This window comes from Oncorhynchus gorbuscha, unplaced genomic scaffold (assembly GCF_021184085.1).
Source record: "Oncorhynchus gorbuscha isolate QuinsamMale2020 ecotype Even-year unplaced genomic scaffold, OgorEven_v1.0 Un_scaffold_1583, whole genome shotgun sequence".
Classification (NCBI taxonomy): Eukaryota; Metazoa; Chordata; class Actinopteri; order Salmoniformes; family Salmonidae; genus Oncorhynchus; species Oncorhynchus gorbuscha.
Genome location: NW_025746318.1, coordinates 43,846 through 115,679, shown reverse-complemented (window position 1 = coordinate 115,679; position 71,834 = coordinate 43,846). Strand labels below are relative to the sequence as shown.

Here is a 71,834-nt window from a genome sequence, read left to right as displayed (position 1 = left end):
TTGAGCACCACTGAAACCCATGTGATAAATGAATGCTGTGCCGTGGAATGGCTTTGAGCACCACTGATAAGGGCTGTTTACATGTGATAAATGAATGCTGTGCCACGTGGAATGGCTTTGAGCACCACTGATAAGGGCTGTTTACCTGATAAATGTGATAAATGAATGCTGTGCTCGTGGAATGGCTTTGACCCACTGATGAAGGGCTGTTTACATGTGATAAATGAATGCTGACCCACGTGGAATAGCCAGCCCTACTCTGTTGTTTATAATTTTGTTTACAGTGTGATAAATGAATGCTGTGCTCGTGGAATGGCTTTGAGCACCACTGAAAAGGGCTGTTTACATGTGATAAATGAATGCTGTGCTCGTGGAATGGCTTTGAGCACCACTGAAAAGGGCTGTTTACATGTGATAAATGAATGCTGTGCTCGTGGAATGGCTTTGAGCACCACTGAAAAGGGCTGTTTACATGTGATAAATGAATGCTGTGCTCGTGGAATGGCTTTGAGCACCACTGATAAGGGCTGTTTACATGTGATAAATGAATGCTGTGCTCGTGGAATGGCTTTGAGCACCACTGATAAGGGCTGTTTACATGTGATAAATGAATGCTGTGCTCGTGGAATGGCTTTGAGCAGCACTGAAAAGGGCTGTTTACATGTGATAAATGAATGCCATATGCTGCATTTGCTACAGGCCTCTTGTTGACCTTTTAGTTGGGGACATTTTGATATCCCGATCATATGCAGCTGTTTAATTAAAGGGCAAATCCACAGATGAAACAATAACAAAACGGACTCCCCGCCTCTGTTTTGGTAAAACGCTGAGGAGGCCTGGTGAAGTGTAACCACTCTCAGATGAATAGACAGAGCTGTGGATGTTAATTTCTCCAGAATAGGGGAATATCTCTACATGTGTTAATTTCTCCAGAATAGGGGAATATCTCTACATGTGTTAATTTCTCCAGAATAGGGGAATATCTCTACATGTGTTAATTTCTCCAGAATAGGGGAATATCTCTACATGTGTTAATTTCTCCAGAATAGGGGAATATCTCTACATGTGTTAATTTCTCCCAGAATAGGGGAATACCTCTCAATGTGTTAATTTCTCCCAGAATAGGGGAATATCTCTACATGTGTTAATTTCTCCAGAATGAAAACATTTCTGGTCTTAGAGCTCTTTAATTCCAATTCAAATCACAAAAGCAAAACAAATATGATTACTGTTGATTAATGTCAGCAGCAGCTGTCGTTGGTCATAATGTTGTTGTGATTTCAGATGTCTCTCTCTCCGGCTCCCCAGGAGCCACCAGCTGTCGTTGGTCATAATGTTGTTGTGAATGTGATTTCAGATGTCTCTCTCTCTGGCTCCCCAGGAGCCACCAGCTGTCGTTGGTCATAATGTTGTTGTGATTTCAGATGTCTCTCTCTCTGGCTCCCCAGGAGCCACCAGCTGTCGTTGGTCATAATGTTGTTGTGATTTCAGATGCAAAACAAATCTCTCTCTCTGGCTCCCCAGGAGCCACCAGCTGTCGTTGGTCATAATGTTGTTGAATGTGATTTCAGATGTCTCTCTCTCCGGCTCCCCAGGAGCCACCAGCTGTCGTTGGTCATAATGTTGTTGTGAATGTGATTTCAGATGTCTCTCTCTCTGGCTCCCCAGGAGCCACCAGCTGTCGTTGGTCATAATGTTGTTGTTGTTGTGATTTCAGATGTCTCTCTCTCTCTGGCTCCCCAGGAGCCACCAGCTGTCGTTGGTCATAATGTTGTTGTGATTTCAGATGTCTCTCTCTCTGGCTCCCCAGGAGCCACCAGCTGTCGTTGGTCATAATGTTGTTGTGATTTCAGATGTCTCTCTCTCTCTGGCTCCCCAGGAGCCACCAGCTGTCGTTGGTCATAATGTTGTTGTGATTTCAGATGTCTCTCTCTCTGGCTCCCCAGGAGCCACCAGCTGTCGTTGGTCATAATGTTGTTGTGAATGTGATTTCAGATGTCTCTCTCTCCGGCTCCCCAGGAGCCACCAGCTGTCGTTGGTCATAATGTTGTTGTGAATGTGATTTCAGATGTCTCTCTCTCTGGCTCCCCAGGAGCCACCAGCTGTCGTTGGTCATAATGTTGTTGTGATTTCAGATGTCTCTCTCTCTCTGGCTCCCCAGGAGCCACCAGCTGTCGTTGGTCATAATGTTGTTGTGATTTCAGATGTCTCTCTCTCCGGCTCCCCAGGAGCCACCAGCTGTCGTTGGTCATAATGTTGTTGTGATTTCAGATGTCTCTCTCTCCGGCTCCCCAGGAGCCACCAGCTGTCGTTGGTCATAATGTTGTTGTGATTTCAGATGTCTCTCTCTCTGGCTCCCCAGGAGCCACCAGCTGTCGTTGGTCATAATGTTGTTGTGAATGTGATTTCAGATGTCTCTCTCTCTGGCTCCCCAGGAGCCACCAGCTGTCGTTGGTCATAATGTTGTTGTGATTTCAGATGTCTCTCTCTCCGGCTCCCCAGGAGCCACCAGCTGTCGTTGGTCATAATGTTGTTGTGAATGTGATTTCAGATGTCTCTCTCTCTGGCTCCCCAGGAGCCACCAGCTGTCGTTGGTCATAATGTTGTTGTGAATGTGATTTCAGATGTCTCTCTCTCTCTGGCTCCCCAGGAGCCACCAGCTGTCGTTGGTCATAATGTTGTTGTGAATGTGATTTCAGATGTCTCTCTCTCTGGCTCCCCAGGAGCCACCAGCTGTCGTTGGTCATAATGTTGTTGTGAATGTGATTTCAGATGTCTCTCTCTCCGGCTCCCCAGGAGCCACCAGCTGTCGTTGGTCATAATGTTGTTGTGAATGTGATTTCAGATGTCTCTCTCTCTGGCTCCCCAGGAGCCACCAGCTGTCGTTGGTCATAATGTTGTTGTGATTTCAGATGTCTCTCTCTCTGGCTCCCCAGGAGCCACCAGCTGTCGTTGGTCATAATGTTGTTGTGAATGTGATTTCAGATGTCTCTCTCTCTCTGGCTCCCCAGGAGCCACCAGCTGTCGTTGGTCATAATGTTGTTGTGATTTCAGATGTCTCTCTCTCTGGCTCCCCAGGAGCCACCAGCTGTCGTTGGTCATAATGTTGTTGTGAATGTGATTTCAGATGTCTCTCTCTCCGGCTCCCCAGGAGCCACCAGCTGTCGTTGGTCATAATGTTGTTGTGATTTCAGATGTCTCTCTCTCCGGCTCCCCAGGAGCCACCAGCTGTCGTTGGTCATAATGTTGTTGTGATTTCAGATGTCTCTCTCTCTCTGGCTCCCCAGGAGCCACCAGCTGTCGTTGGTCATAATGTTGTTGTGAATGTGATTTCAGATGTCTCTCTCTCCTGGCTCCCCAGGAGCCACCAGCTGTCGTTGGTCATAATGTTGTTGTGATTTCAGATGTCTCTCTCTCTGGCTCCCCAGGAGCCACCAGCTGTCGTTGGTCATAATGTTGTTGTGAATGTGATTTCAGATGTCTCTCTCTCCGGCTCCCCAGGAGCCACCAGCTGTCGTTGGTCATAATGTTGTTGTGATTTCAGATGTCTCTCTCTCCGGCTCCCCAGGAGCCACCAGCTGTCGTTGGTCATAATGTTGTTGTGATTTCAGATGTCTCTCTCTCTGGCTCCCCAGGAGCCACCAGCTGTCGTTGGTCATAATGTTGTTGTGATTTCAGATGTCTCTCTCTCCGGCTCCCCAGGAGCCACCAGCTGTCGTTGGTCATAATGTTGTTGTGATTTCAGATGTCTCTCTCTCCGGCTCCCCAGGAGCCACCAGCTGTCGTTGGTCATAATGTTGTTGTGATTTCAGATGTCTCTCTCTCTGGCTCCCCAGGAGCCACCAGCTGTCGTTGGTCATAATGTTGTTGTGATTTCAGATGTCTCTCTCTCCGGCTCCCCAGGAGCCACCAGCTGTCGTTGGTCATAATGTTGTTGTGATGTGATTTCAGATGTCTCTCTCTCTGGCTCCCCAGGAGCCACCAGCTGTCGTTGGTCATAATGTTGTTGTGATTTCAGATGTCTCTCTCTCCTGGCTCCCCAGGAGCCACCAGCTGTCGTTGGTCATAATGTTGTTGTGATGATTTCAGATGTCTCTCTCTCGGGCTCCCCAGGAGCCACCAGCTGTCGTTGGTCATAATGTTGTTGTGATTTCAGATGTCTCTCTCTCTCTCCGGCTCCCCAGGAGCCACCAGCTGTCGTTGGTCATAATGTTGTTGTGAATGTGATTTCAGATGTCTCTCTCTCCGGCTCCCCAGGAGCCACCAGCTGTCGTTGGTCATAATGTTGTTGTGATTTCAGATGTCTCTCTCTCCGGCTCCCCAGGAGCCACCAGCTGTCGTTGGTCATAATGTTGTTGTGATTTCAGATGTCTCTCTCTCTGGCTCCCCAGGAGCCACCAGCTGTCGTTGGTCATAATGTTGTTGTGATTTCAGATGTCTCTCTCTGGCTCCCCAGGAGCCACCAGCTGTCGTTGGTCATAATGTTGTTGTGATTTCAGATGTCTCTCTCTCTGGCTCCCCAGGAGCCACCAGCTGTCGTTGGTCATAATGTTGTTGTGATTTCAGATGTCTCTCTCTCTGGCTCCCCAGGAGCCACCAGCTGTCGTTGGTCATAATGTTGTTGTGAATGTGATTTCAGATGTCTCTCTCTCTGGCTCCCCAGGAGCCACCAGCTGTCGTTGGTCATAATGTTGTTGTGATTTCAGATGTCTCTCTCTCCGGCTCCCCAGGAGCCACCAGCTGTCGTTGGTCATAATGTTGTTGTGATTTCAGATGTCTCTCTCTCTGGCTCCCCAGGAGCCACCAGCTGTCGTTGGTCATAATGTTGTTGTGAATGTGATTTCAGATGTCTCTCTCTCTCTGGCTCCCCAGGAGCCACCAGCTGTCGTTGGTCATAATGTTGTTGTGATTTCAGATGTCTCTCTCTGGCTCCCCAGGAGCCACCAGCTGTCGTTGGTCATAATGTTGTTGTGATTTCAGATGTCTCTCTCTGGCTCCCCAGGAGCCACCAGCTGTCGTTGGTCATAATGTTGTTGTGATTTCAGATGTCTCTCTCTCTGGCTCCCCAGGAGCCACCAGCTGTCGTTGGTCATAATGTTGTTGTGATTTCAGATGTCTCTCTCTCTGGCTCCCCAGGAGCCACCAGCTGTCGTTGGTCATAATGTTGTTGTGAATGTGATTTCAGATGTCTCTCTCTCCGGCTCCCCAGGAGCCACCAGCTGTCGTTGGTCATAATGTTGTTGTGATTTCAGATGTCTCTCTCTCCTGGCTCCCCAGGAGCCACCAGCTGTCGTTGGTCATAATGTTGTTGTGAATGTGATTTCAGATGTCTCTCTCTCTGGCTCCCCAGGAGCCACCAGCTGTCGTTGGTCATAATGTTGTTGTGATTTCAGATGTCTCTCTCTCCTGGCTCCCCAGGAGCCACCAGCTGTCGTTGGTCATAATGTTGTTGTGATTTCAGATGTCTCTCTCTCCGGCTCCCCAGGAGCCACCAGCTGTCGTTGGTCATAATGTTGTTGTGAATGTGATTTCAGATGTCTCTCTCTCTGGCTCCCCAGGAGCCACCAGCTGTCGTTGGTCATAATGTTGTTGTGATTTCAGATGTCTCTCTCTGGCTCCCCAGGAGCCACCAGCTGTCGTTGGTCATAATGTTGTTGTGATTTCAGATGTCTCTCTCTCTGGCTCCCCAGGAGCCACCAGCTGTCGTTGGTCATAATGTTGTTGTGAATGTGATTTCAGATGTCTCTCTCTCCGGCTCCCCAGGAGCCACCAGCTGTCGTTGGTCATAATGTTGTTGTGATTTCAGATGTCTCTCTCTCTCTGGCTCCCCAGGAGCCACCAGCTGTCGTTGGTCATAATGTTGTTGTGAATGTGATTTCAGATGTCTCTCTCTGGCTCCCCAGGAGCCACCAGCTGTCGTTGGTCATAATGTTGTTGTGATTTCAGATGTCTCTCTCTCCGGCTCCCCAGGAGCCACCAGCTGTCGTTGGTCATAATGTTGTTGTGATTTCAGATGTCTCTCTCTCTGGCTCCCCAGGAGCCACCAGCTGTCGTTGGTCATAATGTTGTTGTGATTTCAGATGTCTCTCTCTCTGGCTCCCCAGGAGCCACCAGCTGTCGTTGGTCATAATGTTGTTGTGATTTCAGATGTCTCTCTCTCCGGCTCCCCAGGAGCCACCAGCTGTCGTTGGTCATAATGTTGTTGTGAATGTGATTTCAGATGTCTCTCTCTCTCTGGCTCCCCAGGAGCCACCAGCTGTCGTTGGTCATAATGTTGTTGTGATTTCAGATGTCTCTCTCTCCGGCTCCCCAGGAGCCACCAGCTGTCGTTGGTCATAATGTTGTTGTGAATGTGATTTCAGATGTCTCTCTCTCCGGCTCCCCAGGAGCCACCAGCTGTCGTTGGTCATAATGTTGTTGTGATTTCAGATGTCTCTCTCTCTGGCTCCCCAGGAGCCACCAGCTGTCGTTGGTCATAATGTTGTTGTGAATGTGATTTCAGATGTCTCTCTCTCTGGCTCCCCAGGAGCCACCAGCTGTCGTTGGTCATAATGTTGTTGTGATTTCAGATGTCTCTCTCTCCGGCTCCCCAGGAGCCACCAGCTGTCGTTGGTCATAATGTTGTTGTGATTTCAGATGTCTCTCTCTCTGGCTCCCCAGGAGCCACCAGCTGTCGTTGGTCATAATGTTGTTGTGAATGTGATTTCAGATGTCTCTCTCTCTGGCTCCCCAGGAGCCACCAGCTGTCGTTGGTCATAATGTTGTTGTGATTTCAGATGTCTCTCTCTCCGGCTCCCCAGGAGCCACCAGCTGTCGTTGGTCATAATGTTGTTGTGATTTCAGATGTCTCTCTCTCCGGCTCCCCAGGAGCCACCAGCTGTCGTTGGTCATAATGTTGTTGTGAATGTGATTTCAGATGTCTCTCTCTCTGGCTCCCCAGGAGCCACCAGCTGTCGTTGGTCATAATGTTGTTGTGATTTCAGATGTCTCTCTCTCTGGCTCCCCAGGAGCCACCAGCTGTCGTTGGTCATAATGTTGTTGTGAATGTGATTTCAGATGTCTCTCTCTCTGGCTCCCCAGGAGCCACCAGCTGTCGTTGGTCATAATGTTGTTGTGATTTCAGATGTCTCTCTCTCTGGCTCCCCAGGAGCCACCAGCTGTCGTTGGTCATAATGTTGTTGTGATTTCAGATGTCTCTCTCTCTGGCTCCCCAGGAGCCACCAGCTGTCGTTGGTCATAATGTTGTTGTGATTTCAGATGTCTCTCTCTCTGGCTCCCCAGGAGCCACCAGCTGTCGTTGGTCATAATGTTGTTGTGATTTCAGATGTCTCTCTCTCTGGCTCCCCAGGAGCCACCAGCTGTCGTTGGTCATAATGTTGTTGTGATTTCAGATGTCTCTCTCTCTGGCTCCCCAGGAGCCACCAGCTGTCGTTGGTCATAATGTTGTTGTGAATGTGATTTCAGATGTCTCTCTCTCTCTGGCTCCCCAGGAGCCACCAGCTCCCCAGGAGCCACCAGCTCGTTGGTCATAATGTTGTTGTGATTTCAGATGTCTCTCTCTCCGGCTCCCCAGGAGCCACCAGCTGTCGTTGGTCATAATGTTGTTGTGAATGTGATTTCAGATGTCTCTCTCTCTGGCTCCCCAGGAGCCACCAGCTGTCGTTGGTCATAATGTTGTTGTGATTTCAGATGTCTCTCTCTCTGGCTCCCCAGGAGCCACCAGCTGTCGTTGGTCATAATGTTGTTGTTGTGATTTCAGATGTCTCTCTCTCTGGCTCCCCAGGAGCCACCAGCTGTCGTTGGTCATAATGTTGTTGTGATTTCAGATGTCTCTCTCTCTGGCTCCCCAGGAGCCACCAGCTGTCGTTGGTCATAATGTTGTTGTGATTTCAGATGTCTCTCTCTCTCTGGCTCCCCAGGAGCCACCAGCTGTCGTTGGTCATAATGTTGTTGTGAATGTGATTTCAGATGTCTCTCTCTCTGGCTCCCCAGGAGCCACCAGCTGTCGTTGGTCATAATGTTGTTGTGATTTCAGATGTCTCTCTCTCTGGCTCCCCAGGAGCCACCAGCTGTCGTTGGTCATAATGTTGTTGTGATTTCAGATGTCTCTCTCTCTCTGGCTCCCCAGGAGCCACCAGCTGTCGTTGGTCATAATGTTGTTGTGAATGTGATTTCAGATGTCTCTCTCTCTGGCTCCCCAGGAGCCACCAGCTGTCGTTGGTCATAATGTTGTTGTGATTTCAGATGTCTCTCTCTCTGGCTCCCCAGGAGCCACCAGCTGTCGTTGGTCATAATGTTGTTGTGATTTCAGATGTCTCTCTCTCTGGCTCCCCAGGAGCCACCAGCTGTCGTTGGTCATAATGTTGTTGTGAATGTGATTTCAGATGTCTCTCTCTCTGGCTCCCCAGGAGCCACCAGCTGTCGTTGGTCATAATGTTGTTGTGATTTCAGATGTCTCTCTCCGGCTCCCCAGGAGCCACCAGCTGTCGTTGGTCATAATGTTGTTGTGATTTCAGATGTCTCTCTCTGGCTCCCCAGGAGCCACCAGCTGTCGTTGGTCATAATGTTGTTGTGAATGTGATTTCAGATGTCTCTCTCTCTGGCTCCCCAGGAGCCACCAGCTGTCGTTGGTCATAATGTTGTTGTGATTTCAGATGTCTCTCTCTCTGGCTCCCCAGGAGCCACCAGCTGTCGTTGGTCATAATGTTGTTGTGAATGTGATTTCAGATGTCTCTCTCTCTGGCTCCCCAGGAGCCACCAGCTGTCGTTGGTCATAATGTTGTTGTGATTTCAGATGTCTCTCTCTCCGGCTCCCCAGGAGCCACCAGCTGTCGTTGGTCATAATGTTGTTGTGATTTCAGATGTCTCTCTCTCCGGCTCCCCAGGAGCCACCAGCTGTCGTTGGTCATAATGTTGTTGTGAATGATTTCAGATGTCTCTCTCTCTGGCTCCCCAGGAGCCACCAGCTGTCGTTGGTCATAATGTTGTTGTGATTTCAGATGTCTCTCTCTCTGGCTCCCCAGGAGCCACCAGCTGTCGTTGGTCATAATGTTGTTGTGATTTCAGATGTCTCTCTCTCCGGCTCCCCAGGAGCCACCAGCTGTCGTTGGTCATAATGTTGTTGTGATTTCAGATGTCTCTCTCTGGCTCCCCAGGAGCCACCAGCTGTCGTTGGTCATAATGTTGTTGTGAATGTGATTTCAGATGTCTCTCTCTCTGGCTCCCCAGGAGCCACCAGCTGTCGTTGGTCATAATGTTGTTGTGAATGTGATTTCAGATGTCTCTCTCTCCTGGCTCCCCAGGAGCCACCAGCTGTCGTTGGTCATAATGTTGTTGTGATTTCAGATGTCTCTCTCTCTGGCTCCCCAGGAGCCACCAGCTGTCGTTGGTCATAATGTTGTTGTGAATGTGATTTCAGATGTCTCTCTCTCTGGCTCCCCAGGAGCCACCAGCTGTCGTTGGTCATAATGTTGTTGTGATTTCAGATGTCTCTCTCTCCGGCTCCCCAGGAGCCACCAGCTGTCGTTGGTCATAATGTTGTTGTGAATGTGATTTCAGATGTCTCTCTCTCTCTCTGGCTCCCCAGGAGCCACCAGCTGTCGTTGGTCATAATGTTGTGAATGTGATTTCAGATGTCTCTCTCTCTCTGGCTCCCCAGGAGCCACCAGCTGTCGTTGGTCATAATGTTGTTGTGATTTCAGATGTCTCTCTCTCTGGCTCCCCAGGAGCCACCAGCTGTCGTTGGTCATAATGTTGTTGTTGTGATTTCAGATGTCTCTCTCCGGCTCCCCAGGAGCCACCAGCTGTCGTTGGTCATAATGTTGTTGTGATTTCAGATGTCTCTCTCTCTGGCTCCCCAGGAGCCACCAGCTGTCGTTGGTCATAATGTTGTTGTGATTTCAGATGTCTCTCTCTCCGGCTCCCCAGGAGCCACCAGCTGTCGTTGGTCATAATGTTGTTGTGATTTCAGATGTCTCTCTCTCTGGCTCCCCAGGAGCCACCAGCTGTCGTTGGTCATAATGTTGTTGTGAATGTGATTTCAGATGTCTCTCTCTCTGGCTCCCCAGGAGCCACCAGCTGTCGTTGGTCATAATGTTGTTGTGATTTCAGATGTCTCTCTCTCTGGCTCCCCAGGAGCCACCAGCTGTCGTTGGTCATAATGTTGTTGTGAATGTGATTTCAGATGTCTCTCTCTCTGGCTCCCCAGGAGCCACCAGCTGTCGTTGGTCATAATGTTGTTGTGATTTCAGATGTCTCTCTCTCTGGCTCCCCAGGAGCCACCAGCTGTCGTTGGTCATAATGTTGTTGTGAATGTGATTTCAGATGTCTCTCTCTCTGGCTCCCCAGGAGCCACCAGCTGTCGTTGGTCATAATGTTGTTGTGAATGTGATTTCAGATGTCTCTCTCTCTGGCTCCCCAGGAGCCACCAGCTGTCGTTGGTCATAATGTTGTTGTGATTTCAGATGTCTCTCTCTGGCTCCCCAGGAGCCACCAGCTGTCGTTGGTCATAATGTTGTTGTGAATGTGATTTCAGATGTCTCTCTCTCCGGCTCCCCAGGAGCCACCAGCTGTCGTTGGTCATAATGTTGTTGTGAATGTGATTTCAGATGTCTCTCTCTCTGGCTCCCCAGGAGCCACCAGCTGTCGTTGGTCATAATGTTGTTGTGAATGTGATTTCAGATGTCTCTCTCTCTGGCTCCCCAGGAGCCACCAGCTGTCGTTGGTCATAATGTTGTTGTGAATGTGATTTCAGATGTCTCTCTCTGGCTCCCCAGGAGCCACCAGCTGTCGTTGGTCATAATGTTGTTGTGATTTCAGATGTCTCTCTCTCTCCGGCTCCCCAGGAGCCACCAGCTGTCGTTGGTCATAATGTTGTGAATGTGATTTCAGATGTCTCTCTCTGGCTCCCCAGGAGCCACCAGCTGTCGTTGGTCATAATGTTGTTGTGAATGTGATTTCAGATGTCTCTCTCTCTGGCTCCCCAGGAGCCACCAGCTGTCGTTGGTCATAATGTTGTTGTGATTTCAGATGTCTCTCTCTCTGGCTCCCCAGGAGCCACCAGCTGTCGTTGGTCATAATGTTGTTGTGATTTCAGATGTCTCTCTCTGGCTCCCCAGGAGCCACCAGCTGTCGTTGGTCATAATGTTGTTGTGAATGTGATTTCAGATGTCTCTCTCTCTGGCTCCCCAGGAGCCACCAGCTGTCGTTGGTCATAATGTTGTTGTGATTTCAGATGTCTCTCTCTCTGGCTCCCCAGGAGCCACCAGCTGTCGTTGGTCATAATGTTGTTGTGATTTCAGATGTCTCTCTCTCCGGCTCCCCAGGAGCCACCAGCTGTCGTTGGTCATAATGTTGTTGTGAATGTGATTTCAGATGTCTCTCTCTCTGGCTCCCCAGGAGCCACCAGCTGTCGTTGGTCATAATGTTGTTGTGATTTCAGATGTCTCTCTCTCCGGCTCCCCAGGAGCCACCAGCTGTCGTTGGTCATAATGTTGTTGTGATTTCAGATGTCTCTCTCTCTGGCTCCCCAGGAGCCACCAGCTGTCGTTGGTCATAATGTTGTTGTGATTTCAGATGTCTCTCTCTGTGATTTCAGATGTCTCTCTCTCTGGCTCCCCAGGAGCCACCAGCTGTCGTTGGTCATAATGTTGTTGTGAATGTGATTTCAGATGTCTCTCTCTCTGGCTCCCCAGGAGCCACCAGCTGTCGTTGGTCATAATGTTGTGAATGTGATTTCAGATGTCTCTCTCTCCGGCTCCCCAGGAGCCACCAGCTGTCGTTGGTCATAATGTTGTTGTGATTTCAGATGTGATTTCAGATGTCGTTGGTCATAATGTTGTTGTGATTTCTCTCTCTCTGGCTCCCCAGGAGCCACCAGCTGTCGTTGGTCATAATGTTGTTGTGATTTCAGATGTCTCTCTCTCTCTGGCTCCCCAGGAGCCACCAGCTGTCGTTGGTCATAATGTTGTTGTGAATGTGATTTCAGATGTCTCTCTCTCTGGCTCCCCAGGAGCCACCAGCTGTCGTTGGTCATAATGTTGTTGTGATTTCAGATGTCTCTCTCTCTGGCTCCCCAGGAGCCACCAGCTGTCGTTGGTCATAATGTTGTTGTGATTTCAGATGTCTCTCTCTCTGGCTCCCCAGGAGCCACCAGCTGTCGTTGGTCATAATGTTGTTGTGATTTCTCTCTCTCTGGCTCCCCAGGAGCCACCAGCTGTCGTTGGTCATAATGTTGTTGTGAATGTGATTTCAGATGTCTCTCTCTCTGGCTCCCCAGGAGCCACCAGCTGTCGTTGGTCATAATGTTGTTGTGATTTCAGATGTCTCTCTCTCTCCTGGCTCCCCAGGAGCCACCAGCTGTCGTTGGTCATAATGTTGTTGTGATTTCAGATGTCTCTCTCTCTGGCTCCCCAGGAGCCACCAGCTGTCGTTGGTCATAATGTTGTTGTGATTTCAGATGTCTCTCTCTCTGGCTCCCCAGGAGCCACCAGCTGTCGTTGGTCATAATGTTGTTGTGAATGTGATTTCAGATGTCTCTCTCTGGCTCCCCAGGAGCCACCAGCTGTCGTTGGTCATAATGTTGTTGTGATTTCAGATGTCTCTCTCTCTCCGGCTCCCCAGGAGCCACCAGCTGTCGTTGGTCATAATGTTGTTGTGAATGTGATTTCAGATGTCTCTCTCTCTGGCTCCCCAGGAGCCACCAGCTGTCGTTGGTCATAATGTTGTTGTGAATGTGATTTCAGATGTCTCTCTCTGGCTCCCCAGGAGCCACCAGCTGTCGTTGGTCATAATGTTGTTGTGATTTCAGATCTCTCTCTCTCCGGCTCCCCAGGAGCCACCAGCTGTCGTTGGTCATAATGTTGTTGTGATTTCAGATGTCTCTCTCTCTGGCTCCCCAGGAGCCACCAGCTGTCGTTGGTCATAATGTTGTTGTGAATGTGATTTCAGATGTCTCTCTCTCTGGCTCCCCAGGAGCCACCAGCTGTCGTTGGTCATAATGTTGTTGTGATTTCAGATGTCTCTCTCTGGCTCCCCAGGAGCCACCAGCTGTCGTTGGTCATAATGTTGTTGTGATTTCAGATGTCTCTCTCTCCGGCTCCCCAGGAGCCACCAGCTGTCGTTGGTCATAATGTTGTTGTGATTTCAGATGTCTCTCTCTCTGGCTCCCCAGGAGCCACCAGCTGTCGTTGGTCATAATGTTGTTGTGATTTCAGATGTCTCTCTCTCTGGCTCCCCAGGAGCCACCAGCTGTCGTTGGTCATAATGTTGTGAATGTGATTTCAGATGTCTCTCTCTGGCTCCCCAGGAGCCACCAGCTGTCGTTGGTCATAATGTTGTTGTGATTTCAGATGTCTCTCTCTCTGGCTCCCCAGGAGCCACCAGCTGTCGTTGGTCATAATGTTGTGTGAATGTGATTTCAGATGTCTCTCTCTCTGGCTCCCCAGGAGCCACCAGCTGTCGTTGGTCATAATGTTGTTGTGAATGTGATTTCAGATGTCTCTCTCTCTGGCTCCCCAGGAGCCACCAGCTGTCGTTGGTCATAATGTTGTTGTGAATGTGATTTCAGATGTCTCTCTCTCTGGCTCCCCAGGAGCCACCAGCTGTCGTTGGTCATAATGTTGTTGTGATTTCAGATGTCTCTCTCTCCGGCTCCCCAGGAGCCACCAGCTGTCGTTGGTCATAATGTTGTTGTGATTTCAGATGTCTCTCTCTCTCTGGCTCCCCAGGAGCCACCAGCTGTCGTTGGTCATAATGTTGTTGTGAATGTGATTTCAGATGTCTCTCTCTCTGGCTCCCCAGGAGCCACCAGCTGTCGTTGGTCATAATGTTGTTGTGATTTCAGATGTCTCTCTCTCTGGCTCCCAGGAGCCACCAGCTGTCGTTGGTCATAATGTTGTTGTGATTTCAGATGTCTCTCTCTGGCTCCCCAGGAGCCACCAGCTGTCGTTGGTCATAATGTTGTTGTGAATGTGATTTCAGATGTCTCTCTCTCTGGCTCCCCAGGAGCCACCAGCTGTCGTTGGTCATAATGTTGTTGTGATTTCAGATGTCTCTCTCTGGCTCCCCAGGAGCCACCAGCTGTCGTTGGTCATAATGTTGTTGTGAATGTGATTTCAGATGTCTCTCTCTCTGGCTCCCCAGGAGCCACCAGCTGTCGTTGGTCATAATGTTGTTGTGATTTCAGATGTCTCTCTCTCTCTGGCTCCCCAGGAGCCACCAGCTGTCGTTGGTCATAATGTTGTTGTGATTTCAGATGTCTCTCTCTCTGGCTCCCCAGGAGCCACCAGCTGTCGTTGGTCATAATGTTGTTGTGAATGTGATTTCAGATGTCTCTCTCTGGCTCCCCAGGAGCCACCAGCTGTCGTTGGTCATAATGTTGTTGTGAATGTGATTTCAGATGTCTCTCTCTCCGGCTCCCCAGGAGCCACCAGCTGTCGTTGGTCATAATGTTGTTGTGATTTCAGATGTCTCTCTCTGGCTCCCCAGGAGCCACCAGCTGTCGTTGGTCATAATGTTGTTGTGATTTCAGATGTCTCTCTCTCTGGCTCCCCAGGAGCCACCAGCTGTCGTTGGTCATAATGTTGTTGTGAATGTGATTTCAGATGTCTCTCTCTCCGGCTCCCCAGGAGCCACCAGCTGTCGTTGGTCATAATGTTGTTGTGATTTCAGATGTCTCTCTCTCTGGCTCCCCAGGAGCCACCAGCTGTCGTTGGTCATAATGTTGTTGTGATTTCAGATGTCTCTCTCTGGCTCCCCAGGAGCCACCAGCTGTCGTTGGTCATAATGTTGTTGTGATTTCAGATGTCTCTCTCTCTGGCTCCCCAGGAGCCACCAGCTGTCGTTGGTCATAATGTTGTTGTGATTTCAGATGTCTCTCTCTCTGGCTCCCCAGGAGCCACCAGCTGTCGTTGGTCATAATGTTGTTGTGAATGTGATTTCAGATGTCTCTCTCTCTGGCTCCCCAGGAGCCACCAGCTGTCGTTGGTCATAATGTTGTTGTGAATGTGATTTCAGATGTCTCTCTCTCTGGCTCCCCAGGAGCCACCAGCTGTCGTTGGTCATAATGTTGTTGTGATTTCAGATGTCTCTCTCTCCGGCTCCCCAGGAGCCACCAGCTGTCGTTGGTCATAATGTTGTTGTGATTTCAGATGTCCTCTCCGGCTCCCAGGAGCCACCAGCTGTCTCCGGCTCCCCAGGAGCCACCAGCTGTCGTTGGTATAATGTTGTTGTGATTTCAGATGTCTCTCTCTCCTGGCTCCCCAGGAGCCACCAGCTGTCGTTGGTCATAATGTTGTTGTGAATGTGATTTCAGATGTCTCTCTCTCTGGCTCCCCAGGAGCCACCAGCTGTCGTTGGTCATAATGTTGTTGTGAATGTGATTTCAGATGTCTCTCTCTCCGGCTCCCCAGGAGCCACCAGCTGTCGTTGGTCATAATGTTGTTGTGATTTCAGATGTCTCTCTCTCTGGCTCCCCAGGAGCCACCAGCTGTCGTTGGTCATAATGTTGTTGTGAATGTGATTTCAGATGTCTCTCTCTCCGGCTCCCCAGGAGCCACCAGCTGTCGTTGGTCATAATGTTGTTGTGAATGTGATTTCAGATGTCTCTCTCTCTGGCTCCCCAGGAGCCACCAGCTGTCGTTGGTCATAATGTTGTGAATGTGATTTCAGATGTCTCTCTCTCTGGCTCCCCAGGAGCCACCAGCTGTCGTTGGTCATAATGTTGTTGTGAATGTGATTTCAGATGTCTCTCTCTCTGGCTCCCCAGGAGCCACCAGCTGTCGTTGGTCATAATGTTGTTGTGATTTCAGATGTCTCTCTCTCTCTGGCTCCCCAGGAGCCACCAGCTGTCGTTGGTCATAATGTTGTTGTGATTTCAGATGTCTCTCTGGCTCCCCAGGAGCCACCAGCTGTCGTTGGTCATAATGTTGTTGTGAATGTGATTTCAGATGTCTCTCTCTCTGGCTCCCCAGGAGCCACCAGCTGTCGTTGGTCATAATGTTGTTGTGATTTCAGATGTCTCTCTCTCCGGCTCCCCAGGAGCCACCAGCTGTCGTTGGTCATAATGTTGTTGTGAATGTGATTTCAGATGTCTCTCTCTCCGGCTCCCCAGGAGCCACCAGCTGTCGTTGGTCATAATGTTGTTGTGAATGTGATTTCAGATGTCTCTCTCTCTGGCTCCCCAGGAGCCACCAGCTGTCGTTGGTCATAATGTTGTTGTGAATGTGATTTCAGATGTCTCTCTCTCTGGCTCCCCAGGAGCCACCAGCTGTCGTTGGTCATAATGTTGTTGTGAATGTGATTTCAGATGTCTCTCTCTCCGGCTCCCCAGGAGCCACCAGCTGTCGTTGGTCATAATGTTGTTGTGATTTCAGATGTCTCTCTCTCTGGCTCCCCAGGAGCCACCAGCTGTCGTTGGTCATAATGTTGTTGTGAATGTGATTTCAGATGTCTCTCTCTCTGGCTCCCCAGGAGCCACCAGCTGTCGTTGGTCATAATGTTGTTGTGAATGTGATTTCAGATGTCTCTCTCTCCGGCTCCCCAGGAGCCACCAGCTGTCGTTGGTCATAATGTTGTTGTGAATGTGATTTCAGATGTCTCTCTCTCTGGCTCCCCAGGAGCCACCAGCTGTCGTTGGTCATAATGTTGTTGTGATTTCAGATGTCTCTCTCTCTCCGGCTCCCCAGGAGCCACCAGCTGTCGTTGGTCATAATGTTGTTGTGAATGTGATTTCAGATGTCTCTCTCTGGCTCCCCAGGAGCCACCAGCTGTCGTTGGTCATAATGTTGTTGTTGTTGTGATTTCAGATGTCTCTCTCTCTGGCTCCCCAGGAGCCACCAGCTGTCGTTGGTCATAATGTTGTTGTTGTTGTGATTTCAGATGTCTCTCTCTCTGGCTCCCCAGGAGCCACCAGCTGAAACAGAAATGATTGCTTCATATTCCAATGAGACATTATCATTACTGTCCATTTCAGTCTTTCGGGTCCCTCCCTACCTGTATCTCTCCCTCCCTCTCCGTATCTCCCTCCCTGTATCTCTCCCTCCCTCCCCGTATCTCCCTGTATCTCTGTCCCTCTCTCTCTCTCTCTCTCCCTGTATCTCTCTCTCTCTCTCTCTGTCTGATCTGTCTCTATCTCTCTCTCTCTCTCCCTCTCTCTGTCTGTCTGTCTCTATCTCTCTCTCCCTCTCTCTGTCTCGCACTCTCTCTCTCCCTGTATCTCTCTCTGTCTCTCTCTCTGTCTCTCTCTCTCTCCCTGTATCTCCCTCTCTCTCCCTCTCTCTCTCTCTCCCTGTATCTCCCTCTCTCTCCCTCTCTCTCTCTCTCTCTCTCTCTCTCCCTGTATCTCTCCCTCTATCTCTCTCCCTGTATCTCCCTGTATCTCTCTCTCTCTCCCTGATATCTCTCTCTCTCTCTCTCTCTCTCTCTCTCTGTCTCTCTCTCTCTCTCTCTCTCTGTCTCTCTCTCTCTCTCTCTCTCTCTCTCCCTGTATCTCTCTCTAGATGTATCCCTCCTCTCTCCCTCTCTCTCTCTCTCTCTCTCTCCCTCTCTCCCTCCCTCCCTGTCTCTCCCTCTCTCTCTCTCCCTGTATCTCCCTCTCTCTTTCTTCTATCTCTAGCCCTCTAGGTTCCTCCCTGTATCTCTCCCTCTCTCTCCCAGGTATCTCTCTCTCCCTGTCCTTCCTCCCGGTATCCCTCCCTCTCTCTCCCATCACCTCTCTCTCCCTGCTCCTTCCTCCTTCCTCCCGGTATCCCTCCCATCACCCCTCTCTCTTCTGCCTTCTCTCTCCCTACCCCTTTTTCCCGGTATCCCCCTCTCCCTGTCTCCCTGCCCCTTTCTCCCTCTCTCTCCCTCACCCTTTATCCCATCTCCTCTCTCTCCCTGCCCCTTTCTCCCGGTATCTCCCTCCCTCTCCTCCCTCCCTCTCTCTCCCTGTTCCTTCCTCCCGGTATCCCTCCCTCTCTCTCCCATGCCATCTCTCTCCCTCTCCTTCCTAGGTATCCCTCCCCCTCTCTCTCCCATCACCTCTCTCTCTTCCCTCCCTCCCTCCTTCCTCCCGGTATCCCTCTCTCTCTCCCATCACCTCTCTCTCTCTGCTCCTTCCTCCCGGTATCCTCCCATCTACCTCTCTCTCTCTCTCCTCTCTCTCTCTCTACTCTCAACAGATATCCCTCCCTCTCTCTCCCTCTCTCTCTCTCTCTCTCTCTCTCTCTCCCCTTTCTCCCTCCCTCCCTCCCTCCCTCCCGGTATCCCTCTCTGTCCTGGTCTCTCCCTCTCCCTCTCTTTTCCCTTCTGCCTCTCCCTCTCTCCCTCCCTGCCCCTTCCTCCCGGTATCCCTCCCTCTCTCTCCCATCACCTCTCTCTCCCTGCTCCTTCCTCCCGGTATCCCTCCCTCTCTCTCCCATCACCTCTCTCTCCCTGCTCCTTCCTCCCGGTATCCCTCCCTCTCTCTCCCATCACCTCTCTCTCCCTGCTCCTTTTTCCCGGTATCCCTCCCTCTCTCTCCCATCACCTCTCTCTCCCTGCCCCTTTCTCCCTCTCTCTCCCTCACCCTTTATCCCATCTCCTCTCTCTCCCTGCCCCTTTCTCCCGGTATCCCTCCCTCTCTCTCCCTTCACCTCTCTCTCCCTGTTCCTTCCTCCCGGTATCCCCTCCCTCCCGGTATCTCCCATCCCACCTCTCTCTCCCTGTTCCTTCCTCCCGGTATCCCTCCCTCTCTCTCCCATCACCTCTCTCTCCCTGTTCCTTCCTCCCGGTATCCCTCTCTCTAACCCTCCCTCTCTCTCCCATCCCATCACCTCTCTCTCCCTGCCCATTCCCTCCCAGTATCCTCCCATCATCCCATCTCCTCTCCTCCCTGCTCCTTTCTCCCGGTATCCCTCCCTCTCTCTCCCTGCTCCTTCCTCCCGGTATCCCTCCCTCTCTCTCCCATCACCTCTCTCTCCCTGTTCCTTCCTCCCGGTAACCCTCCCTCTCTCTCCCATCACCTCTCTCTCCCTGCCCAATTCTCCCAGTATCCCTGCCATCTCTCTCCCTAGCTCCTGGTATCCCGGTATCCCTCCCTCTCTCTCCCATCACATCTCTCTCCCTGTTCCTTTCTCCCGGTATCCCTCCCTCTCTCTCCCATCACTAGCAGTGGTAGGTAGTCTCCTCTATCCTGATCCTTTCTCCCGGTATCCCTAGATGTCTCTCCCATCACCTAGTGTCTCTCCCAGTATCCCTCCCTCTCTCTATGTCCTTTCTCCCGGTATCCCTCCCTCTCCCATCACCTCTCTCTCCCTGTATCCTTCCTCCCGGTATCCCTCCCTATGTCTCTCCCATCACCTCTCTCTCCCTGCTCCTTCCTCCCGGTATCCTGTCTCTCTCCCATCACCTAGTCTATCCCATCACCTCTCTCTAGTGCCATCTACTAGCTCTCTCTCCCATCACCATCTGCCTCTAAGCAGTGATAGGTAGTGTCCTATTGAATCTACTAGTAGTGGCATGAACAGTATCAACAGATATGTAGGTATATATATATATATAGATGTATAGTGCCATCTACTAGCAGTGGTAGGTAGTGTCCTGGTATCAACAGATATGTAGGTATATATATAGATGTATAGTGCCATCTACTAGCAGTGGTAGGTAGTGTCCTGGTATCAACAGATATGTAGGTATATATATAGATGTATAGTGCCATCTACTAGCAGTGGTAGGTAGTGTCCTGGTATCAACAGATATGTAGGTATATATATATATATATATATAGATGTATAGTGCCATCTACTAGCAGTGGTAGGTAGTGTCCTGGTATCAACAGATATGTAGGTATATATATATATATATAGATGTATAGTGCCATCTACTAGCAGTGGTAGGTAGTGTCCTGGTATCAACAGATATGTAGGTATATATATATATATAGATGTATAGTGCCATCTACTAACAGTGGTAGGTAGTGTCCTGGTATCAACAGATATGTAGGTATATATATAGATGTATAGTGCCATCTACTAGTAGTGGTAGGTAGTGTCCTGGTATCAACAGATATGTAGGTCAACAGATATATATATATATAGATGTATAGTGCCATCTACTAGCAGTGGTAGGTAGTGTCCTGGTATCAACAGATATGTAGGTATATATATATATATATATAGATGTATAGTGCCATCTACTAGCAGTGGTAGGTAGTGTCCTGGTATCAACAGATATGTAGGTAGGTATAGTGCCATCTATATAGGTATATAGATGTATAGTGCCATCTACTAGCAGTGGTAGGTAGTGTCCTGGTATCAACAGATATGTAGGTATATATATATATATATAGATGTATAGTGCCATCTACTAGCAGTGGTAGGTAGTGTCCTGGTCTCAACAGATATGTAGTATATATATATATATATAGATGTATAGTGCCATCTACTAGCAGTGGTAGGTAGTGTCCTGGTATCAACAGATATGTAGGTATATATATATATATATAGATGTATAGTGCCATCTACTAGTAGTGGTAGGTAGTGTCCTGGTATCAACAGATATGTAGTGGTAGGTATATATATATATATATATAGATGTATAGTGCCATCTACTAGCAGTGGTAGGTAGTGTCCTGGTCTCAACAGATATGTAGGTATATATATAGATGTATAGTGCCATCTACTAGCAGTGGTAGGTAGTGTCCTGGTATCAACAGATATAGGCCATCTACTATATATATAGGTATATATATAGATGTATAGTGCCATCTACTAGCAGTGGTAGGTAGTGTCCTGGTATCAACAGATATGTAGGTATATATATATATATAGATGTATAGTGCCATCTACTAGTAGTGGTAGGTAGTGTCCTGGTATCAACAGATATGTAGGTATATATATATATATATATATATAGATGTATAGTGCCATCTATTAGCAGTGGTAGGTAGTGTCCTGGTCTCAACAGATATGTAGGTATATATATATAGATGTATAGTGCCATCTATTAGCAGTGGTAGGTAGTGTCCTGGTATCAACAGATATGTAGGTATATATATAGATGTATATATATAGATGTATAGTGCCATCTACTAGCAGTGGTAGGTAGTGTCCTGGTATCAACAGATATGTAGGTATATATATATATATAGATGTATAGTGCCATCTACTAGCAGTGGTAGGTAGTGTCCTGGTATCAACAGATATGTAGGTATATATATAGATGTATATATATAGATGTATAGTGCCATCTACTAGCAGTGGTAGGTAGTGTCCTGGTATCAACAGATATGTAGGTATATATATAGATGTATAGTGCCATCTACTAGCAGTGGTAGGTAGTGTCCTGGTATCAACAGATATGTAGGTATATATATATATATATATAGATGTATAGTGCCATCTACTAGCAGTGGTCGGTAGTGTCCTGGCTTTAACACACTGTACCTCTGTGTGTGACCTCTGCGTGTCAACAGAGAGTATATGTGGATTTCTTCAGCTATTGTTTTTATATAGGGTGGCAAGTAGCCTTGCAGTTAAGAGCATTGTGCCAGTAACAGAAAGGTTGTTGGTTCGAATCTGTCAATGTGCCCTTGGGCAAGGCACTTAGCCCTAATTGATCTGGATAAGAGTGTCTGCTAACTTGTGGAATATATATATTGGTCCTTGCAATATCTATTCCAAAATGATTTTACTTTTAAACATCTTGTTCACCAGAGAGTCATGGGGGATGAGATTAATAAAGGTTCCTTGTGTCCCATTTCCAAAGAGGATTTACCCAGAAGGCTGAAGAGGATTTACCCAGTGTTCTACAGAAGGCCCAGAAGGCTGAAGAGGATTTACCCAGAAGGCTGAAGAGGATTTATCCCAGTGATTTACCCAGAAGGCTGAAGAGGATTTACCCAGTGTTCTACCCAGAAGGCTGAAGAGGATTTACTAGCAGAAGGCTGAAGAGGATTTACCCAGTGTATAGTTTACCCAGAAGGCTGAAGAGGATTTACCCAGTGTTCTACCCAGGAGGCTGAAGAGGATTTACCCAGTGTTCTACCCAGAAGGCTGAAGAGGATTTACCCAGAAGGCTGAAGAGGATTTACCCAGAAGGCTGAAGAGGATTTACCCAGTGTTTTACCCAGAAGGCTGAAGAGGATTTACGCAGAAGGCTGAAGAGGATTTACCCAGTGGTTTACCCAGAAGGCTGAAGAGGATTTACCCAGTGTTCTACCCAGGAGGCTGAAGAGGATTTACCCAGTGTTCTACCCAGAAGGCTGAATAGGATTTACCCAGTGTTTTACCCAGAAGGCTGAAGAGGGTTTACCCAGAAGGCTGAAGAGGATTTACCCAGTGTTTTACCCAGAAGGCTGAAGAGGATTTACTAGCAGAAGGCAGAAGGCTGATTTAGAGTGTTTACCCAGAAGGCTGAAGAGGATTTACCCAGTGCTTCTACCCAGAAGGCTGAAGAGGATTTACCCAGTGTTTTACCCAGAAGGATGAAGAGGATTTACATTGTACATTTACATTTAAGTCATTTGAAGAGCTCTTTCCAGAAGGATACAAATTGAGTGCATTTACCAGTTTTGACATCCAGTGGGACAGTTTAACAATAGTGCATCTAAAACCCAGAAGGCTGAAGGGATTTACTTATCCTACCCAAAAGTATTCCTTAAAGAGGTGGGGTTTCAGAAGGCTGAAGTGTTTACCCAGAAGGCTGGTGATTTACTCCAGTGTTTTACCCAGAAGGGTGAAGAGGTTCCATTTGGGGAAGGCCAGGGGTTCTACCCAGAAGAACAGTTTTGACTGGGCTGAAGGGATTTACCCAGAAGAGCTGACTTCCTCAGTGGTAGGGAGGCCAGAAGGCCAGAAGAGGATTTACCCAGAAGGCTGCCCTTGTTTGGGTCCAGAAGGCTGAAGAGCCAGGAGGCTGAAGAGTGATTTCCCCTCAGAAGGCTCCGAAGAGGAAGCACCAGAAGGCTGAAGAGGATTTTAGGCCCAGTGTTTTTACCCAGAAGGCTGAAGAGGATTTACCCAGAGAGGCTGAAGGTTGAACACCAGAAGGCTGAAGAGGATTTCCCAGAAGGCTGAAGAGGGTTTAATGGCCCAGAAGGCAGAAGAGAATTTACCCAGTGTTTTCCCCAGAAGGTAATCCAGACGGGATTGACAAGTGCCTGGATTAGGATTTACATTACCATTTAAGCTTCCTGTGTGAGGCAGGACATCCAGTGGGACAGTTTTCAATAGTGCATCTAAAACAGGAGGTTGAAGAGCATGAACCTAGTATTCCTTAAAAGGGAAGGGCCACCGTCCTTGATGTTGGTTCCCCAGAACGACAGGGTGTTGAACAGGATTCACGCCAGGTTCTTACGCCTGGAAGGAGGACACAATGGAGTTGTCAGTGCCCTTGTGTTTTCAGAGCCTGGAGATCATGGAGGCGAGGCAGTCCTTGGAAGCCCAGGAGCTGAAGAGCAGCTCCGTCTTACCCAGAAGGCTGAAGAGGTTCAGCTTGAAGGCTGGTGATCCGTCATCCACACTGATTTACCCAGTGTCTGCCAGACATGCTAGATGGATTCGCCACCTGGTCATCAGAAGGGGGAAAGGAGAAGATTAAGTGTTGTCCCAGAAGGATGCAGAGATTTACCCAGAAGGCTGAAGAGGATTTACCCAGAAGGCTGAAGAGGATTTACCCAGTGTTCTACCCAGAAGGCTGAAGAAGATTTACCCAGTGTTCTACCCAGAAGGCTGAAGAGGATTTACCCAGAAGGCTGAAGAGGATTTACCCAGAAGGCTGAAGAGGATTTACACAGTGTTTTACCCAGAAGGCTGAGTTTTCTGTTTCCATCTACACCTGCCGGCACTAGTATCTCACTGGGCCAAGGCTCTGGTGGACCTGCTCTGACTTGGAGCCAAGGCAAGGCCCTGGGTACTTTTCAGGTGCATTTAAATAGCAATGGCTAACTGTGAACTTCAACACCTTCCTATAAATCAACAGTCGTGATGATGCAGAAGTAGTTGGTTCTGTGGACTTTAACTCCTAACCCAACAGAGGTAGTTGATTCTGTGGACTTTAACTCCTGAGTTGGTTCTGTGGACTTTGGTTCTGTGGACTTTAACTCCTAACCCAACAGAGGTAGTTGGTTCTGTGGACTTTAACTCCTAACCCAACAGAGGTAGTTGGTTCTGTGGACTTTAACTCCTAACCCAACAGAGGTAGTTGGTTCTGTGGACTTTGGTTCTGTGGACTTTAACTCCTAACCCAACAGAGGTAGTTGGTTCTGTGGACTTTAACTCCTAACCCAACAGAGGTAGTTGGTTCTGTGGACTTTAACTCCTAACCCAACAGAGGTAGTTGGTTCTGTGGACTTTAACTCCTAACCCAACAGAGGTAGTTGGTTCTGTGGACTTTAACACCTAACGCAACAGAGGTAGTTGGTTCTGTGGACTTTAACTCCTAACCCAACAGAGGTAGTTGGTTCTGTGGACTTTGGTTCTGTGGACTTTAACTCCTAACCCAACAGAGGTAGTTGGTTCTGTGGACTTTAACTCCTAACCCAACAGAGGTAGTTGGTTCTGTGGACTTTAACTCCTAACCCAACAGGGGTAGTTGGTTCTGTGGACTTTAACTCCTAACCCAACAGGGGGTTCTTCTCCCCACAAGTCTTTACTGTTACACTCCTGATGTTTACATAAATCTGAGACACTACATTTAGTATGATATGTTAAAAATAACAATTCGTATTTTATGTTACCCATTTTCCAAACATACAATATGCTATGAATTTGCAAAACATGATGTTATGAACTTAGGTGGCTAGATGGCTAAATTAGCTCGGTGGCTAGATGGCTAACATTTAGGTGGCTAGATGATAGCTAGGTGGCTAGAAAATAACTAGATGGCTAACATTAGCTAGGTGGCTTATTATGGCTAACATTAGCTAGGTGGCTAGATGGCAAACATTACAATATGGCTATGAATTTCGGTGGCTAGATGGCTAACATTAGCTCGGTGGCTAGATGGCTAACATTAGCTAGGTGGCTAGATGGCTAACATTAGCTAGGTGGCTAGATGGCTAACATTAGCTAGGTGGCTAGATGGCTAACATTAGCTAGGTGGCTAGATGGCTAACATTAGCTCTAGATGGTGGCTAGATGGCTAACATTAGCTAGGTGGCTAGATGGCTAACATTAGCTAGGTGGCTAGATGGCTAACATTAGCTAGGTGGCTAGATGGCTAACATTAGCTAGGTGGCTAGATGGCTAACATTAGCTCAGTGGCTAGTGGCTAGATGGCTAACATTAGCTCAGTGGCTAGATGGCTAATGGCTAACATTAGCTAGGTGGCTAGATGGCTAACATTAGCTAGGTGGCTAGATGGCTAACATTAGCTAGGTGGCTAGATGGCTAACATTAGCTCGGTGGCTAGATGGCTAACATTAGCTAGGTGGCTAGATGGCTAACATTAGCTAGGTGGCTAGATGGCCTACATTAGCTAGGTGGCTAGATGGCTATTAGCATTATGGCTAACATTAGCTCTAGATGGCTAAAACTTTAGCTAGGCTAGGGGTTAGGGTTAAGGGTAGGAGTTAACGGGTTAGGTGAAGTGTTAGGGAACATAACAAGTAGTTGCAAAGTAGTAGAACATTTGCTAATGAACTAAAATGCTGAAGTTGTCCCTGATGAGATTTAAACAACCTTTGGGTTGCTAGATGTTCGTGTTATACATCCACCACCCATCCTCCCTCCTTTTATTTTGTTTTGCTTGAAATAACCATCTGTCTTAGGTAACCATACCAAACGTAACATATCATACGAAATGGAGTGTCTCCGGATTTACGTACAGAATCATACAAAATGCTCTGAGACCAGGTTGGATGAAACACAATAACACTAAGAGGTTACATTAATTTATACCATGGCGTTGTTGAATACTCCTCTCTGATTGGCTTGAAGGGGAATTGTAAGGTATATTTGCATGGCAGAATTCAATGGCTGTAGTTCCTTTTTACATGTTCTGTTTGATCTGCTTTTGAAAGCAGAAGTCGAATTGAAATCAGTATTTGGTATTGTTGAATTAGATTTTCATATTATATTGAACTAAGATATAAATGCAACATGCAACAATTTCAATGATTTTACTGAGTTACAGTTCATATCAGGAAATCAGTCAATTGAAATAAATTCATTAGGCCCGATGGTTTCCATATGACTGGGCAGGGGTTCAGCCAAGGGCACAGGCCCCACCCACTTGGCCCACCTACTGAGTCAGGCCCAGCCAATCAGAATGACTTTTTCACCACAAAAGGGCTTTATTACAGACAGAAATACTCCCCAGCACCCCTCCCCCCCACCTCTTCTCAAACGATCCGCAGGTGAAATAGCCAGATATGGAGGTCGTGGACTGGCTTGGTTACACGTGGTCTGTGGTTGTGAGGCCGGTTGGATGTACTGTCAAATTCTCTAAAACAATGTTGGGGGCAGCTTATGGTAGAGAAATTAACATTCAATCCTCTGGCAACAGCTCTGGTGGACTGCAGTCAGCATACCAATTGCAACGCTCCCTCAAAACTTGAGACATCTGTGGCATTGTGTTGTGTGACAGAACTGCTCATTTTAAAGAGGCCTTTTATGGTCCCCAGCACAAGGTGCACCTGTGTAATGATCATGCTGTTTAATCGGCTTCTTGATATGCCACACCTTTCAGGTGGATTATCTTGGCAAAGGAGGAACGCTCACTAACAGGGATGTCAACAAATGTACAGTATTTGAAGCAAATAAGCATTTTGTGCGTACGGAAAATGTCTGGGATTTTTTAAATTTTAGCTCATGAAACCAACAATTTTACATGTTACATATATATATTTTACCATGGCTGGACAACAATACAACTCTGGGCTCAACTAGCTCTATAGTAAACTTGCTAGCTACTGTTTAATGAACACATTTCTAAAGACAAATGTGCATGTCTATAGTAAAAGGGCTAGCTACAACTGGGCTCAATGCCTTCTCTGACAACAATACAACTCTGGGCTAATGAACACATTTCTAAAGACAAATGTGTTAAATTACAACTCTGGGCCATGTTATACAAAAGCCTTCTCTGGACAACAATACAATATGCCTTCTCTCAACAATACAACTCTGGGCTCTGCCTTCTCTGGCAATACAACTCTGGGCTCCTTCTCTGGACAACAATACAACTCTGGGCTCAATGCCTTCTCTGGACAACAATACAACTCTGGGCTCAATGCAATGCCTTCTCTGGACAACAATACAACTCTGGGCTCAATGCCTTCTCTGGACAACAATACAACTCTGGGCTCAATGCCTTCTCTGGACAACAATACAACTCTGGGCTCAATGCCTTCTCTGGACAACAATACAACTCTGGGCTCAATGCCTTCTCTGGACAACAATACAACTCTGGGCTCAATGCCTTCTCTGGACAACAATACAACTCTGGGCTCAATGCCTTCTCTGGACAACAATACAACTCTGGGCTCAATGCCTTCTCTGGACAACAATACAACTCTGGGCTCAATGCCTTCTCTGGACAACAATACAACTCTGGGCTCAATGCCTTCTCTGGACAACAATACAACTCTGGGCTCAATGCCTTCTCTGGACAACAATACAACTCTGGGCTCAATGCCTTCTCTGGACAACAATACAACTCTGGGCTCAATGCCTTCTCTGGACAACAATACAACTCTGGGCTCAATGCCTTCTCTGGACAACAATACAACTCTGGGCTCAATGCCTTCTCTGGACAACAATACAACTCTGGGCTCAATGCCTTCTCTGGACAACAATACAACTCTGGGCTCAATGCCTTCTCTGGACAACTACAACTCTCTCATGCCTTCTCTGGACAACAATACAACTCTGGGCTCAATGCCTTCTCTGGACAACAATACAACTCTGGGCTCAATGCCTTCTCTGACAACAATACAACTCTGGGCTCAATGCCTTCTCTGGACAACAATACAAACAATGCCTTCTCTGGACAACAATACAACTCTGGGGGCCTTCTCTGGACAACAATACAACTGGGCTCAATGCCTTCTCTGGACAACAATACAAGGCTCAATGCCTTCTCTGGCAACTCTGGGCTCAATGCCTTCTCTGGACAACAATACAACTCTGGGCTCAATACAATACAACTCTGGGCTCAATGCCTTCTCTGGACAACAATACAACTCTGGGCTCAATGCCTTCTCTGGACAACAATACAACTCTGGGCTCAATGTTCTGGACAACAATACAACTCTGGGCTCAAGCCTTCTTTCACATCTTCCAATACAACTCTGGGCTCAATGATTATCTTACAATAAACTCTGGGCTCAATGTGGACAAAATACAAATGAGAACTTGTTCTCAACTAGCTTACCTGGTTAAAAATAAATGGACAACAATAAAAAGTAGCACGACAAGAAAGACAGTGGACAACAAAAAGAAGCAAGCTAGAGCCAACAGTGTGCGTTGCCATGCCTTCTCTGGTTAAATACAAGGTGAAATCTCTAAAAATAAACTCTAAAATGCCTTCTCTGGACAACAATACAAGTGATTCCAGCAGACAAACAGGTCACCAACATCAGGTAGTAAACAACACTACGGTAGATGCAGAAGGTGAAATATTCTGGCGGCAAGTCCCGTCTGGGGTGACGGAAATTCAGCCTCAGCTTCATCTGGCTAGTTAGGCTCCACGGTCCGGGTCATGTTGTTGTGAAGCTAGCCACAATAAGGATTAAACAGTGGAATTTGCAGTATGCCCACAAACTGGACAACAAAAAGTACCTCTTTGAAAGTGATGCAGAAGATTACAAATTGGTGTCTACTCGGTGACACCCTCAGAACACAACTGTGAAGAGTTTATGCAAATATTAGCCTTGTAGCTCTTATCAGAGGCTGTGTGAAACCACCTCCCCAGTCAGCCTATTGTGTGTATTGACATTCATATTGCACTGTACAGCTTTACCTAAGGATTGGGGATCAATGAAATGGGGTGTCAGTCTACTCAATTCCCAAGATGTTTTTTCCCAACGTCCTCCTCAGTGTTATCAGACTCCAAAACATCCACGCAGTATTGTTTTTCCTTGGGAATAGCACTCAATAGTATTCAATAGACATACACATTGCCACTTCCGGCGCCGACAGAGATGGCCGCCTCGCTTCACGTTCCTAGGAAACTATGCAGTATTTTGTTATTTTATGTGTTATTTCTTACATTGGTACCCCAGGTAATCTTAGGTTTCATTACATACAGTCGGGAGGAACTACTGAATATAACATCAGCGTCAACTCACCATCATTACGGAACCAGTGTTTTGAACCCAGGACAATGGACGGACCTGTGTTTTGTCCACCACCCAGGACAATGGAGTGGATCCTGTGTTTTGCCCACCACCCAGGACAATGGATCGGATCCTGTGTTTTGTCCACCACCCAGGACAATGGAGTGGATCCTGTGTTTTGCCCACCACCCAGGACAATGGATCGAATCCCGGCCGGTGAACCAAAACTCATCATCATTACGACCAGGAATACGACTTTCCCGAAGCGGATCCTGTGTTTTGCCCACCACCCAGGACAATGGATCGGATCCTGTGTTTTGCCCACCACCCAGGACAATGGAGTGGATCCTGTGTTTTGCCCACCACCCAGGACAATGGAGTGGATCCTGTGTTTTGCCCACCACCCAGGACAATGGATCAGATCCTGTGTTTTGCCCACCACCCAGGACAATGGAGTGGATCCTGTGTTTTGCCCACCACCCAGGACAATGGATCGGATCCTGTGTTTTGCCCACCACCCAGGACAATGGATCGGATCCTGTGTTTTGCCCACCACCCAGGACAAGGGAGTGGATCCTGTGTTTTGCCCACCACCCAGGACAATGGAGTGGATCCTGTGTTTTGCCCACCACCCAGGACAATGGATCGGATCCTGTGTTTTGCTGTGTCTTACCTCCACCCCCTGTAAGTCTTGCATGTTCAGGACGAGGTCTCTCCTTCTCCTCTAAGAACAAACAGTACTAGTTTATATTGGTTTAGTTTATTCATTCGACCATTTAAAAAAAAACAAGCACACATAAAACTTGAAAAATCCATACATGCACCTGAATAAAATCATGGAGGGACACTATACATGGGACTTATTTCCACTGTTAAATCATGGAGGATACAGTCTGGGACTTATTTCCACTGTTAAATCATGATTAAATGGGACTTATTTCCATTGTTAAATCATGGAGGATAATACAGTCTGGGACTTATTTCCACTGTTAAATCATGGAGGATAAGAGACAATACAGTCTGGGACTTATTTCCACTGTTAAATCATGGAGGATAACACACAATACAGTCTGGGACTTATTTCCATTGTTAAATCATGGAGGATAACAGTCTGGGACACAATACAGTCTGGGACTTATTTCCACTGTTAAATCATGGAGGATAACACACATATACAGTCTGGGACTTATTTCCACTGTTAAATCATGGAGGATAACACACAATACAGTCTGGGACTTATTTCCATTGTTAAATCATGGAGGATAACACACAATACAGTCTGGGACTTATTTCCACTGTTAAATCATGGAGGATAACACACTATACAGTCTGGGACTTATTTCCATTGTTAAATCATGGAGGATAACACACTATACAGTCTGGGACTTATTTCCATTGTTAAATCATGGAGGATAACACACTATACAGTCTGGGACTTATTTCCATTGTTAAATCATGGAGGATAACACACTATACAGTCTGGGACTTATTTCCACTGTTAAATCATGGAGGATAACACACAATACAGTCTGGGACTTATTTCCATTGTTAAATCATGGAGGATAACACACAATACAGTCTGGGACTTATTTCCATTGTTAAATCACGGAGGATATTTCACAATCATGGAGGATATACAGTCTGGGACTTATTTCCATTGTTAAATCATGGAGGATAACACACAATACAGTCTGGGACTTATTTCCATTGTTAAATCATGGAGGATAATACACTATACAGTCTGGGACTTATTTCCATTGTTCAGAAATGTCCGGTGTGAGAGAGGCAGGTTGAGGTTCCCAGAGTCAGAGTAGAACAGAAGTTGTCATATGCGGAGGCAGTGAAGAAAGTAGAGGACGATGGGTCAACGTGGAGGAGTGGTGAGAGTAGTAGAGATGTACTCAGTACAGAGGAATAGGACAAAAAGTGATGTTTCGGTTGTCAACTGTACAGCAGGGATGGAACGGAAGCCTCAGAAAATAGAGGTGGTGGTGGCAGCTGCAGAGGTGTTTGGGTGTAGGAGACTTGACACCAGAAGAGTTACAGGTTGGGCTAAGTGTTGGTGTCCCATCCTTTCAGGATGATGGCCTGAGGTAGGACTAAATACATTTATTCTAATTCTCTCCTTCTCTCTTCCTTTCTCTCTCTCGGAGGACCTGAGCCCTAGGACCATGCCCCAGGACTACCTGACATGATGACTTCTTGCTGTCCCCAGTCCACCTGACCATGCTGCTGCTCCAGTTTCAACTGACCTGAGCCCTAGGACCGTGCCCCAGGACTACCTGACATGATGACTCCTTGCTGTCCCCAGTCCACCTGGCCATGCTGCTGCTACAGTTTCAACTGTTCTGCCTTGTTATTATTCGACCATGCTGGTCATTTATGAACATTTGAACATCTTGGCCATGTTCTGTTATAATGTCCACCCGGCACAGCCAGAAGAGGACTGGCCACCCCACATAGCCTGGTTCCTCTCTAGGTTTCTTCCTAGGTTTTGGCCTTTCTAGGGAGTTTTTCCTAGCCACCGTGCTAGCACACCTGTATTGCTTGCTATTTGGGGTTTTAGGCTGGGTTTCTGTACAGCACTTTGAGATATCAGCTGATGAAAGAAGGGCTTTATAAATCAATTTGATTTGATTTAATTTGTATAATAGGGGGTTGTTATTTTTTAAATTTGATATCATTTTAAAAGTGTAGTGTGTAGTGTTAGATAGTAGGGCATTTATTTAGTACATGTTTATTTTTCAAGTAAAGCATAAGGGAGTTTTATTCCAGTCTAGTAGGTGGCGGTAAAGCAACACATTGGATGCCCGAATTTAAATCCGCTACTGATTTGTATTAGTCTATAAATAAATCGACTCGTATTTCTGTAAGGATAATATTCAGCCATGCTTATTGCTTGCCAACATGTTACTCCCTCTGTTTAATATAACACACATACATATACATGAATGATTAATTTCAGTGAAGTTTGTTCTTTAGAAACGATTTAACTCTATCCACAAAACGAAGGAAATGACAACATTGTACCGGAACCCCCCTACCGGAACCCACCCCTCCCCTCTTCATCCCGGTGTCAGCTCAGCCTACTTTTGACCCGGGCCCGTTAAACCACGACGAGACGTAATGAGAGGCTTTCGAGGAGCTGCTTTACTCACGTCGCTGTTGGTGAGCAGAACAACATCGTGTTTCATGATATAATCATCTAACGTTGCCGATATACAGGTTCGGTTATGCCTTGTGTAGTTACTGTATCAAGCTAAATGACCTTTTCTTTGATGCATTTCAAAACCAAACCTCAGTCCTGGAGACCGACTGGGTGCTTTCGTTCCAGCCAAGCATTATTACTCATCAACTATCTCTGCTTTCTGCTACTTTCAGTCTTTACATACAGTTGATTCACGCTTAGTGCTGGGCTGGAATAAAAACATGCTCTCCCAGTTGCTCTCCCAGAGGAGAGGATTTGGAGAATCTGCAGACGCCTAAACTAGTTTACTACTTTGGTTCAGACCTCTCTTTTGTTGCTGAAGTTGTACAACAACATGAGTACAGCTAGTTATCAGCTAGTTATCTGCAACTGAAAGCAGCTAGTTATCAGCTAGTTATCTGCAACTGAAAGCAGCTAGTTATCAGCTAGTTATCTGCAACTGAAAGCAGCTAGTTATCAGCTAGTTATCTGCAACTGAAAGCAGCTAGTTATCTGCAACTGAAAGCAGCTAGTTATCAGCTAGTTATCAGCAACTGAAAGCAGCTAGTTATCGGCAAGTGAAAGCAGCTAGTTATCAGCTAGTTATCAGCAACTGAAAGCAGCTAGTTATCAGCAACTGAAAGCAGCTAGTTATCAGCTAGTTATCAGCAACTGAAAGCAGCTAGTTATCAGCAACTGAAAGCAGCTAGTTATCAGCTAGTTATCAGCAACTGAAAGCAGCTAGTTATCAGCTAGTTATCTGCAACTGAAAGCAGCTAGTTATCAGCTAGTTATCAGCAACTGAAAGCAGCTAGTTATCAGCAGCAACTGAAAGCAGCTAGTTATCAGCAACTGAAAGCAGCTAGTTATCAGCTAGTTATCAGCAACTGAAAGCAGCTAGTTACTAGTTATCAGCTAGTTATCAGCAACTGAAAGCAGCTAGTTATCAGCTGAAAGCAGCTAGTTATCAGCTAGTTATCAGCAACTGAAAGCAGCTAGTTATCAGCAACTGAAAGCAGCTAGTTATCAGCAACTGAAAGCAGCTAGTTATCAGCAACTGAAAAGCAGCTAGTTATCAGCTAGTTATCAGCAACTGAAAGCAGCTAGTTATCAGCAACTGAAAGCAGCTAGTTATCAGCTAGTTATCAGCAACTGAAAGCAAGCAGCTAGTTATCAGCAACTGAAAGCAGCTAGTTATCAGCTGAAAACTGAAAGCAGCTAGTTATCAGCTAGTTATCAGCAACTGAAAGCAGCTAGTTATCAGCAACTGAAAGCAGCTAGTTATCAGCAACTGAAAGCAGCTAGTTATATGAAAGCAGCTAGTTATCAGCAACTGAAAGCAGCTAGTTATCAGCAACTGAAAGCAGCTAGTTATCAGCTAGTTATCAGCAACTGAAAGCAGCTAGTTATCAGCAACTGCAAGTTAGCAGCTAGCAGCTAGTTATCAGCAACTGAAAGCAGCTAGTTATCAGCAACTGAAAGCAAGCAGCTAGTTATCAGCAACTGAAAGCAGCTAGTTATCAGCAACTGAAAGCAGCTAGTTATCAGCTAGTTATCAGCAACTGAAAGCAGCTAGTTATCAGCAACTGAAAGCAGCTAGTTATCAGCAGCAACTGAAAGCAGCTAGTTATCAGCAACTGAAAGCAGCTAGTTATCAGCTAGTTATCAGCAACTGAAAGCAGCTAGTTATCAGCAACTGAAAGCAGCTAGTTATCAGCAACTGAAAAAGCAGCTAGTTATCAGCTAGTTATCAGCAACTGAAAGCAGCTAGTTATCAGCTAGTTATCAGCAACTGAAAGCAGCTAGTTATCAGCTAGTTATCAGCAACTGAAAGCAGCTAGTTATCACTGAAAGCAACTGAAAGCAGCTAGTTATCAGCTAGTTATCAGCAACTGAAAGCAGCTAGTTATCAGCAACTGAAAGCAGCTAGTTATCAGCTAGTTATCAGCAACTGAAAGCAGCTAGTTATCAGCTAGTTATCAGCAACTGAAAGCAGCTAGTTATTATCAGCTAGTTATCAGCAACTGAAAGCAGCTAGTTAGCAACTGAAAGCAGCTAGTTATCAGCAACTGAAAGCAGCTAGTTATCAGCTAGTTATCAGCAACTGAAAGCAGCTAGTTTATCAGCTAGTTATCAGCAACTGAAAGCAGCTAGTTATCAGCTAGTTATCAGCAACTGAAAGCAGCTAGTTATCAGCTAGTTATCAGCAACTGAAAGCAGCTAGTTATCAGCTAGTTATCAGCAACTGAAAGCAGCTAGTTATCAGCTAGTTATCAGCAACTGAAAGCAGCTAGTTATCAGCAACTGAAGTTATCAGCTAGTTATCAGCAACTGAAAGCAGCTAGTTATCAGCAACTGAAAGCAGCTAGTTATAGTTAGTTATCAGCTAGTTATCAGCAACTGAAAGCAGCTAGTTATCAGCTAGTTATCAGCAACTGAAAGCAGCTAGTTATCAGCAACTGAAAGCAGCTAGCAGCTAGTTATCAGCAACTGAAAGCAGCTAGTTATCAGCAACTGAAAGCAGCTAGTTATCAGCAACTTATCAGCAGCTAGTTAGCAGCTAGTTATCAGCAACTCAGCAACTGAAAGAAATCAGCTAGTTATCAGCAACTGAAAGCAGCTAGTTATCAGCTAGTTATCAGCAACTGAAAGCAGCTAGTTATCAGCTAGTTAGCAACTGAAAGCAGCTAGTTATCAGCAACTGAAAGCAGCTAGTTATCAGCAACTGAAAGCAAGCAGCTAGTTATCAGCAACTGAAAGCAGCTAGTTATCAGCAACTGAAAGCAGCTAGTTAGCAGCTAGTTATCAGCAACTGAAAGCAGCTAGTTATCAGCAACTGAAAGCAGCTAGTTATCAGCAACTGAAAGCAGCTAGTTATCAGCTAGTTTATCTAGTTAGCAACTGAAAGCAGCTAGTTATCAGCAATGAAAGCAGCTAGTTATCAGCAACTGAAAGCAGCTAGTTATCAGCTAGTTATCAGCAACTGAAAGCAGCTAGTTATCAGCAACTGAAAGCAGCTAGTTATCAGCTAGTTATCAGCAACTGAAAGCAGCTAGTTATCAGCAACTGAAAGCAGCTAGTTTATGAAAGCAGCTAGTTATCAGCAACTGAAAGCAGCTAGTTATCAGCTAGTTATCAGCAACTGAAAGCAGCTAGTTATCAGCAACTGAAAGCAGCTAGTTATCAGCTAGTTATCAGCAACTGAAAGCAGCTAGTTATCAGCAACTGAAAGCAGCTAGTTATCAGCAACTGAAAGCAGCTAGTTATCAGCTAGTTATCAGCAACTGAAAGCAGCTAGTTATCAGCTAGTTATCAGCAACTGAAAGCAGCTAGTTATCAGCTAGTTATCAGCAACTGAAAGCAGCTAGTTATCTGCAACTGAGTTATCAGCAACTGAAAGCAGCTAGTTATCAGCTAGTTATCAGCAACTGAAAGCAGCTAGTTATCAGCAACTGAAAGCAGCTAGTTATCAGCTAGTTATCAGCAACTGAAAGCAGCTAGTTATCAGCTAGTTATCAGCAACTGAAAGCAGCTAGTTATCAGCAACTGAAAGCAAGTTATCAGCTAGTTATCAGCAACTGAAAGCAGCTAGTTATCAGCAACTGAAAGCAGCTAGTTATAGTTATCAGCAACTGAAAGCAGCTAGTTATCAGCTAGTTATCAGCAACTGAAAGCAGCTAGTTATCAGCTAGTTATCAGCAACTGAAAGCAGCTAGTTATCAGCTAGTTATCAGCAACTGAAAGCAGCTAGTTATCAGCTAGTTATCAGCAACTGAAAGCAGCTAGTTATCAGCAACTGAAAGCAGCTAGTTATCAGCTAGTTATCAGCAACTGAAAGCAGCTAGTTATCAGCTAGTTATCAGAAAGCAGCTAGTTATCAGCAACTGAAAGCAGCTAGTTTCAGCAATCAGCTAGTTATCAGCAACTGAAAGCAGCTAGTTATCAGTTATCAGCAACTGAAAAGCTAGCAGCTAGTTATCAGCAACTGAAAGCAGCTAGTTATCAGTAACTGAAAGCAGCTAGTTATCAGTAACTAGTTATCAGCAACTGAAAGCAGCTAGTTATCAGTTATCAGCAACTGAAAGCAGCTAGTTATCAGCTAGTTATCAGCAACTGAAAGCAGCTAGTTATCAGTTATCAGCAACTGAAAGCAGCTAGTTATCAGCTAGTTATCAGCTAGTTATCAGTAACTGAAATCAGCTAGTTATCAGTAACTGAAAGCAGCTAGTTATCAGTAACTGAAATCAGCTGTTATCAGTAACTGAAAGCAGCTAGTTATCAGTAACAATGCAGCTCTGTCAGTAACTGAAAGCAGTCAAGTTATCCTAACACAATGCATAGTTATGCTAGTTATCAGGGTCAACTCCTAACACAATGCATCTCTGTCCTACGGGTCAACTCCTAACACAATGCATCTCTGTCCTACGGGTCAACTCCTAACACAATGCATCTCTGTCCTACGGGTCAACTCCTAACACAATGCATCTCTGTCCTACGGGTCAACTCCTAACACAATGCATCTCTGTTGCGAGGGAGGAACTGAATTGTAGGCCGTCATTGAAAATAAGAATTTGTTCTTAACTGACTTGCCTTGGTAAAAAAAAGGTTTTATAAGTCACGACCCTGTCTGATGCTGGAACCTTTGTGGGCCCCTCTGTGTGAGATAGGACTGTAGTAGGAGGGTCGTTGGGGTGGGCCCCTCTGTGTGAGATAGGACTGTGGTAGGGGGATCGTTGGGGTGGGCCCCTCTGTGTGAGATAGGACTGTGGTAGGGGGATCGTTGGGGTGGGCCCCTCTGTGTGAGATAGGACTGTGGTAGGGGGATCGTTGGGGTGGGCCCCTCTGTGTGAGAGAGGACTGTAGTAGGAGGGTTGTTGTGGTGGGCCCCTCTGTGTGAGAGAGGGTCTATCCACCCCTTGTCTGACTCAGTAACTTTCCATATAGCCAGTTCTCTATCCACCCCTTGTCTGACTCAGTAACTTTCCATACAGCCAGTTCTCTATCCTTCCTCTTGTCTGACTCAGTAACTTTCCATACAGCCAGTTCTCTATCCACCCCTTGTCTGACTCAGTAACTTTCCATACAGCCAGTTCTCTATCCACCCCTTGTCTGACTCAGTAACTTTCCATACAGCCAGTTCTCTATCCACCCCTTGTCTGACTCAGTAACTTTCCATACAGCCAGTTCTCTATCCTTCCTCTTGTCTGACTCAGTAACTTTCCATACAGCCAGTTCTCTATCCACCCCTTGTCTGACTCAGTAACTTTCCATACAGCCAGTTCTCTATCCACCCCTTGTCTGACTCAGTAACTTTCCATACAGCCAGTTCTCTATCCTTCCTCTTGTCTGACTCAGTAACTTTCCATACAGCCAGTTCTCTATCCATTCCCCAACACATACATTACTGAAACGGCTGAAACGGAATGGGAAATGAAACATTCATAAGTTCCAGTATATTCTTCAAGAATCAATAGGTACACATCACAGGAGGGTTGGTGGCTCCTTCACTGGGGAGAACGGGCTCATAGTAACAGCTGAAACGGAATGGTATCGAATCGCGTGGTTTTCATGTGTTTAGTTCCCATTCCATCCACTCCGTTCCAGCCATTACTATGAGCCCCTTCTCCATTCAGCAGCCTCCGGTGCAGAAATGGGTGTATCGACTGCAGGTTGTCCAGTTAACTGTGAGACAACTAAGTGTTCTGTCCTGTTTCCAGATCTACGTCCCTCCGGTCCAGATGAGTTATATCTTTGTCTATGGGACTCTGAAGAAGGGTCAGCCCAACTACTTCAGGATGCTGCCGGACCAGGGGAACGGGAAGGCAGAGTTCTGTGGTCACGCCCGCACCGTAGATGGATACCCTCTGGTGATCGCTGGGAAGTACAACATCCCGTACCTGCTGAACCGTCCCGGGGAGGGCCACAGGATCCAAGGGGAGGTGTACAGGGTGGATGACACCATGCTGAGCTTCCTAGACGCCTTCGAGGGCTGCCCCACCATGTACCAACGCACCTCCGTTCAGATAGAGTTGGAGGACTGGAAGGTGGAGGGGAGAGAGAGGAGCCCAGGCAGCATGATGGAGGCCTTCTTCTACAGCACCACCTCCTACCAGCCTGCCTGGCTCAAACACAACTTCTATGAGAACTACGACGCCTACGGAGACCATGGCTTGGTGTACATCGACAGGGAGGACAGAGATCCACTGAAAGATCTGTAGCCTGGGTGCCATCATGCCACTCCTTGTTATAACAGCAGCAGGTCTGGGACCTGGCTAGAGGATAGATAGGCTGCTACACAGGATAGCTTTTTAGATATGTTGACTTGGTACTGTTGTTTTTACTGTCCAGAGATGTGAACTGCTGAGGGCCCTAAAAGGAGACACGTTGTTGTTGCACTGAAACATGTAATAAATCCCTGCTAGGGGGAAGTGCAGGTTTTAACTAATTAAACAACAGAATATCATCTACATGATCAGTCCCTGTGTGTGAAAACAATCCAATGTTATTTGTTGACTAAACTTTACTGCAAATGACACTCAAGTCTCGTAAAAAAAACAATACACTAATATTGCAGTTACCATGACAGCCTTTATAATAGAATGCTTGTTACCATGACAGCCTTTATAATAGAACGCTTATTACCATGACAGCCTTTATAATAGAACGCTTATTACCATGACAGCCTTTATAATAGAACGCTTATTACCATGACAGCCTTTATAATAGAACGCTTGTTACCATGACAGCCTTTATAATAGAACGCTTGTTACCACGACAGCCTTTATAATAGAACGCTTGTTACCACGACAGCCTTTATAATAGAACGCTTGTTACCACGACAGCCTTTATAATAGAACGCTTGTTACCATGACAGCCTTTATAATAGACACGCTTGTGACCACGACAGCCTTTATACTAGAACGCTTGTTACCATGACAGCCTTTATAACAGAACGCTTGTTACCACGACAGCCTTTATAATAGAACGCTTGTTACCACGACAGCCTTTATAATAGAACGCTTGTTACCACGACAGCCTTTATAATAGAACGCTTGTGACCACGACAGCCTTTATAATAGAACGCTTGTTACCATGACAGCCTTTATAATAGAACGCTTGTTACCACGACAGCCTTTATAATAGAACGCTTGTTACCACGACAGCCTTTATAATAGAACGCTTGTTACCACGACAGCCTTTATAATAGAACGCTTGTTACCACGACAGCCTTTATAATAGAACGCTTGTTACCGTGACAGCCTTTATAATAGAACGCTTGTTACCATGACAGCCTTTATAATAGAACGCTTGTTACCATGACAGCCTTTATAATAGAACGCTTGTTACCATGACAGCCTTTATAATAGAACGCTTGTTACCATGACAGCCTTTATAATAGAACGCTTGTTACCACGACAGCCTTTATAATAGAACGCTTGTTACCATGACAGCCTTTATAATAGACCCGCTTGTGACCACGACAGCCTTTATACTAGAACGCTTGTTACCATGACAGCCTTTATAACAGAACGCTTGTTACCACACAGCCTTTATAATAGAACGATTGTTACCACGACATGCCTTTACAATAATTGAATGTTACCATTATACAGCCTTTATAATAGAATGGCTTGTTACCACGACAGCCAGTTTACAATAGAACGCTTGTTACCACTGACAGCCTTTATAACAGAACGCTTGTTACCACGACAGCCTTTATAATAGAACGCTTGTTACCACACACGACAGCCTTTATAATAGAACGCTGTGTTTACCACGACAGCCTTTATAATAGAATGCTTGTTACCACGACAGCCTTTATAATAGAACGCTTGTTACCACGTTACAGCCTTTATAATACACGCTGTTACCACGACAGCCTTTATGATAGAACGTGTTTGTTACCACGACAGCCTGATTTATAATAGAACGTGTTTGTTACCACTCAGCCTTTATAATAGAACGCTGTCTGACCACGACAGCCTTTATTAGAACGTTTGTTACCAGCGACAGCCTTTATGATGGAACGCAGCTGTTACCACGACAGCCTTTATAATAGAACGCTTGTTACCACGCAGCCTTTATAATAGAACGCTTGTTATGGAACGACAGCCTTTATAATAGAACGCTTGTTACTGTCGACAGCCTTTATAATGGAGAACAGCTGTCTGATGGACCACGACAGCCTTTATAATAGACCCAGCTGTCTGATGGACAGCCTTTATACTAGAACGCTTGTTAACGACAGCCTTTATAACTGATGGAGAACGCTGTTGTGACCACGACAGCCTTTATAATAGAACGCTTGGTACCACGACAGCCTTTATAATAGAACGCTTGTTACCATGACAGCCTTTATAATAGAACTGTCTGATGACCATGACAGCCTTTATAATAGAACGCTTGTTACCATGACTGCCTTTATAATAGAAGCTTGTTACCATGACAGCTTTATGATGGAACGCAGCTGTCTGATGACAGCTTTATTAGAACGTTGTGACCACACATCTAAATATTGCACTTGGGGGAGAAAAACATGTTAAAGTATAAATTGAATGAAACAGTCATTATATTTCTGCCCTGTTATAGTGGCCACTATAGTAGACATGGATCAAGTGCACAAGGCTACACTGATACAACACTAGCAGTGTTACGTTAGTTCAACACTAAAGCAATGTCTTTGGGCCACAGCTTATTACATTGTACACTTCCTGCCTGTGGACATGTGTTCTACGATGTGTCAGCAGCAGAGAGGAGCTGTCTGATGGAACGGGTGTTTCTTTCACGTTAGCTAGAGGCATCCATCTTAAGCCCAGCTACACCTGATCCCTGAATCCACCTGTTTAACAAGTTAGCTGTCATTTTTCACCTCATTCTGTCAACCTGAAAATGAAACCCAATACTGTAGAGAGAGAACATTAGTTAACGTTTCACACAAATTGCCAGGGTCCAGTAAGCAACTGTGTTATAACTCGAGGAATGGCAAGGAGTGTCTGATACCAGTTAATACTATAGCTGTGTTGGTTAGGTTACTAATGTCAGCTGTCTAGCGTCAGCTGTCTGATGTAACGTCAGCTGTCTGATGGAACGTCAGCTGTCTGTTGGAACGTCAGCTGTCTGCTGGAACGTCAGCTGTCTGCTGGAACGTCAGCTGTCTGTTGGAACGTCAGCTGTCTGCTGGAACGTTAGCTGTCTGTTGTAACGTCAGCTGTCTGCTGGAACGTCAGCTGTCTGTTGTAACGTCAGCTGTCTGCTGGAACGTTAGCTGTCTGATGTAACGTCAGCTGTCTGTTGGAACGTTAGCTGTCTGTTGGAACGTCAGCTAGCTAGCGTCAGCTGTCTGTTGGAGCGTCAGCTGTCTGTTGGAGCGTCAGCTGTCTGCTGGAACGTCAGCTGTCTGTTGGAACGTCAGCTGTCTGTTGGAACGTCAGCTGTCTAATGGAACGTCAGCTGTCTAATGGAACGTCAGCTGTCTGTTGGAACATTAGCTGTCTGTTGGAACGTCAGCTAGCTAGCGTCAGCTGTCTGTTGGAACGTCAGCTGTCTGTTGGAACGTCAGCTAGCTAGCGTCAGCTGTCTGTTGGAACGTTAGCTAGCTAGCGTCAGCTGTCTGATGTAACGTCAGCTGTCTGTTGGAACGTCAGCTGTCTGCTGGAACGTCAGCTAGCTAGCGTCAGCTGTCTGTTGGAACGTCAGCTGTCTGTTGGAACGTCAGCTAGCTAGCGTCAGCTGTCTGATGTAACGTCAGCTGTCTGTTGGAACGTTAGCTGTCTGTTGGAACGTCAGCTAGCTAGCGTCAGCTGTCTGTTGGAACGTCAGCTGTCTGTTGGAACGTCAGCTGTCTGTTGGAACGCCAGCTGTCTGTTGGAACGTCAGCTGTCTGATGGAACGCCAGCTGTCTGATGGAACGCCAGCTGTCTGATGGAACGCCAGCTGTCTGATGGAACGCCAGCTGTCTGATGGAACGCCAGCTGTCTGATGGAACGTCAGCTGTCTGATGGAACGTCAGCTAGCTAGCGTCAGCTGTCTGATGGAACGTCAGCTAGCTAGCGTCAGCTGTCTGATGGAACGTCAGCTGTCTGTTGGAACGTCAGCTGTCTGTTGGAACGTCAGCTGTCTGATGGAACGTCAGCTGTCTGATGGAACGTCAGCTGTCTGTTGTAATGTCAGCTGTCTGCTGGAACGTTAGCTGTCTGTTGGAACGTCAGCTAGCTAGCGTCAGCTGTCTGCTGGAACGTTAGCTGTCTGTTGGAACGTTAGCTGTCTGTTGGAACGTCAGCTGTCTGATGGAACGTTAGCTGTCTGTTGGAACGTCAGCTGTCTGTTGGAACGTCAGCTGTCTGTTGGAACGTCAGCTGTCTGTTGGAACGTCAGCTAGCTAGCGTCAGCTGTCTGACGTTGTAACGTTAGCTAGCTAGCGTCAGCTGTCTGATGGAGCGTCAGCTGTCTGTTGGAACGTCAGCTAGCTAGCGTCAGCTGTCTGACGTTGTAACGTTAGCTAGCTAGCGTCAGCTGTCTGACGTTGTTAACGTTAGCTAGCTGGAAGCGTCAGCTGTCTGACGTTGTAACGTTAGTGGACGACAGCTGCTGTCAGCTGTCTGACGTAACGTTAGCTAGCTAGCGTCAGCTGTCTGACGTTGTAACGTTAGCTAGCTAGCGTCAGCTGTCTGACGTTGTAACATGTTAGCGTCAGCTGTCTGACGTTGTAACGTTAGCTGGGACAGGCTAGCGTCAGCTGTCTGATGTAACGTTAGTGTAACGGATGTGAAACGGCTAGCTTAGTTAGCGGTAGTGGGACAGGACATGACGGTGTTGCAAATAGCGTTTCAATCGGTTACGTCACTTGCTCTGAGACCTTGAAGTAGTGTTTCCCCTTGCTCTGCAAGGGCCGCGGCTTTTGTGGAGCGATGGGTAACGATGCTTCGAGGGTGAATGTTGTTGATGTGTGCAGAAGGTCCCTGGTTCGCGCCCGGGTATGGGCGAGGGGACGGTTTAAAAGTATACTGTTACATTAGCTAGCTAGCGTCAGCTGTCTGACGTTGTAACGTTAGCTAGCTAGCGTCAGCTGTCTGATGTTGTAACGTTCATAGAGGAATGTATAATTGTAGTAATGCTAACAGAACATTAGCTAGTGTCAGGATAATGTTTAAGAACATTAGCTAGCAGAACCTCGTGTTGACCTAACAGAACATTAGCTAGAAAGCACTTTAGACTGTACTGTGTTGGGACCTGTTATGCTAATAGAACATTAGCTAGAAAGCACTTTAGACTGTACTGTGTTGGGACCTGTTATGCTAACAGAACATTAGCTAGAAAGCACTTTAGACTGTACTGTGTTGGGACCTGTTATGCTAACAGAACATTAGCTAGAAAGCACTTTAGACTGTACTGTGTTGGGACCTGTTATGCTAACAGAACATTAGCTAGAAAGCACTTTAGACTGTACTGTGTTGGGACCTGTTATGCTAACAGAACATTAGCTAGAAAGCACTTTAGACTGTACTGTGTTGGGACCTGTTATGCTAACAGAACATTAGCTAGAAAGCACTTTAGACTGTACTGTGTTGGGACCTGTAAAAATTACTACAATTATACATTCCTCTATGAAGCTAAACTGTCTGATCACTGTAGTGAGTGATCACCTGCTGCAGGACATGTCTGACCTATGTTGTTGAGAGCGCATTAGTGGGACAGGACATGACTATGTTGTTGAGACCATTAGTGGGACAGGACATGACTATGTTGTTGAGACCATTAGTGGGACAGGACATGACTATGTTGTTGAGAGTCCATTAGTGGGACAGGACATGACTATGTTGTTGAGACCATTAGTGGGACAGGACATGACTATGTTGTTGAGACCATTAGTGGGACAGGACATGACTATGTTGTTGAGACCATTAGTGGGACAGGACATGACTATGTTGTTGAGACCATTAGTGGGACAGGACATGACTATGTTGTTGAGAGCCCATTAGTGGGACAGGACATGACTATGTTGTTGAGACCATTAGTGGGACAGGACATGACTATGTTGTTGAGACCATTAGTGGGACAGGACATGACTATGTTGTTGAGACCATTAGTGGGACAGGACATGACTATGTTGTTGAGACCATTAGTGGGACAGGACATGACTATGTTGTTGAGACCATTAGTGGGACAGGACATGACTATGTTGTTGAGACCATTAGTGGGACAGGACATGACTATGTTGTTGAGACCATTAGTGGGACAGGACATGACTATGTTGTTGAGACCATTAGTGGGACAGGACATGACTATGTTGTTGAGACCATTAGTGGGACAGGACATGACTATGTTGTTGAGACCATTAGTGGGACATGACTATGTTGTTGAGACCATTAGTGGGACAGGACATGACTATGTTGTTGAGAGTCCATTAGTGGGACAGGACATGACTATGTTGTTGAGACCATTAGTGGGACAGGACATGACTATGTTGTTGAGAGTCCATTAGTGGGACAGGACATGACTATGTTGTTGAGACCATTAGTGGGACAGGACATGACTATGTTGTTGAGACCATTAGTGGGACAGGACATGACTATGTTGTTGAGACCATTAGTGGGACAGGACATGACTATGTTGTTGAGACCATTAGTGGGACAGGACATGACTATGTTGTTGAGACCATTAGTGGGACAGGACATGACTATGTTGTTGAGACCATTAGTGGGACAGGACATGACTATGTTGTTGAGACCATTAGTGGGACAGGACATGACTATGTTGTTGAGACCATTAGTGGGACAGGACATGACTATGTTGTTGAGACCATTAGTGGGACAGGACATGACTATGTTGTTGAGACCATTAGTGGGACAGGACATGACTATGTTGTTGAGACCATTAGTGGGACAGGACATGACTATGTTGTTGAGACCATTAGTGGGACAGGACATGACTATGTTGTTGAGACCATTAGTGGGACAGGACATGACTATGTTGTTGAGACCATTAGTGGGACAGGACATGACTATGTTGTTGAGACCATTAGTGGGACAGGACATGACTATGTTGTTGAGACCATTAGTGGGACAGGACATGTCTATGTTGTTGAGACCATTAGTGGGACTTTACATTATAGACTTCTATCATACCACTGTTAGGTTCTTATTTTTCAGAGTAAATAACTCACAGACTCTAGAGAAGTTTTAACCCAGTTTAATCATTTCCCAAAGGTTCTGTACAGCAGAAAATCAGACAGCTAAAGATTTCAAACTTCACAGTTTATATACATCCTCCTTAAGACACTCCCCTTTCTCTCCAATCCCTACGTCTCATGGCTCCACAGGAAGCTAATAAAGAGGGTAACAGGATACCAAACATTAAATTACTCTCTTCAGAGAATCTGTCCTGACCTCAACCTCTCATCTAATACCCAGATGTCTCCCCTGTATCAACACATCACTGTCCTCACCTCCTGACCTCAACCCCTCCTTCACCTAATACCCAGATGTCCATCTGTCTCCCTGTATCAACACATCTCTGTCCTCACCTCCTGACCTCAACCCCTCCTTCACCTAATACCCAGATGTCCATCTGTCTCCCTATATCAACACATCTCTGTCCTCACCTCCTGACCTCAACCCCTCCTTCACCTAATACCCAGATGTCCATCTGTCTGAGACCCTGTATCAACACATCTCTGTCCTCACCTCCTGACCTCTGACCTCAACCCCTCCTTCACCTATGACCCAGATGTCCATCTGTCTCCCTGTATCAACACATCTCTGTCCTCACCTCCTGACCTCAACCCCTCCTTCACCTAATACCCAGATGTCCATCTGTCTCCCCTGTATCAACACATCTCTGTCCTCACCTCCTGACCTCAACCCCTCCTTCACCTAATGGGACCCAGATGTCCATATGTCTGAGACCCTGAATCAACACATCTCTGTCCTCAACCCCTCCTTCACCTAATACCCAGATGTCCATCTGTCTCCCCTGTATCAACACATCTCTGTGAGACCATTCCTGACCTCAACCCCTCCTTCACCTAATACCCAGATGTCCATCTGTCTCCCCTGTATCAACACATCTCTGTCCTCACCTCCTGACCTCTGACCTCCCTCCTTCACCTAATACCCAGATGTCCATCTGTCTCCCCTTTATCAACACATCTCTGTCCTCACCTCCTGACCTCAACCCCTCCTTCACCTAATACCCAGATGTCCATCTGTCTCCCCTATATCAACACATCTCTGTCCTCACCTCCTGACCTCAACCCCTCCTTCACCTAATACCCAGATGTCCATCTGTCTCCCCTGTATCAACACATCTCTGTCCTCACCTCCTGACCTCAACCCCTCCTTCACCTAATACCCAGATGTCCATATGTCTCCCCTGTATCAACACATCTCTGTCCTCACCTCCTGACCTCAACCCCTCCTTCACCTAATACCCAGATGTCCATCTGTCTCCCCTGTATCAACACATCTCTGTCCTCACCTCCTGACCTCAACCCCTCCTTCACCTAATACCCATATGTCTCCCCTGAATCAACACATCTCTGTCCTCAACCCCTCCTTCACCTAATACCCAGATGTCCATCTGTCTCCCCTGTATCAACACATCGCTGTCCTCACCTCCTGACCTCAACCCCTCCTTCACCTAATACCCAGATGTCCATATGTCTCCCCTGAATCAACACATCTCTGACCTCAACCCCTCCTTCACCTAATACCGATGTCCATCTGTCTCCCCTGTATCAACACATCTCTGTCCTCACCTCCTGACCTCAACCCCTCCTTCACCTAATACCCAGATGTCCATCTGTCTCCCCTGTATCAACACATCTCTGTCCTCACCTCCTGACCTCAACCCCTCCTTCACCTAATACCCAGATGTCCATCTGTCTCCCCTGTATCAACACATCTCTGTCCTCACCTCCTGACCTCTGACCTCAACCCCTCCTTCACCTAATACCCAGATGTCCATCTGTCTCCCCTATATCAACACATCTCTGTCCTCACCTCCTGACCTCAACCCCTCCTTCACCTAATACCCAGATGTCCATCTGTCTCCCTGTATCAACACATCTCTGTCCTCACCTCCTGACCTCAACCCCTCCTTCACCTAATATTACAGATGTCCATCTGTCTCCCTGTATCAACACATCTCTGTCCTCACCTCCTGACCTCAACCCCTCCTTCACCTAATACCCAGATGTCCATCTGTCTCCCCTGTATCAACACATCTCTGTCCTCACCTCCTGACCTCTGACCTCAACCCCTCCTTCACCTAATACCCAGATGTCCATCTGTCTCCCCTGAATCAACACATCTCTGTCCTCAACCCCTCCTTCACCTAATACCCAGATGTCCATCTGTCTCCCCTGTATCAACACATCGCTGTCCTCACCTCCTGACCTCAACCCCTCCTTCACCTAATACCCAGATGTCCATCCCCTTATCAACACATCTCTGTCCTCAACCCCTCCTTCACCTAATACCCAGATGTCCATCTGTCTCCCCTGTATCAACACATCTCTGTCCTCACCTCCTGACCTCAACCCCTCCTTCACCTAATACCCAGATGTCCATCTGTCTCCCCTGTATCAACACATCTCTGTCCTCACCTCCTGACCTCAACCCCTCCTTCACCTAATCCACAGATGTCCATCTGTCTCCCCTGTATCAACACATCTCTGTCCTCACCTCCTGACCTCAACCCCTCCTTCACCTAATACCCAGATGTCCATCTGTCTCCCCTGTATCAACACATCTCTGTCCTCACCTCCTGACCTCTGACCTCAACCCCTCCTTCACCTAATACCCAGATGTCCATCTGTCTCCCCTGAATCAACACATCTCTGTCCTCAACCCCTCCTTCACCTAATACCCAGATGTCCATCTGTCTCCCCTGTATCAACACATCGCTGTCCTCACCTCCTGACCTCAACCCCTCCTTCACCTAATACCCATATGTCTCCCCTGAATCAACACATCTCTGTCCTCAACCCCTCCTTCACCTAATACCCAGATGTCCATCTGTCTCCCCTGTATCAACACATCGCTGTCCTCACCTCCATCAAACACATTCCAAAGCCTTCTGTCTTTCTTCAGAGAACCATTCTAAACAGAACACCCAGTCTCTGTCATTTCCTATCATACATTTCCTATCTCAATGTTTAGCACATTCCAACACCACATTCATTCTTCCCATGACAGACTGACCAGGTGAATCCAGGATCCCTTATTGATGTCACCTGTTAAATTCACTTAAATTAGTGTAGATGAAGGGGAGGAGACGGGTTAAATATTGATTCTTTGCCATTCAGAGGGTAAATGGGCAAGAAAAGATTGAAATCAAATCAAATTTGATTAGTCACAATACAGTAGAAAAAAAAATGAATAAGAACTAACAAATAATTAAAGAGCAGCAGTAATAATAATCATAGCGAGACTATATGCAGGGGGTACCGGTTAGTAATGAGACTATATGCAGGGGGTACCAGTTAATGAGACTATATGCAGGGGGTACCAGTTAGTAATGAGACTATATGCAGGGGGTACCGGTTAGTAATGAGACTATATGCATCTCTGGGGGTACCGGTTAGTAATGAGACTATATGCAGGGGGTAAGTAATGAGACTATATGCAGGGGGTACTGTCGGTTAGTAATGAGACTATATGCAGGGGGCACCGGTTAGTAATGAGACTATATGCAGGGGGTACCGGTTAGTAATGAGACTATATGCAGGGGTACCAGTTAGTAATGAGACTATATGCAGGGGTACCGGTTAGTAATGAGACTATATGCAGGGGTACCAGTTAGTAATGAGACTATATGCAGGGGTACCGGTTAGTAATGAGACTATATGCAGGGGGTACCTGTTAGTAATGAGACTATATGCAGGGGGTACCGGTTAGTAATGAGACTATATGCAGGGGTACCAGTTAGTAATGAGACTATATGCAGGGGGTCAACCGGTTCAGTAATGAGACTATATGCAGGGGGTACCGGTTAGTAATGAGACTATATGCAGGGGGTACCGGTTAGTAATGAGACTATATGCAGGGGGTTCTGGTTAGTAATGAGACTATATGCAGGGGTACCGGTTAGTAATGAGACTATATGCAGGGGGTACCGGTTAGTAATGAGACTATATGCAGGGGGTACCGGTTAGTAATGAGACTATATGCAGGGGTACCGGTTAAATGAGACTATATGCAGGGGGTACCGGTTAGTAATGAGACTATATGCAGGGGGTAATGGTTAGTAATGAGACTATATGCAGGGGGTTTGATTAGTCACAATGAGACTATATGAAGGGGGTACTAACGGTTAGTAATGAGACTATATGCAGGGGGTACCGGTTAGTAATGAGACTATATGCAGGGGGTACCGGTTAGTAATGAGACTATATGCAGGGGGTACCGGTTAGTAATGAGACTATATGCAGGGGGTACCGGTTAGTAATGAGACTATATGCAGGGGGCACCGGTTAGTAATGAGGCTATATGCAGGCGGTACCGGTACAGAGTCAATGTGCGGGGTCACCGGTTAGTAATGAGACTATATGCAGGGGGTACCGGTTAGTAATGAGACTATATGCAGGGGGTACCGGTTAGTAATGAGACTATATGCAGGGGGTACCGGTTCAGAGTCAATGTGCGGGGTCACCGGTTAGTAATGAGACTATATGCAGGGGGCACCGGTTAGTAATGAGACTATATGCAGGCGGTACCGGTACAGAGTCAATGTGCGGGGTCACCGGTGTCATGACGTTGCCCTCTTTGGACACAGCGAGCACCATCCCCCTGCACCATCTCTCTCGGTCTCCTACACCCAGGATGCTGTGGTCCGATAGGTCGTAAATTCCTGGAGGAGATTATCTCCTCATGGCCACAGTATAGAGAGAGAGAGTGAGTTTTCATAGAGAGAACGGAATTTCTTCCACCTCACAGAACTGAAGGTCCGAACGATATTCATGTTTTGGAGAAGGTATAAAAGATCGGTGAAGTAACGAGCTACGAACTGGTCCGTTTGGTACAATTTTGTGAAACTCATGGGTGACAATAGTCACATTACCATAACCCTGTTTATACAAGAGTCTCAGTTATGAGGCTTACATCTACTTGTTGTATGAAATGAATGAGTAAAGATTAAACTATTTGTGAAATTATGTAATTATTATGTAAAAAAATTATGAAATTATGTAGTATGTGATTTTAGACGGTTTAATGAAGGAAACTCCAATTCCCTTTGGAGTTTAACTAAATCAGAGGACCGGCGTCATGGGACCGCCCCCTGAGCACAGGCAGGACCCGGCGTCATGGGACCGCCCCCTGAGCACAGGCAGGACCCGGCGTCATGGGACAGCCCCCTGAGCACAGGCAGGACCCGGCGTTATGGGACACCCCTTTTCTATGTTCCGAATAAAAAAAACACCTTTTGTTTTCCCACTTCAGACCGAGCTTACCTCAATTACGAGAGGGCTAAGGGTTGAGACCAGTCCGAGCTTACCTCAATTACGAGAGGGCCAAGGGTTGAGACCAGACCAGCTTACCTCAATTACGAGAGGGCCAAGGGTTGAGACCAGACCATAAAACCAGAGTATAAGCTAAGGTTGTAATGGTTGCTGAAACTCTAAGACTATTGATACCGACAGAATAAGAACAAATCTTTGATAACGAAAATCCTAGCTGCAGACTAGTAATTAGTATCATTGAACGCGAAGACCGACAACCGCCAAAACATCTATTCTATAACGACATGAATGAATGTTACTCTGAACAATCCACTCTAACCACAGCAAAGAGAGAGAGAGACAAACTCTCCAACACTCTAACCACAGCAAAGAGGACAAACTCTCCAACAGAAACAAACTCTCCAACAGAGATCACGACGACACACTGAGTGTAAATATATACATTGATTGCAATTGTTCCCGAATGAGTGAGAGTTCATGTGCAAAGGATTAGCATTTCAATTGTTATAATGATCAACTGTGTGTTGTCTCATCTCAGTCGACCCCCACTTCCCTTTTTGTCCACCAAGCCGCCATGCCGGTTTAGCCAACTAGGGCACATTCTCCTATCATTCCTTTGTAACCATATCTATTTTGTATGTGTTATGCATTTCTGTGAATTACTTAGTTAGTAAATAAATTATTTTAAGACAATTCATGTATTGTTATAGTTATACTCCAACCCTGTTCCTGGAGAGAGACCCTCCTGTAGGCTCTGCTGCGTTATAGAATAGACTGTAACATGGAGACAACACATAGACGATGGCTTCTGCCGCCGTTGTAAAGATAGTCAACGACACGACGGTATCTAGAGACAATCATTAAATGTGAAGACTGAATATGATCAAATCAATTCTCTGTGTAATATTAAACTAATAATTTAACGAGAAGTCGGGGCACCACGGGAACATGTTGTTCTCTGTGTAATAATTTAACGAGGATGTCGGGGCACCACGGGAACATGTTGTTCTCTGTGTAATAATTTAACGAGGAAGTCGGGGCACCACGGGAACATGTTATCTGTGTAATTTAATTACGTGATTAAACTAATAATTTAACGAGGAAGTCGGGCACCACGGGAACATGTTGTTCTCTGTGTAATTTAATTACGTGATTAAACTAATAATTTAACGAGGAAGTCGGGGCACCACGGGAACATGTTGTTCTCTGTGTAATTTAATTACGTGATTAAACTAATAATTTAACGAGGAAGTCTGCTGGGGCACCACGGGAACATGTTGTTCTCTGTGTAATTTAATTATGTGATTAAACTAATAATTTAACGAGGAAGTCGGGGCACCACGGGAACATGTTGTTCTCTGTGTAATTTAATTATGTGATTAAACTAATAATTTAACGAGGAAGTCGGGGCACCACGGGAACATGTTGTTTATGGAATTTCAATTTCCCGAATATAACTCGTCAGATATTTTCATGTCTTATTAATGAATTTTACCTCATCTGTCTCATTACTGAACTGCACGAACCCTAGCATAGAATCATGAATCAGCGATATACAAATTGGCTTAATTATTTATTTACTAACTAACTTAATCAATCACAGAATTACATCAACACACGCACAATTTAGTTATACATTGGGTACTAAGCATGACACAAGGAAAAGTCCCTATTTGACGGCTTGGTAGACAAAGGAAAGGGGTGGGGACCACTCAAGAGCGGGAGCCTCATAGCTGATAAATACACTCATAGAAGTCGCTAGTACTTTCAATATCAACACCCGCTCATTTGAAAATAAATTGTAATTAACATATATTTCCGAGTGTATGTCTTGTTGTCTCTCTCTGTGGTCGGCCGGTCCATATGCTGGAGAGAGACCCTCCAGTAGGTTTTCCCTCCAACCCTGTAGTCGGCCGGTTAGTCTGCTGGAGAGAGACCCTCCTGTAGGTTTGCCCTCCAACCCTGTAGTCGGCCGGTCAATCTGCTGGAGAGAGACCCTCCTGTAGGTTTTCCCTCCAACCCTGTAGTCGGCCGGACCGTCTGCTGGAGAGAGACCCTCCTGTAGGTTTGCCCTCCAACCCTGTAGTCGGCCGGACCGTCTGCTGGAGAGAGACCCTCCTGTAGGTTTGCCCTCCAACCCTGTAGTCGGCCGGACCGTCTGCTGGAGAGAGACCCTCCTGTAGGTTTTCCCTCCAACCCTGTGGTCGGCCGGTCAATCTGCTGGAGAGACCCTCCTGTAGGTTTTCCCTCCAACCCTGTGGTCGGCCGGTCAATCTGCTGGAGAGAGACCCTCCAGTAGGTTTTCCCTCCAACCCTGTAGTCGGCCGGACCGTCTGCTGGAGAGAGACCCTCCTGTAGGTTTTCCCTCCAACCCTGTAGTCGGCCGGACCGTCTGCTGGAGAGAGACCCTCCTGTAGGTTTTCCCTCCAACCCTGTAGTCGGCCGGACCGTCTGCTGGAGAGACCCTCCTGTAGGTTTTCCCTCCAACCCTGTAGTCGGCCGGACCGTCTGCTGGAGAGAGACCCTCCTGTAGGTTTTCCCTCCAACCCTGTAGTCGGCCGGACCGTCTGCTGGAGAGAGACCCTCCTGTAGGTTTTCCCTCCAACCCTGTAGTCCGGTCAATCTGCTGGAGAGAGACCCTCCTATAGGTTTGCCCTCCAACCCTGTGGTCGGCCGGTCCTTCTGCTGGAGAGAGACCCTCCTGAGGTTTTCCCTCCAACCCTGTCTGACAGGAAAGTCTCTGGTTGCGTTCCTAATGGATATGGCAGACGTCCATGTTGTCCAGAGAATAGATGTTGTCTGATGTAAGGACCTATAGAGTTGTAGTTCTTAATGTAGCTACCCCTTCCTGTTGTCTGATGTAAGGCCTATAGAGTTGTAGTTCTTAATGTAGCTACCCCTTCCTGTTGTCTGATGTAAGGGCCTATAGAGTTGTAGTTCTTAATGTAGCTACCCCTTCCTGTTGTCTGATGTAAGGACCTATAGAGTTGTAGTTCTTAATGTAGCTACCCCTTCCTGTTGTCTGATGTAAGGACCTATAGAGTTGTAGTTCTTAATGTAGCTACCCCTTCCTGTTGTCACAGAGAATAGATGTTGTCTGCGGTATTCTTCGTCCTCGGTTACGCACATTTCCAGCTGCAGACTGAAGAGACCTTGTCTAACAGGTGTTCCTTCTGTGGAAATGCTTTATCAGAGTTGAATCATTTCTAGCCGTGTAGCCAACGCTACACGCTGTCTCCTCGGCCTATAGAGTTGTAGTTCTTAATGTAGCTACCCCTTCCTGTTGTCTGATGTAAGGACCTATAGAGTTGTAGTTCTTAAAGTAGCTACCCCTTCCTGTTGTCTGATGTAAGGACCTATAGAGTTGTAGTTCTTAATGTAGCTACCCCTTCCTGTTGTCTGATGTAAGGACCTATAGAGTTGTAGTTCTTAATGTAGCTACCCCTTCCTGTTGTCTGATGTAAGGACCTATAGAGTTGTAGTTCTTAATGTAGCTACCCCTTCCTGTTGTCTGATGTAAGGACCATTTTATAGAGTTGTAGTTCTTAAAGTAGCTACCCCTTCCTGTTGTCTGATGTAAGGACCTATAGAGTTGTAGTTCTTAATGTAGCTACCCCTTCCTGTTGTCTGATGTAAGGTTTTAGAGTTGTAGTTCTTAATGTAGCTACCCCTTCCTGTTGTCTGATGTAAGGACCTATAGAGTTGTAGTTCTTAATGTAGCTACCCCTTCCTGTTGTCTGATGTAAGGACCTATAGAGTTGTAGTTCTTAATGTAGCTACCCCTTCCTGTTGTCTGATGTGGTTTATACTCTACGGAAGAAGGGGCGACTTCATGATGCCTGATGTCTGGCCTCATGGGGGCGTGGCCACTGACTAGTTAAACTTTTTATATGAAAATCAATACTCTCATTTAGAAGGCTAACGTCACATTACATCTTTTCACAAATAGTTTCATAATTACTCATTAATTTTATCCAACATTTAGATGTACATCTGAGAAGTGAAAACACAAACAGAGATACAGTCATGTGGGTCTCCTGTCTTTCATGAGCTCACCAAATGAACCAAACACAGAGATACAGTCATGTGGGGCTCCTGTCTTTCATGAGCACACCAAATGAACCACACGCGACATGATTGTTCTTTAGGTACCCACAGACTATTCCCACATTCTCAAAAATATAAATATTGTTTAAAATACTCCAATTTTGGATATTAGGAGTTTTGGCAAGAGAAGCACTTTGTTCTCTCTCCCTCAATACTGCATGGCAGTGAGGAGAGTTTTCAGACAGGAATGTATGACCGAGGTAATAACACCTGTGGTGGGAGAGAGAGGAGGAGGATATACACCCAAAAGGGCCACGCCGTGACAATACAGACAGGTGGTTAGTAAAGTAACCTGGAGTAAAGTGAGCCGGTACTCCAGAGGTGAAGAGAGGGCAGGGTGAAAGAAGAGGCCTAAAGGACAGGAAGGAGCCGTCTAGAAGAGGCCTAAAGGACAGGAAGGAGCCGTCTAGAAGAGGCCTAAAGGACAGGAAGGAGCCGTCTAGAAGAGGCCTAAAGGACAGGATGGAGCCATCTAGAAGAGGCCTACAGGACAGGAAGGAGCCGTCTAGAAGAGGCCTAAAGGACAGGATGGAGCCGTCTAGAAGAGGCCTAAAGACAGGATGGAGCCGTCTAGAAGAGGCCTACAGGACAGGAAGGAGCCGTCTAGAAGAGGCCTAAAGGACAGGAAGGAGCCGTCTAGAAGAGGCCTACAGGACAGGAAGGAGCCGTCTAGAAGAGGCCTACAGGACAGGAAGGAGCCGTCTAGAAGAGGCCTACAGGACAGGATGGAGCCGTCTAGAAGAGGCCTAAAAGACAGGATGGAGCCATCTAGAAGAGGCCTAAAAGACAGGATGGAGCCGTCTAGAAGAGGCCTAAAGGACAGGATGGAGCCGTCTAGAAGAGGCCTACAGGACAGGAAGGAGCCGTCTAGAAGAGGCCTAAAGGACAGGAAGGAGCCGTCTAGAAGAGGCCTAAAGGACAGGAAGGAGCCGTCTAGAAGAGGCCTAAAGGACAGGAAGGAGCCGTCTAGAAGAGGCCTACAGGACAGGAAGGAGCCGTCTAGAAGAGGCCTAAAGGACAGGAAGGAGCCGTCTAGAAAGGTCTAAAGGACAGGAAGGAGCCGTCTAGAAGAGGCCTACAGGACAGGAAGGAGCCGTCTAGAAGAGGCCTACAGGACAGGAAGGAGCCGTCTAGAAGAGGGTTGGTCAGTGTCCTCCTAGTCCTCACTGGCTCCGTGGTCAGTAAGGATCCTTCCTCTGGCTCAGGACAGGGTTAGAGACAGCTTAACAGATAGCACTACGGATCACCTCCATCCACCTGGAGACAGACAGACAGGTTAGAGACAGACAGGTTAGAGACAGACAGGTAGCACTACGGATCACCTCCATCCACCTGGAGACAGACAGACAGGTTAGAGACAGACAGGTTAGAGACAGACAGGTTAGAGACAGACAGGTAGCACTACGGATCACCTCCATCCACCCGGAGACAGACAGACAGGTTAGAGACAGACAGGTTAGAGACAGACAGACAGACAAGTTTTGAAGACAAAAAGACAACAAGACAACACCACACTACTGAAGACAACACCATACTACTGAAGACAACACCACACTACTGAAGACAACACCACACTACTGAAGACAACACCACACTACTGAAGACAACAAGACAACACCACACTACTGAAGACAACACCACACTACTGAAGACAACACCACACTACTGAAGACAACACCACACTACTGAAGACAACACCACACTACTGAAGACAACACCACACTACTGAAGACAACACCACACTACTGAAGACAACACCACACTACTGAAGACAACACCACACTACTGAAGACAACACCACACTACTGAAGACAACAAGACAACACCACACTACTGAAGACAACACCACACTACTGAAGACAACACCACACTACTGAAGACAACACCACACTACTGAAGACAACACCACACTACTGAAGACAACAAGACAACACCACACTACTGAAGACAACACCACACTACTGAAGACAACACCACACTACTGAAGACAACACCACACTACTGAAGACAACAAGACAACACCACACTACTGAAGACAACAAGACAACACCACACTACTGAAGACAACAAGACAACACCACACTACTGAAGACAACAAGACAACACCACACTACTGAAGACAACACCACACTACTGAAGACAACACCACACTACTGAAGACAACAACACCACACTACTGAAGACAACACCACACTACTGAAGACAACAAGACAACACCACACTACTGAAGACAAGACAACACCACACTACTAAAGACAACAAGACAACACCACACTACTAAAGACAACAAGACAACACCACAAGACAACACCGCACTACTAAAGACAACAAGACAACACCACAAGACAACACCACACTACTGAAGACAACACCACACTACTGAAGACAACACCACACTACTGAAGACAACACCACACTACTGAAGACACCACCACACTACTGAAGACAACAAGACAACACTACACTACTGAAGACAACACTACTGAAGACAACACCACACTACTGAAGACAACACCACACTACTGAAGACAACACCACACTACTGAAGACAACACCACACTATTGAAGACACCACCACACTACTGAAGACAACACCACACTACTGAAGACAACACTACTGAAGACAACACTACTGAAGACAACACTACTGAAGACAACACCACACTACTGAAGACAACACTACTGAAGACAACACCACACTACTGAAGACAACACTACTGAAGACAACACCACACTACTGAAGACAACACCACACTACTGAAGACAACAAGACAACACCACACTACTGAAGACAACAAGACAACACCACACTACTGAAGACAAGACAACACTACTGAAGACAACACCACACTACTGAAGACAACACCACACTACTGAAGACAACACCACACTACTGAAGACAACACTACACTACTGAAGACAACACCACACTACTGAAGACAACACCATACTACTGAAGACAACAAGACAACACAACACTACTGAAGACAACAAGACAACACTACTGAAGACAACACTACTGAAGACAAGACAACACCACTGAAGACAAGACAACACTACTGAAGACAACACCACACTATTGAAGACAACAAGACAACACCACACTACTGAAGACAACACCACACTACTGAAGACAACACCACACTACTGAAGACAACACCACACTACTGAAGACAACACCACACTACTGAAGACAACACCACACTACTGAAGACAACAACACCACACTACTGAAGACAACACCACACTACTGAAGACAACACCACACTACTGAAGACAACCACACTACTGAAGACAACACCACACTACTGAAGACAACAAGACAACACTACACTACTGAAGACAACAAGACAACACCACACAACAGGTTGCCAAGGGAACTGACCTCTGGAAGGTGTACTGGCTCTCTGATCTGAAGTAGTACACATGAGACTTAAAGTGGAGCTTGAAAACGTAGTCCTTCTGGATGTTCTCTGTCTCCGCGGGAACCGTCAACGAGTAGCCTAGCAACGGGAGGCTGGCCAGAGGGTAGTCATCCTATAGGGAACAGAGATGACCTTTAGACTACTGCATCCCATAATAAATACTATATAATACACAACCCAGAGGGTAGTCATCCTATAGAAGACCTTTCGACTACTGCATCCCATAATAAATACTATATAATATACTACCCAGAGGGTAGTCATCCTATAGAAGACCTTGAGACTACTGCATCCCATAATAAATACTATATAATATACTACCCAGAGGGTAGTCATCCTATAGAAGACCTTGAGACTACTGCATCCCATAATAAATACTATATAATATACTACCCAGAGGGTAGTCATCCTATAGAGGACCTTTCGACTACTGCATCCCATAATAAATACTAGTTAGTTTTAGGTTAGATGTATGTTTAGAGTTAGGTTAGAGTCCTTACCTGATGTGACTTGTAGAAGAACAGACTGAAGTTGGTGAAGACCACCCAGAGTTTCTGCCATCCATTACTGTTCTTAAACTTCCTCAGCAGGTTACCTGATAACTGGTTCTGATAGGGGGAGAAAGGACCAATAGGAAGAGACATTAACACAGGAGTAACCAATAGCAAAAGAGATTAACATTGTTGTATGGTCTTGAAGTTACAATGTTGTTGTGTCAGGTTATATCCCACCTCTCTGTACCAGGTTATATCAGGTTATATCCCACCTCTCTGTATCAGGTTATATCCCACCTCTCTGTATCAGGTTATATCCCACCTCTCTGTACCAGGTTATATCCCACCTCTCTGTACCAGGTTATATCAGGTTATATCCCACCTCTCTGTACCAGGTTATATCAGGTTATATCCCACCTCTCTGTACCAGGTTATATCCCACCTCTCTGTACCAGGTTATATCAGGTTATTCCCCCCTCTCTGTACCAGGTTATATCAGGTTATATCCCACCTCTCTGTACCAGGTTATATCAGGTTATACCCCACCTCTCTGTACCAGTTTATATCAGGTTATATCCCACCTCTCTGTACCAGGTTATATCCCACCTCTCTATCAGGTTATATCAGGTTATATCCCACCTCTCTGTACCAGGTTATATCAGGTTATATCCCACCTCTCTGTATCAGGTTATATCCCACCTCTCTGTACCAGGTTATATCAGGTTATATCCCACCTCTCTGTACCAGGTTATATCAGGTTATATCCCACCTCTCTGTACCAGGTTATATCAGGTTATTCCCCCCTCTTTGTACCAGGTTATATCAGGTTATATCCCACCTCTCTGTATCAGGTTATATCCCACCTCTCTATCAGGTTATATCCCACCTCTCTGTACCAGGTTATATCAGGTTATATCCCACCTCTCTGTACCAGGTTATATCAGGTTATTCCCCCCTCTTTGTACCAGGTTATATCAGGTTATATCCCACCTCTCTGTACCAGGTTATATCCCACCTCTCTATCAGGTTATATCCCACCTCTCTGTACCAGGTTATATCCCACCTCTCTGTACCAGGTTATATCAGGTTATATCCCACCTCTCTGTACCAGGTTATATCCCACCTCTCTGTACCAGGTTATATCCCACCTCTCTATCAGGTTATATCAGGTTATATCCCACCTCTCTGTACCAGGTTATATCCCACCTCTCTGTACCAGGTTATATCCCACCTCTCTATCAGGTTATATCAGGTTATATCCCACCTCTCTGTATCAGGTTATATCCCACCACTCTATCAGGTTATATCAGGTTATATCCCACCTCTGTACCAGGTTATATCCCACCTCTCTGTACCAGGTTATATCCCACCTCTCTATCAGGTTATATCAGGTTATATCCCACCTCTCTGTACCAGGTTATATCCCACCTCTCTGTATCAGGTTATATCCCACCTCTCTGTATCAGGTTATATCAGGTTATACCCCACCTCTCTGTATCAGGTTATATCCCACCTCTCTGTACCAGGTTATATCCCACCTCTCTGTACCAGGTTATATCAGGTTATTCCCCCCTCTCTGTACCAGGTTATATCAGGTTATATCCCACCTCTCTGTACCAGGTTATATCAGGTTATACCCCACCTCTCTGTACCAGTTTATATCAGGTTATATCCCACCTCTCTGTACCAGGTTATATCCCACCTCTCTATCAGGTTATATCAGGTTATATCCCACCTCTCTGTATCAGGTTATATCCCACCTCTCTGTACCAGGTTATATCAGGTTATATCTCACCTCTCTGTACCAGGTTATATCAGGTTATATCCCACCTCTCTGTACCAGGTTATATCAGGTTATTCCCCCCTCTTTGTACCAGGTTATATCAGGTTATATCCCACCTCTCTGTATCAGGTTATATCCCACCTCTCTATCAGGTTATATCAGGTTATATCCCACCTCTCTGTATCAGGTTATATCCCACCTCTCTGTATCAGGTTATATCCCACCTCTCTATCAGGTTATATCAGGTTATATCCCACCTCTCTGTACCAGGTTATATCCCACCTCTCTGTACCAGGTTATATCCCACCTCTCTGTACCAGGTTATATCAGGTTATATCCCACCTCTCTGTATCAGGTTATATCCCACCTCTCTATCAGGTTATATCAGGTTATATCCCACCTCTCTGTACCAGGTTATATCAGGTTATATCCCACCTCTCTGTACCAGGTTATATCAGGTTATATCCCACCTCTCTGTATCAGGTTATATCCCACCTCTCTGTACCAGGTTATATCAGGTTATATCCCACCTCTCTGTATCAGGTTATATCCCACCTCTCTGTATCAGGTTATATCCCACCTCTCTGTACCAGGTTATATCCCACCTCTCTGTACCAGGTTATATCCCACCTCTCTATCAGGTTATATCAGGTTATATCCCACCTCTCTGTACCAGGTTATATCCCACCTCTCTGTACCAGGTTATATCCCACCTCTCTGTATCAGGTTATATCCCACCTCTCTGTACCAGGTTATATCCCACCTCTCTGTACCAGGTTATATCCCACCTCTCTGTATCAGGTTATATCAGATTATATCCCACCTCTCTGTACCAGGTTATATCCCAGCTCTCTATCAGGTTATATCCCACCTCTCTGTATCAGGTTATATCCCACCTCTCTGTACCAGGTTATATCAGGTTATATCCCACCTCTCTGTATCAGGTTATATCAGATTATATCCCACCTCTCTGTACCAGGTTATATCAGGTTATATCCCACCTCTCTGTATCAGGTTATATCCCACCTCTCTATCAGGTTATATCAGGTTATATCCCACCTCTCTGTACCAGGTTATATCCCACCTCTCTGTACCAGGTTATATCCCACCTCTCTATCAGGTTATATCAGGTTATATCCCACCTCTCTGTATCAGGTTATATCCCACCTCTCTGTATCAGGTTATATCCCACCTCTCTGTATCAGGTTATATCAGGTTATATCCCACCTCTCTGTATCAGGTTATATCAGGTTATATCCCACCTCTCTGTACCAGGTTATATCAGGTTATATCCCACCTCTCTGTACCAGGTTATATCAGGTTATATCCCACCTCTCTGTATCAGGTTATATCCCACCTCTCTATCAGGTTATATCAGGTTATATCCCACCTCTGTACCAGGTTATATCCCACCTCTCTGTACCAGGTTATATCCCACCTCTCTGTACCAGGTTATATCAGGTTATATCCCACCTCTCTGTACCAGGTTATATCCCACCTCTCTGTATCAGGTTATATCCCACCTCTCTGTACCAGGTTATATCAGGTTATATCCCACCTCTCTGTATCAGGTTATATCAGGTTATATCCCACCTCTTTGTATCAGGTTATATCCCACCTCTCTGTATCAGGTTATATCCCACCTCTCTGTATCAGGTTATATCAGGTTATATCCCACCTCTCTATCAGGTTATATCAGGTTATATCCCACCTCTCTGTATCAGGTTATATCCCACCTCTCTGTATCAGGTTATATCCCACCTCTCTGTATCAGGTTATATCAGGTTATATCCCACCTCTCTGTATCAGGTTATATCAGGTTATATCCCACCTCTCTGTATCAGGTTATATCTCACCTCTCTGTATCAGGTTATATCAGGTTATATCCCACCTCTCTGTACCAGGTTATATCAGGTTATATCCCACCTCTCTGTATCAGGTTATATCCCACCTCTCTGTATCAGGTTATATCAGGTTATATCCCACCTCTCTGTACCAGGTTATATCAGGTTATATCCCACCTCTCTGTACCAGGTTATATCAGGTTATATCCCATCTCTCTGTACCAGGTTATATCCCACCTCTCTGTATCAGGTTATATCCCACCTCTCTGTATCAGGTTATATCAGGTTATATCCCACCTCTCTGTATCAGGTTATATCAGGTTATATCCCACCTCTCTGTACCAGGTTATATCCCACCTCTCTGTATCAGGTTATATCCCACCTCTCTGTATCAGGTTATATCAGATTATATCCCACCTCTCTGTATCAGGTTATATCAGGTTATATCCCACCTCTCTGTACCAGGTTATATCAGGTTATATCCCACCTCTCTGTATCAGGTTATATCCCACCTCTCTGTACCAGGTTATATCAGGTTATATCCCACCTCTCTGTATCAGGTTATATCCCAAGACAGAGAGGTTGTATCAGGTTATATCCCACCTCTCTGTACCAGGTTATATCCCAGCTCTCTGTACCAGGTTATATCCCACCTCTCTGTATCAGGTTATATCCCGTTATCAGGTAGGTAGAGAAGACAGAGAGATTAGACGGTACTGTGGATCAGGTGGGTAGAGAAGACAGAAACAGAGAGGTTAGACAGAGACAGAGGTTAGACAGTACTGTGGATCAGGTAGGTAGAGAAGACAGAGAGGTTAGACAGAAACAGAGAGGTTAAACAGTACTGTGGATCAGGTAGGTAGAGAAGACAGAGAGGTTAGAGAGGTTAGACAGAAACAGAGGTTAGACAGAAACAGAGAGGTTAGACAGAGACAGAGAGGTTAGACAGAAACAGAGAGGTTAGACAGAAACAGAGAGGTTAGACAGAAACAGAGAGGTTAGACGGTACTGTGGATCAGGTAGGTATAGAAGACAGAGAGGTTAGACAGAAACAGAGAGGTTAGACAGAAACAGAGAGTTTAGACGGTACTGTGGATCAGGTAGGTAGAGAAGACAGAAACAGAGAGGTTAGACAGAAACAGAGAGGTTAGACAGTACTGTGGATCAGGTAGGTAGAGAAGACAGAGAGGTTAGACAGAAACAGAGAGGTTAGACAGAAACAGAGAGGTTAGACAGAAACAGAGAGGTTAGACGGTACTGTGGATCAGGTAGGTAGAGAAGACAGAGAGGTTAAACGGTACTGTGGATCAGGTAGGTAGAGAAGACAGAGAGGTTAGACAGAAACAGAGAGGTTAGACAGTACTGTGGGTCAGGTAGGTAGAGAAGACAGAGAAGACAGAGAGGTTAGACAGAAACAGAGAGGTTAAACGGTACTGTAGATCAGGTAGGTAGAGAAGACAGAGAGGTTAGACAGAAACAGAGAGGTTAGACAGTACTGTGGGTCAGGTAGGTAGAGAAGACAGAGAGGTTAGACAGAAACAGAGAGGTTAGACAGAAACAGAGAGGTTAGACGGTACTGTAGATCAGGTAGGTAGAGAAGACAGAGAGGTTAGACAGAAACAGAGAGGTTAGACAGTACTGTAGATCAGGTAGGTAGAGAAGACAGAGAGGTTAGACAGAAACAGAGGTTAAACAGTACTGTGGAACGGGTAGGTAGAGAAGACAGAGAGGTTAGACAGAAACAGAGAGGTTAGACAGAAACAGAGAGGTTAGACAGAAACAGAGAGGTTAGACAGAAACAGAGAGGTTAGACAGAGACAGAGAGGTTAGACGGTACTGTGGATCAGGTAGGTAGAGAAGACAGAGAGGTTAGACGGTACTGTGGGTCAGGTAGGTAGAGAAGACAGAGAGGTTAGACAGAAACAAAGAGGTTAGACAGAAACAGAGAGGTTAGACAGTACTGTGGATCAGGTAGGTAGAGAAGACAGAGAGGTTAGACAGAAACAGAGAGGTTAGACAGAGACAGAGAGGTTAGACGGTACTGTGGATCAGGTAGGTAGAGAAGATAGAGAGGTTAGACGGTACTGTGGATCAGGTAGGTAGAGAAGACAGAGAGGTTAGACAGAAACAGAGAGGTTAAACGGTACTGTGGATCAGGTAGGTAGAGATGACAGAGAGGTTAGACAGAAACAGAGAGGTTAGACAGAAACAGAGAGGTTAGACGGTACTGTGGATCAGGTAGGTAGAGAAGACAGAGAGGTTAGACAGAAACAGAGAGGTTAGACAGTACTGTGGATCAGGTAGGTAGAGAAGAGTGCTTGGTCAGGTGTAGGACTCAGCCAGAGGTTAGAGTGGTTAGACAGAAACAGAGAGGTTAGACAGAAACAGAGAGGTTAGACGGTACTGTGGATCAGGTAGGTAGAGAAGACAGAGAGGTTAGACGGTACTGTGGGTCAGGTAGGTAGAGAAGACAGAGAGGTTAGACAGAAACAGAGAGGTTAGACAGAAACAGAGAGGTTAGACAGAAACAGAGAGGTTAGACAGAAACAGAGAGGTTAGACAGAAACAGAGAGGTTAGACAGAAACAGAGAGGTTAGACAGTACTGTGGGTCAGGTAGGTAGAGAAGACAGAGAGGTTAAACGGTACTGTGGGTCAGGTAGGTACCTCCACAGCCACACTAAAGTCCACCATGGACACAGAGGTGTTGCGGTGCCAGCAGACATGAACCATCGTGTTTCCTCTCTGTGCTGACTGACGCTCCAATGAGCTACGAGACGCACTCAGCTCCTCCTCTGACTCAGCCTCCACGCCGCCCTCTTCTGGAGACTCTGAGAACAGCAGCAAGAGGAATTGATGAACAGAAGCAGAGGACAAGCTATTCTTTCCCCCGGGTCAGATAAGTTGAAGGTTGTTTCTCGGAGCACAAAACATCCTCGTCACAAAACCGAAATAAGAGAAGTGATCATGTGAATTGATGGACTCAAAGTCCATTTCACAGGCTACATTTCTATACAGTTTGGTCGTGTTGCAGGCTACATTTCTATGCAGTTTGGTCGTGTTGCAGGCTACATTTCTATGCAGTTTGGTCGTGTTGCAGGCTACATTTCTATGCAGTTTGGTCGTGTTGCAGGCTACATTTCTATGCAGTTTGGTCGTGTTGCAGGCTACATTTCTATACAGTTTGGTCGTGTTGCAGGCTACATTTCTATGCAGTTTGGTCGTGTTGCAGGCTACATTTCTATACAGTTTGGTCGTGTTGCAGGCTACATTTCTATACAGTTTGGTCGTGTTGCAGGCTACATTTCTATGCAGTTTGGTCGTGTTGCAGGCTACATTTCTATGCAGTTCAGCCTGTACTCTGTGGGAACTGGTCGTGTTGCAGGCTACATTTCTATGGGCAGTTTGGTCAGCCTGTTGCAGGCTACATTTCTATACAGTTTGATCGTGTTGCAGGCTACATTTCTATGGGCAGTTTGGTCTGTGTTGCAGGCTACATTTCTATGCAGTTTGGTCGTGTTATATCTTATGGTGGAGAGACAATGGGCAGGTAAAGACAGGTTAGGACTCAGCCTGTACTCTGTGGGAAGGTTAGGTTAGTTAGGACTCAGCCTGTACTCTGTGGGAAGGTTAGTTAGGGCTCAGCCTGTACTCTGTGGGAAGGTTAGTTAGGACTCAGCCTGTACTCTGTGGGAAGGTTAGTTAGGACTCAGCCTGTACTCTGTGGGAAGGTTAGTTAGGGCTCAGCCTGTACTCTGTGGGAAGGTTAGGTTAGTTAGGACTCAGCCTGTACTCTGTGGGAAGGTTAGGTTAGTTAGGACTCAGCCTGTACTCTGTGGGAAGGTTAGTTAGGACTCAGCCTGTACTCTGTGGGAAGGTTAGTTAGGACTCAGCCTGTACTCTGTGGGAAGGTTAGTTAGGACTCAGCCTGTACTCTGTGGGAAGGTTAGTTAGGACTCAGCCTGTACTCTGTGGGAAGGTTAGTTAGGACTCAGCCTGTACTCTGTGGGAAGGTTAGTTAGGGCTCAGCCTGTACTATGTGGGAAGGTTAGGTTAGTTAGGACTCAGCCTGTACTCTGTGGGAAGGTTAGTTAGGACTCAGCCTGTACTCTGTGGGAAGGTTAGTTAGGACTCAGCCTGTACTCTGTGGGAAGGTTAGTTAGGACTCAGCCTGTACTCTGTGGGAAGGTTAGTTAGGACTCAGCCTGTACTCTGTGGGAAGGTTAGTTAGGACTCAGCCTGTACTCTGTGGGAAGGTTAGTTAGGGCTCAGCCTGTACTATGTGGGAAGGTTAGGTTAGGACTCAGCCTGTACTCTGTGGGAAGGTTAGTTAGGACTCAGCCTGTACTCTGTGGGAAGGTTAGTTAGGACTCAGCCTGTACTCTGTGGGAAGGTTAGTTAGGACTCAGCCTGTACTCTGTGGGAAGGTTGGGAAGGTTAGTTAGGACTCAGCCTGTACTCTGTGGGAAGGTTAGGTTAGTTAGGACTCAGCCTGTACTCTGTGGGAAGGTTGGGAAGGTTAGTTAGGACTCAGCCTGTACTCTGTGGGAAGGTACTCTTGGGAAGGTTAGTTAGGACTCAGCCTGTACTCTGTGGGAAGGTTAGTTAGGACTCAGCCTGTACTCTGTGGGAAGGTTAGGTTAGTTAGGACTCAGCCTGTACTCAGCCTGTACTCTGTGGGAAGGTTAGGTTAGTTAGGACTCAGCCTGTACTCTGTGGGAAGGTTAGGTTAGTTAGGCTCAGCCTGTACTCTGTGGGAAGGTTAGTTAGGACTCAGCCTGTACTCTGTGGGAAGGTTAGTTAGGACTCAGCCTGTACTCTGTGGGAAGGTTAGGTTAGTTAGGACTCAGCCTGTACTCTGTGGGAAGGTTAGTTAGGACTCAGCCTGTACTGTGGGAAGGTTAGTTAGGACTCAGCCTGGGAAGGTTAGTTAGGACTCAGCCTGTACTCTGTGGGAAGGTTAGGTTAGTTAGGACTCAGCCTGTACTCTGTGGGAAGGTTAGGTTAGTTAGGACTCAGCCTGTACTCTGTGGGAAGGTTAGGTTAGTTAGGACTCAGCCTGTACTCTGTGGGAAGGTTAGTTAGGACTCAGCCTGTACTCTGTTAGGGGAAGCCTGTTGGGAAGGTTAGTTAGAGTCAGCCTGTACTCTGTGGGAAGGTTAGGTTAGTTAGGACTCAGCCTGTACTCTGTGGGAAGGTTAGGTTAGTTAGGGCTCAGCCTGTACTCTGTGGGAAGGTTAGGTTAGTTAGGACTCAGCCTGTACTCTGTGGGAAGGTTAGGTTAGTTAGGACTCAGCCTGTACTCTGTGGGAAGGTTAGGTTAGTTAGGACTCAGCCTGTACTCTGTGGGAAGGTTAGTTAGGACTCAGCCTGTACTCTGTGGGAAGGTTAGTTAGGACTCAGCCTGTACTCTGTGGGAAGGAGGGACTCAGGTTGGGAAGGTTAGGGCTCAGCCTGTACTCTGTGGGAAGGTTAGTTAGGACTCAGCCTGTACTCTGTGGGAAGGTTAGGTTAGTTAGGACTCAGCCTGTACTTTGTGGGAAGGTTAGTTAGGCTCAGCCTGTACTCTGTGGGAAGGTTAGGTTAGTTAGGACTCAGCCTGTACTCTGTGGGAAGGTTAGTTAGGACTCAGCCTGTACTCTGTGGGAAGGTTAGTTAGGACTCAGCCTGTACTCTGTGGGAAGGTTAGGTTAGTTAGGACTCAGCCTGTACTCTGTGGGAAGGTTAGGTTAGTTAGGACTCAGCCTGTACTCTGTGGGAAGGTTAGTTAGGACTCAGCCTGTACTCTGTGGGAAGGTTAGGTTAGTTAGGACTCAGCCTGTACTCTGTGGGAAGGTTAGGTTAGTTAGGACTCAGCCTGTACTCTGTTGGGAAGGTTAGGTTAGTTAGGACTCAGCCTGTACTCTGTGGGAAGGTTAGGTTAGTTAGGACTCAGCCTGTACTCTGTGGGAAGGTTAGTTAGGACTCAGCCTGTACTCTGTGGGAAGGTTAGTTAGGACTCAGCCTGTACTCTGTGGGAAGGTTAGTTAGGACTCAGCCTGTACTCTGTGGGAAAGGTTAGTTAGGACTCAGCCTGTACTCTGTGGGAAGGTTAGTTAGGACTCAGCCTGTACTCTGTGGGAAGGTTAGTTAGGACTCAGCCTGTACTCTGTGGGAAGGTTAGTTAGGACTCAGCCTGTACTCTGTGGGAAGGTTAGTTAGGGCTCAGCCTGTACTCTGTGGGAAGGTTAGGTTAGTTAGGAGTCAGCCTGTACTCTGTGTTAGGGAAGCCTGTACTCTTAGGTTAGTTAGGACTCAGCCTGTACTCTGTGGGAAGGTTCAGCCTGTACTCTTAGGTTAGGACTCAGCCTGTACTCTGTGGGAAGGTTAGTTAGGACTCAGCCTGTACTCTGTGGGAAGGTTAGTTAGGACTCAGCCTGTACTCTGTGGGAAGGTTAGTTAGGACTCAGCCTGTACTCTGTGGGAAGGTTAGTTAGGACTCAGCCTGTACTCTGTGGGAAGGTTAGGTTAGTTAGGACTCAGCCTGTACTCTGTGGGAAGGTTAGGTTAGTTAGGACTCAGCCTGTACTCTGTGGGAAGGTTAGTTAGGACTCAGCCTGTACTCTGTGGGGGAAGGTTGGGAAGGTTAGTTAGGACTCAGCCTGTACTCTGTGGGAAGGTTAGTTAGGACTCAGCCTGTACTCTGTGGGGGAAGGTTAGGACTCAGCCTGTACTCTGTGGGAAGGTTAGGACTCAGCCTGTACCTCAGCCTGTACTCTGTGGGAAGGATAGGTTAGTTAGGACTCAGCCTGTACTCTGTGGGAAGGTACTCTGTAGTTAGGACTCAGCCTGTACTCTGTGGGAAGGTTAGGTTAGTTAGGACTCAGCCTGTACTCAGCCTGTACTCTGGGAAGGTTAGGTTAGTTAGGACTCAGCCTGTACTCTGTGGGAAGGATAGGTTAGTTAGGACTCAGCCTGTACTCTGTGGGAAGGTTAGGTTAGTTAGGACTCAGCCTGTACTCTGTGGGAAGGTTAGTTAGGACTCAGCCTGTACTCTGTGGGAAGGTTAGGTTAGTTAGGACTCAGCCTGTACTCTGTGGGAAGGTTAGGTTAGTTAGGACTCAGCCTGTACTCTGTGGGAAGGTTAGGTTAGGACTCAGCCTGTACTCTGTGGGAAGGTTAGGTTAGTTAGGGACTCAGCCTGTACTCTGTGGGAAGGTTAGGTTAGTTAGGACTCAGCCTGTACTCTGTGGGAAGGTTAGGTTAGTTAGGACTCAGCCTGTACTCTGTGGGAAGGTTAGTTAGGACTCAGCCTGTACTCTGTGGGAAGGTTAGTTAGGACTCAGCCTGTACTCTGTGGGAAGGTTAGTTAGGACTCAGCCTGTACTCTGTGGGAAGGTTAGTTAGGACTCAGCCTGTACTCTGTGGGAAGGTTAGTTAGGACTCAGCCTGTACTCTGTGGGAAGGTTAGTTAGGACTCAGCCTGTACTCTGTGGGAAGGTTAGGTTAGTTAGGACTCAGCCTGTACTCTGTGGGAAGGTTAGGTTAGGGACTCAGCCTGTACTCTGTGGGAAGGTTAGGTTAGTTAGACTAGGACTCAGCCTGTACTCTGTGGGAAGGTTAGGTTAGTTAGGACTCAGCCTGTACTCTGTGGGAAGGTTAGGTTAGTTAGGACTCAGCCTGTACTCTGTGGGAAGGTTAGTTAGGACTCAGCCTGTACTCTGTGGGAAGGTTAGGGTTCAGCCTGTACTCTTAGGTTAGACTCAGCCTGTACTCTGTGGGAAGGTTAGTTAGGAGTCAGCCTGTACTCTGTGGGAAGGGTTAGACTCAGCCTGTTGGGAAGTTAGGACTCAGACTCCTGTACTCTGTGGGAAGGTTAGGTTAGTTAGGACTCAGCCTGTACTCTGTGGGAAGGTTAGTTAGGACTCAGCCTGTACTCTGTGGGAAGGTTAGCCTGTTAGTTCAGGACTCAGCCTGTACTCTGTGGGAAGGTTAGTTAGGACTCAGCCTGTACTCTGTGGGAAGGTTAGGTTAGTTAGGACTCAGCCTGTACTCTGTGGGAAGGATAGGTTAGTTAGGACTCAGCCTGTACTCTGTGGGAAGGTTAGTTAGGACTCAGCCTGTACTCTGTGGGAAGGTTAGGTTAGTTAGGACTCAGCCTGTACCCTGTGGGAAGGTTAGGTTAGTTAGGACTCAGCCTGTACTCTGTGGGAAGGTTAGTTAGGACTCAGCCTGTACTCTGTGGGAAGGATAGGTTAGTTAGGACTCAGCCTGTACTCTGTGGGAAGGTTAGGTTAGTTAGGACTCAGCCTGTACTCTGTGGGAAGGATAGGTTAGTTAGGACTCAGCCTGTACTCTCAGCCTGTACTCTGTGGGAAGGTTAGGTTAGTTAGGACTCAGCCTGTACTCTGTGTGGGAACTCTGTGGGAAGGATAGGTTAGTTAGGACTCAGCCTGTACTCTGTGGGAAGGTTAGTTAGGACTCAGCCTGTACTCTGTGGGAAGGTTAGGGCTGTTCATGGCTGCTGTGGGCCCTTTAACTCCACCTGTAGAAGTAGTAGCAGTAGGTAGTGTGATTTACTGCGGTCAGATCGACTGGTGGACTGTAGATCAGAGGAAAGACCATTCATCTGTTCAGCCAGGTCTAGGGGTCAGGGGTGAGGTACAAGACTTACTGCGGTCTGATCGACTGGTGGACAGTAGATCAGTAGAAGGTCTGTTACTCTGTTCTACCAGGTCTAGGGGTCAGGGGTCAGGTACAAGACTTACTGCGGTCTGATCGACTGGTGGACAGTAGATCAGTAGAAGGTCTGTTACTCTGTTCTACCAGGACTACAGCCATCCTGATGTCCTCTATCCATTTCACCATCTCTGATGCACAGCTTGGTACAGAGTACAGACATGGGTTAGATGCACAGCTAGGACCTTTCTAATGACTGATTGTGGCCCCTGGGGCTAAATGAGTTTAACACCCCTGCTCTAGAACACCCTAAACCACCCTGGAACACTCTAGAACACCCTAAAACACTCTAAACCACCCTTGAACACTCTAGAACACCCTAAAACACTCTAAACCACCCTTGAACACCCTAAAACATTCTAAACCACCCTGGAACACTGTAAAACACCCTAAAACATCAAGAAAATGGAATAACACCCAGAACACATCTAGAACACTTGTACCTTGCTGCCACGACGACAGACTGGCGCTGACCAAACAGAGTGAAGGAATGAGGAACTCCCCACTCATCCTCACTCTCCCTGATCTGAGGACACAGACACAGGTTGGATCAGAGGAGAGTGACCTCTACTAATTTAC

At 46.5% G+C, this 71,834-nt stretch overlaps 2 protein-coding genes across 3 annotated transcripts in view; one reads left to right on the top strand and one right to left on the bottom strand.

Moving 5' to 3' along the window:
* Nucleotides 1–32,288: 32,288 nt before the first annotated feature.
* Nucleotides 32,289–38,893, top strand: LOC124023314 (gamma-glutamylaminecyclotransferase-like). 2 transcript variants are annotated; one of them, XM_046337829.1, is made up of 2 exons: nucleotides 32,289–32,407; nucleotides 38,144–38,893. In XM_046337829.1, the coding sequence occupies exons 1-2, from the start codon at nucleotides 32,366–32,368 to the stop codon at nucleotides 38,642–38,644; spliced, it is 543 nt and encodes a 180-aa protein (XP_046193785.1). In that variant the 5' UTR covers nucleotides 32,289–32,365; the 3' UTR covers nucleotides 38,645–38,893. The 2 variants fall into 2 exon arrangements, with proteins under 2 accessions (XP_046193785.1, XP_046193786.1); XM_046337830.1 differs by having other exon boundaries at nucleotides 32,326–32,464.
* Nucleotides 38,894–56,216: 17,323 nt separating this feature from the next.
* LOC124023313 (FERM, ARHGEF and pleckstrin domain-containing protein 1-like) overlaps nucleotides 56,217–71,834 on the bottom strand; it is a gene marked incomplete at its 5' end in the record, with an annotated part of 55,521 nt that continues 39,903 nt past the window's right edge. The window contains 6 exons of the mRNA XM_046337828.1: nucleotides 56,217–56,250; nucleotides 58,379–58,530; nucleotides 58,919–59,026; nucleotides 65,205–65,368; nucleotides 71,285–71,397; nucleotides 71,699–71,781. Of these exons, the coding sequence (XP_046193784.1) occupies nucleotides 56,217–56,250; nucleotides 58,379–58,530; nucleotides 58,919–59,026; nucleotides 65,205–65,368; nucleotides 71,285–71,397; nucleotides 71,699–71,781 (654 nt within the window). The remainder of the gene's footprint in view (nucleotides 56,251–58,378; nucleotides 58,531–58,918; nucleotides 59,027–65,204; nucleotides 65,369–71,284; nucleotides 71,398–71,698; nucleotides 71,782–71,834) is intronic.

Coding starts and splice junctions, on each gene's coding strand:
- LOC124023314 (XM_046337829.1), top strand. CDS start 32,366: ATGAGAGGCTTTCGAGGAGCTGCTTTACTCACGTCGCTGTTG. Junction 32,408..38,143: donor CTTTACTCACGTCGCTGTTG/GTGAGCAGAACA, acceptor TCCTGTTTCCAG/ATCTACGTCCCTCCGGTCCA.